General features: G+C 42.5%; 4 protein-coding genes across 7 annotated transcripts; 1 reads left to right on the plus strand and 3 right to left on the minus strand.

Annotated features, from left to right (window-relative positions):
• Positions 1-2,370: 2,370 nt before the first annotated feature.
• On the plus strand, positions 2,371-6,586 carry LOC118782786 (myosin regulatory light chain 2B, cardiac muscle isoform-like). Its single transcript, XM_036536341.1, has 7 exons — positions 2,371-2,404; positions 3,487-3,573; positions 3,706-3,781; positions 4,240-4,344; positions 4,672-4,750; positions 5,440-5,488; positions 6,379-6,586. Exons 1-7 carry the CDS (start codon positions 2,402-2,404, stop codon positions 6,481-6,483), a joined length of 504 nt encoding a protein of 167 aa, XP_036392234.1. The 5' UTR covers positions 2,371-2,401; the 3' UTR covers positions 6,484-6,586.
• A 2,678-nt stretch (positions 6,587-9,264) lies between these two features.
• Positions 9,265-43,108, minus strand: LOC118783257 (collagen alpha-1(XXVI) chain-like). 3 transcript variants are annotated; one of them, XM_036537024.1, is made up of 14 exons: positions 42,875-43,108; positions 40,572-40,694; positions 38,317-38,414; positions 18,047-18,108; positions 17,601-17,727; positions 17,352-17,468; positions 17,000-17,146; positions 12,859-12,963; positions 12,610-12,662; positions 12,419-12,481; positions 11,069-11,104; positions 10,849-10,893; positions 10,577-10,661; positions 9,265-10,276 (listed from the first exon to the last, which is right to left on the minus strand). In XM_036537024.1, the coding sequence occupies exons 1-14, from the start codon at positions 43,033-43,035 to the stop codon at positions 10,110-10,112; spliced, it is 1,389 nt and encodes a 462-aa protein (XP_036392917.1). In that variant the 5' UTR covers positions 43,036-43,108; the 3' UTR covers positions 9,265-10,109. The 3 variants fall into 3 exon arrangements, with proteins under 3 accessions (XP_036392917.1, XP_036392916.1, XP_036392915.1); XM_036537023.1 differs by having other exon boundaries at positions 9,265-10,273; positions 38,317-38,420; XM_036537022.1 differs by having other exon boundaries at positions 38,317-38,420.
• Positions 43,109-45,598: 2,490 nt separating this feature from the next.
• On the minus strand, positions 45,599-56,408 carry LOC118783690 (matrix metalloproteinase-28-like). The gene is made up of 8 exons (XM_036537642.1): positions 56,346-56,408; positions 55,730-55,806; positions 53,970-54,166; positions 50,916-51,137; positions 50,383-50,628; positions 47,652-47,798; positions 46,831-46,998; positions 45,599-46,320 (listed from the first exon to the last, which is right to left on the minus strand). The coding sequence occupies exons 1-8, from the start codon at positions 56,406-56,408 to the stop codon at positions 45,926-45,928; spliced, it is 1,515 nt and encodes a 504-aa protein (XP_036393535.1). The 3' UTR covers positions 45,599-45,925.
• Positions 56,409-60,682: 4,274 nt separating this feature from the next.
• taf15 (TAF15 RNA polymerase II, TATA box binding protein (TBP)-associated factor) lies at positions 60,683-68,324 on the minus strand. Of its 2 annotated transcripts, none has more exons than XM_036535916.1 (16): positions 68,243-68,324; positions 67,536-67,569; positions 67,031-67,082; positions 66,796-66,862; positions 66,569-66,710; positions 66,313-66,404; positions 65,906-66,038; positions 63,650-63,684; positions 63,080-63,112; positions 62,836-62,945; positions 62,619-62,748; positions 62,448-62,537; positions 62,249-62,330; positions 61,423-61,502; positions 61,185-61,323; positions 60,683-60,913 (listed from the first exon to the last, which is right to left on the minus strand). In XM_036535916.1, the coding sequence occupies exons 1-16, from the start codon at positions 68,250-68,252 to the stop codon at positions 60,874-60,876; spliced, it is 1,269 nt and encodes a 422-aa protein (XP_036391809.1). In that variant the 5' UTR covers positions 68,253-68,324; the 3' UTR covers positions 60,683-60,873. The 2 variants fall into 2 exon arrangements, with proteins under 2 accessions (XP_036391809.1, XP_036391807.1); XM_036535914.1 differs by having other exon boundaries at positions 60,684-60,913; positions 66,289-66,404.
• Between the last annotated feature and the right edge of the window lie 3,562 nt (positions 68,325-71,886).

A 71,886-nucleotide genomic window follows, 5' to 3' on the forward strand; every position in this document is an offset into this window, starting at 1 on the left:
TGGCAACAAGCACATACAAATTACCTTAAATTACCTGCTCTCTGTGCAGGCATCTCTGTTTTCTTGTTGTTGCCTAGGTGGTGTTCAGGACACCTCTCCAATTCATATAGTTCCAAGGACATGTATATACCTACCTGATGTTTGTGCAAACACAATCAAGTCAACCTTATTAGTTTTGTATGTGAATGATGCCTATATGGACCTTGACTATTTCCTGGTCTGTTCTTGAACATAACTTGTGCCCTCAGTGTGATTACTGATGGTGAACCTCTATCCAGAGCATAAGGTACAGGAAATGAAGTGGGAGTGTGAAAGAATGAATGACTAGCTGTATGTGTGAGTGAATTATTGAATGAGCAAATGAAAGAGAGAGTGAGTCAGTAAGTGTTATTTTAATTAAAAGCACCTCAGTTTAAAATATTTATACCTAATATAGCATTTCATCCACCTCAAAAGACTTTTTACCATTATTTCAAAAACTAATATTGTGATATTGCTGTAAACCATGTACATTCATTTCTTGTCTTGTTGTGCTAATCTTGACAATACTACATTTACTAAAATAGAAAATACCAAAATGCATACAACAGAGAGCGGTAGGATAGCTCCTATGCCTAATCCCACAGTTCTGTTAGGGAGTCTTATCTTGTATTACAGCTTTTTTTGGCTGTAAGTCATCACTTTATAGACTTCATCAGCAAGACACAGGCACAATAGAAGTTTTGCACCAGCAATTTCAAAACACTAGTGGTTGCCATAATCAGAGTACCATAGAAGAGCAGGATTCAGTCAAAGCGAAGAAAGAATGTCAGGTGCTTAACATTAGGGCCTCACACTCTTGGGACAAAAACACAGACACAAACAAAAGATTGATATACTGTATCTTAGGTAAGTATATTCATATTGTAAAATGCCATAGGAGTAGCAGCAGGAAGAGAGATAAATGTTCAGTTTTTTTGTCTTCCAGGGAACAGGGTAAATCTGTGCTGCATAGTGCACACCAGGCTGTGTGTGTGATGACTGTATTTGTGCCCACATGAAGGGTGGGCATAGTGTATGCAGGGACAGGGGGACTGACAGAGCAAATGATTTTTCAGAGATAATGTGTGCTCGGTGGAACTCCACCTGTTGGCATTATTAAAGACCTGCTTCCACATTGGCCCATCACAGAGACCTTGAGCCTCCATGGCTCTCGCCTGCCTGCTGTGCCTTGTGCGTGTCACCGCAGTGACAGCCCTCCATTCCACCTGTCCTTATTGCCTGATTTGTAATGGAAGTCTGCCATTGCAATTGCATAGAAACAAAATGGGACGTTCCAGCTTCCAACTGTCCTGTTTCCAGGAGGGTGATAATTTACTATCCAATATTTGTGCAGACATCAATCACACCTTCACTATAACACGTCTGACTCTCCCACCTCAGTCATGGTAGGGGGACTTACTGTTGCATACCATACTGTTGAACAACTGCTGCTTGACAAGTACGCTTCAGCCAGCTGCCTCAAGTGCACTCATAAATAATTTTGTAGACCGGCACCAGGCTATGTTTGTAGATGTGTCTTGTGTTCCTATTATTATTTTTGGTCAGAGGTGACACCATCTTTATAAAAAATTCCATTTAAAAGAGATTAAATCCTAAAGAGAATGGGCAAGTAGTGGACCCGTAGTGACTCTTTGCCATTCCTAGATCATTCCAATTTGGAGAACAGTCAATTACTGAAGAATTACTTCAGTTCATTGTCCATTAATTTCAAGTTCATTTTATTACACTAATGTATTGATGTTGTGTACATGATCTTAGATAGTCTATACAGATTTTAGACTCTATTTAGGCCTGATTCATGTTCCATAATTTATCAGTTAGACCCTGGCATTCATCTTAAACCTGAAATTTTCCTTCTGTGTTTACGGCAGTAAGTAACATCCCCCCAAACATCCCCTTGGATGACTGGCAAATCATGGGATTCATTAATTAAAGGTATAATCTCAAGGGTGCAGATAGGCCTCAGGAGGATTATTAGGGTGATGTAACAGTAAAGTGCAGAGCTGACTGAAATGAAGACACTTTACCCAATAAACAGCTCCATGTGTAGTACTGTGGATGGCACCTGGTACCCAGATTCCCCCAGGGGCTTGGTCCTAAGATAGCAGCTCCGTTTGTTCAGCCCAAGGTGACCAGCATCCCTTGCATGCCACCTTTTTACAAGGGGAGTGTTCTGCACATACCATGCATGCCAGGGACTGTGGTACGTTATTTCATTTTTCCAGACCAGCCTTCTTTGTCTAAATTTAGCACAGGTGTTACAGTAAGCCGGCGTTATTGATATATAAAACAGAGGGGTCACTCCATATTGTCCCTCCAGGTCTTCATTGACAAGAAGCAGGATAAGAAGCCCTTCAGAATGGTAGGGATCTCTCTCAATTGCTTTCTCATCCGGCTTACCTTAATCTGCAGTAGCAGTCTGATGATTTTTTATATATATATCTTTATAAATTGCTCTGATCTACCAATAGAAAAATAACTTGAAAGTCAGATATAATAAGTTCTTAGTGGTAATGGTTAAATGCTCTGGGAAAATTAAGCATTGGTAAGGCTTCTGTTCAGAGAAAAAAGTTGCCTGAAAAAAAGATTGAATTTGCTCAGTGAGTTACCATACATCATACTATGTTGCAGTCCTTGCTTTGACACAGTTACATCAGTATAAAATACATGTTGCAAATATTAGTGTTAAATTGGACATTCATTTGGAACCACATATGATATGTAGTTCCTATGCGTTCTCAACCTTTGTATGACAGTGTAAAATACTTTATGAAGACATTTGTACCTCTGCTGTAAGATACAGTGGTGAGATGCAACAATAAAAAGAATGTATGTTGAAAATTATACATTGCCTGACATTTTATATGCTCCTTTGAAAACTGTTTGCTACTCACCTGTTGATACTTTGTCACTTCTGAGGAGGAGAGGTCTTCATTATGATGATCTTAGAGCTTAGCAGTATAGTTTCATTCATATTTTAACCTTGTCTCTTATCAAATGAGTACCACTGACATAGTGTGTACTGATGGCATTATAATATTAAATTTACATCATTAGCAATTGATGAAATGTTATGCCCCTTTGAAATGAATGTTGTGCTTGCTGCTTTGCTTCTATTCTATAACTACAATCTCAGTAGCATTTTGCTTAAACAAAGCCCCATGCGGCACAAAAACAGCCCAGAGTGGGCAGACAGGGCTAGATAAAACATGGGCTGACAGGTACCAATTAAGGTCAGCATTTGCTGTAGCATGATAGTGAAGAGAGTGCTGGGTGGAGGAGAGTCAGGCATACACGCACATACACATGCGCACATATACACCCACACACTCATACACACCTGGAATTAATAACATTGATAATCTGTTTCACTTTAAGCTCCTGAACTATATATATACACGATGTGTTTAAAACCGATGTATCTTTTCTGTGTGACTTTTCCAGTCACCCAAGAAGGCCAAGAAGAAGGAGGCAGCGAGCTCCAATGTCTTCAATATGTTTGAGCAGTCCCAGATCCAGGAGTTCAAAGAGGTCAGTGGGGGGATGGGGTAGAATAAGAACATCACAGCCTCAGACTCCCTTTACTGTCCTTTATTAACATCAATAGACTACAGCAGAGAGTTCACTGTCCCTTCCTCACTGCCTTACTTACTTACCCACCAGGCCTTTACCATCATGGACCAGAACAGAGATGGCTTCATCGACAAGAACGACCTGAGGGACACCTTCGCTGCTCTGGGTAGACCTGCCTCTCTCCATCACTACAAATTCACATGGAAAAATAGTCACATGACTCTTTGACTGGGAAACCAATTTCCTTGCCATGTGTTACTGTCAGTCAGCTTTGGGAAACCAATTACCCAGTCTATATGCTGCCTTTCTGTGAGTTTTTCCTCATTGCTATTGCTGCCATTGAGCTGACAACCACAGCAACCACAGCAGAGTTAAACCAGCATCTGTGCCAAATGTCTACAGTGAACAGTCTATACTGACTGCAGCAGTCCTTAAACTGTGCCTGTCCAGCCTGTGTAATCTTACATCCATGCCAATGACTACAGCAGCTTGTAGTAAACTCTGGCTGTGCTGATGATGACAGCAGCCTGTGGTGAACTGCATCTATACTGATCAAAGCAGCTCATGGTAAACCGTCTATGCTGACCACAGCAGCCTGTGACACACTGTGCCTGTGCTCGGCAGGGCGTCTCAACGTGGGGAATGATGAGCTGGACGAGATGCTGAAGGAAGCGTCTGGCGCCATCAACTTCACTGTGTTCCTCACCATGTTCGGAGAGAAGCTGAAAGGTCAGGACCTCTCTGTCTCTGCAGCAGTGGGCAGCAGGCCACTGGAAAGCCACTTCACACAGCTCAGAGACCTCCTTAAATTCATCCAGCTCTACAGTCGGAGGAGAATAACTTTGTTTCACTTTGACCCTGTTACATCCTCTACGTTCTTTGCAATAATTATTAATATCTGCACACTTAATAATTCCACACACCCTCACCCACAATCTCCAGTAACCTAATGTGCGGGAAGATTTGCCTACACATGCACAAATTAATCTCTCACCTCATGTCAATGCGGTTTGCTGATAGTAACATGCTGATTCAGAGTCTTATTTCCAATCTTAGGTACAGACCCTGAGGAAACCATTCTTAATGCCTTCAAAATCTTTGATCCTGAAGGAAAAGGAGTAATCAGGGGAGAGGAGTAAGTACAGTACCATATCCATGTACATACATTATTCATTTAAACAGAGCTAAGTTCCGATTATTTTCTTCATGCTCTACATCTCAACATCACACATGATGTGAAGTCATGCGTGCTGAACACTAGAGACAGAGGAGGAAAGGCATATTACAGTCATTGCAGTCATAGTAGTCATTGTATATTATTCATTTCTCTCATTAAAGGCAGTTATAATGACAGCAGATTGGGTTTGGAAGGCATCTGGCACAGTTCTGTGAGAATAGAGAACCCAATGAAAGTGATTAGTTTGACAAATCAAACACAATTCTATTTTGTAGGGGATATTGAATTGGTGTGTGCCTAGAATGTCCAGTTAAACAGTTAAAAATTTATCTCAATATATCATGCTGCAATGCAATGTTGCACTACTTAATAAATGATAATTTGAGGGAAACTTCTATTTTCTATTTTCTCACAGAACAGCTGTCACCGCCCTTTAAATCTCTACATGCTTGGGGTATGTCCTAGACAAGACAGGCTAATTGGTAGTCTTAGTGTAGTTTCCAGTCAGTGAAATCTCCCAGCCACTGCCGAATGCAGATTGACAGAGGATAAGACATTTGGATAGTGTGCAGGAAACCCATGAAGTGTGAAGGAGATAAATTGTTCTTTCTTAACCTGTTCTTGGACTCTTTGTTATTGAATTCTAGTATCAAGTACCATCTTATGTCTCAAGCGGACAAGTTCACAGAGGATGAGGTAAGCCTCATGGGGTCTTCGAGACTTGATGACACAGAAATTCTTTGAAATATTAATATGGGTTTCATACAGTTTTGTCCTTGTACAGTTTTGCAGTACTGTACCATTTAACAATCAGGTTTTTTATAACACACATGAAAGAATAAGCCGTGTCATTGAGGTCCGGCCAAAGACACTGCACATCAGGGCATAGTAATCCCATAGTAGAGAGGTTTGTTTGCATGTGTGACAGGCATATTCCAACACAGAGCTGAAGTTAGATTGATCATAATCCCCTCCCAAATCACAGAATAATTTCTTCAAGTTTTCATGGACGCTATTTAAACTTACAGCAAGTTAATGCTATCATTTCTGAGTAAGAGATTAGTCACAGTGCCTCCTCTCTCTCTCTCTCACACACACACACACACACACACACACACACACATACATATACACACACAATTTCCTGTTCCCCAGAATTCCCTCAGCACTACTTCATAGCAGAAATCATCAGTCTGGAGATTGGTTTCCCAGCAACATGATCACTGCTGTAACGTTCTGCCCTTACTCGTAACAAACCTTACAGACAGCACAGAGCTGGGGACCTGATGGTATTTCACCACAAATTATTTAAATTATGACATCATCTATTTGTTTGACTCAGCCTATATGCTAATTTGAATGTGGAGATGTAGAAAGACAACTATAAACACTAGATGATAGCAGCCCTTAATAATATGTGACAATAGAGTCAGCATAGTTGAAGCTGGTACAAACCAGTATTGCTAGAATTGTGTTTGGGAGATGAATATGTCTGTTTTTTTATTGCTGTTGTTTTTGTGAGAGACGACATTGTTAGCAAGATAAGCACTGATAGATGATATGAACTTCCTGCTGGTCTTCCACAGGTGAACCAGATGTTCACCAACTTCCCCCTGGACGTCGCAGGTAACTTGGACTACAAGAACTTGTGCTACGTCATCACCCATGGGGAGGACAAGGAACAGGAGTAAGCCAAGGAAAGCTGGGTCCTGGAGCATCCGCTTGTAAATAGCATCAGACAGTGCATGATCATCTTCCCGTCCAAATCCCTCCCTCCATTTCACTGATTCAATAAACCCCCAGGCCAAACTTTGATGTCCTTCATGTTCTCTGCCTATTGTTTAGTCATTAGAACTGTCCCTGACACACTTATCACAAGTGAAATCTCTATCTGTTATGGGTGCACCTTTACCATGAACACTTATTGTGAAACACTATCAAGCACAGGATTTAGGTACACAAATATAGTACTGGCTTATCCTACCAGACAGACTTGTAAAATATTAAATGGCAGATAGACATCATTAGTATCAGAGGTAATGTTAACATAATGTGTTTGCTAGAATAAAGGGGTACAGAGCTTTCCAAACACAATTAAATCACAGTACTTTGTTCAGAGTACGTTTGGGTTCATTTCAGTTGGTGACATTGAAATATACCTCATGCATCATGCCTTATAAATTATAGTACAAGGCATGAGCGCACACAGAAACACATACACGCACACAGAGATTTCATAGATAGATAGACAGATAGTTAAAAAGTCAGATAGTTAGACATTAACACTCCACCACTATCCTGACTTATAGATACAACATTTGACATTTGAAGTACTTGATTCATGGCGCTCAAAGAACCCTAGACCTCCTGGTACACAACAGATGCAATGGACACGAACTTGTGGGTGTGTCTCAGAGAGATTTATTGGTGCAGAAGATCAGCAGTGCAGTGCACTGTCCCATATCCACTAAACATTTTAACTGAGGGAAAAACCTAAGAAACTCTGCTTACAGATCCATAAACAGAAGCAAACACCATGACCTCAGCACATAACAGACAGACAAATATATCATATGGCACATTACAATACTGGATTATAGTTTTCACCTACACAAAATGTATGTTTAAAAAATCAAGGGGAATTACAGCCATACACAGAGTCCATTTCTGTTTCCAAAAAGCATGTCAAATATATCCCGTATTTACACATATTACACTGTAAATAATACTTCAGATACACATTACATCAATGCACACAAGGAAGCACCATTTGAAAAAACCTTGGGGCATGAGTTTTATAACATCATATCTTGAATTGGACTTATTTGTTAATTTCCAGCCAGTGGACAACAAATACAGTACTGAAAAAAGAACAGCTTCTCAGATCTCACAGCTACAGACATGCACTTCTTTCAAAATCACATCTAGGGCAGTGTTTTCACAATTTGGCCAAATGAGATGGTTAACATGAAAAATAACAATCTTTTCCTGTTTCCTGTGTTCTTGTTTGCCTTGTTTGCAGTCTGTGGTCAAGCAGATCTAATGGCTGTGTTTCAGCAACATTTTACTGGTCATCCCGGTGTGACAAATATTAATGGTTAATAGTTGTGCAAATCTATGTGGGGATTGTGGTCACTGCCTGTGGAACAGCACTCACCATTGTCTTTAAGAGGTCAATCTGCAAAAACACAGCCCTGGTAAGCCAGTTTTCTTACAACCATAAAACGAATTAGTTATAAAACAGTTATAAAATCAACATTGAAATATCAGAAAAATTTTTAGAAAAAAAACCCCCTTCTTCAGTCCCACTGAAAACCCTGCCAAGGAGATTACTTAAGTGCCTTGGCTAGCACTATTCTCATTGCCACATACACCCCTCATACCAGTAAAATAAAAGTACACAAGCAAGAACAAAAATAAATCCCAGTGAGGCCACAGAAGTGCTATATTCTTTTTTATAGATAATTCGAGGGTGAAATGAGCTCTCATCCTTGTAAAAGGAACTATTGAGTAAGCCTGCTGCATTCTAAATGATAAATAATCCAATTGGGAGACTGTCAGACAGGGATGTGGTTATGGGAAGAAAAGAGAAGAAAAGCTGAAATAACAGCAAACAACAGTGTCTGCAAATTTGCTGGCACGTCTCCATTCCAAATACAGCCAAGGTTGCTTGATCACCGACCAGATTTCTGTTTCTAGTGCAGACATTTTATTCCATCTATTTATAGTTACACAGTGGACTACATATCCATAGTTGTTTTGTTTGCAATGTGATTAATACAATGTGGCTAATTTATAGTGTGGAGAACAAATTGGACAGTTAACATGAATTGAACTTTGGGGTTAACAAAAGCATGCTGCACTGAAGACAGCCTTCAAATTCAGTACAGAGGGACCTTCTGCCTTTGAAGAGGATGTGACTAACAGACAGGGAAGCTTACTTTCAATTGATGAAATTTAAGCAGGGATGGCAACTTGTGCTTGGCAAAGTCAGATCACAGAAGGAACAGAGAGCTCATGGTGGACAGTCAGTGCAGTAGAAGGCCATCCTGAGTGGCTGGCTCCAGGTTCAAGCATAAAAAGGCACAAACAAACTTGATCATTTGAATTCAAATATCATTTGGCGGTTCATAAGAACAGAATCCCTGACATTAGGACTGGAGCTTGAACAAGTACATGTGGTTAATATTTAAGTGTTTAAAACTATATAACTGTATACTAAGACCTCCTTATTCGAAAGTAAATTGTCATAAAATCTAGAATGTTAAGTTAAGCAAAAGTTAAGTTTTGCTTTATGTTAGAGATTTTTTTCTGAAATGTCACAGAAGACAAATATTATTTTACATGTGTTTTAAAAAATTCAAGATCAGCACCAATGTCACACAGAATTACCAGAAAATGTATGACAGTGTTCATAAACACTAAAGACACAATTTCATACACCAGACTTTTAATTTCATATTTATGTTGGTTTATACCTTTAAGGCTACATGCATAAAATTAATTGTAATTGATCAAATAAGATTATTATGTAATGAAAGATTTAAGAATACTTTCCAAAGTTTCATTTGGGCTATCGGTCAGATGGTTGATTCTCCTACTGATTCCATGACTGAAGTTGAGGAGATACGTCTATAGTTCATCTGAGCTGCTTGAAATCAGATGTCAAAAAATCAAACCAATGCTTCAGAATGGGATTTTAACTCAGAAAACAGAGATATCAAAACATGCATCAATGAATCATTGTCATGATTCATTAATCATGTCATTGTCAATCATTGTCATCTTCAATTATTACTGTTTTCAACACAGTAAATGTTCAGCCTTATGGGGACATGAGGCAAAGTACACATCGCTGGGCCCTGGCATAAACTGCATATGTAAAACATCCTGTAACTACAGCTCCTTCAGCAACAGCATATGCATGAACCAACATTTGGAGGAAAATGGAAGAAAACATATACATACTTACTAACTGCAGTTAATTAATGGCTGGATCTCACAACCCTAATGGTTTCTGAGCCAAGGCCTGCACAAAAACAAACACTCAGTACACCAGTTATAAAGAGAGGATTAAATACTGGAAAAATATTGAAATTTTCTGGAAGTAAGAGAATCTCGTCAGGTGATATTCATGTCTGAAGACATGAATATCACCTGACGAGCTCGGTGAAGAGATTCACAAACACTGAACATCAATAAGAGTCAGGATGCCCTGGATGCCTGTTCAAATCAACCCTAAAATCACCCTGAGCATCAGGGTCCATCCAATCACGGCTCAGGCTGAAGTGCATGCTGCATCCATTGGTGGTATGCATTAACTGTCACCCCGCCTCTCACGGCTCTTTCCAGTTGGACTGCTGTCTCCTTGGAGAACAGAAGGGCGGCTAATGGGATGTTGAGCCCTTTTAATCTTCACTCCAGGCAAAGGGACTGGATCTGTGAGGATATCCAGTCCGGAGCCAGGCTCCACTGGGCCTTCTGCTTATGAGACATGAGAAAGACAGTGGGAGACAGAGACAGAGACAGTGAGAGAGGGGAGGAGGGAGGCAGGAAGACAGCCAAACAGAGGCAAAAAAAAAGTTATATAAGTATGATTGAATTGATAGGAATCAAAGGAGGAGCAAGCGTAATAACCATCCAGGAAGGTCATTTGAAAATGGATCTATTTGTGACCGTGAAAATATTCACAAGCACATATCTCAGTGTTAACAGAGCACCAGTGGAACCCCTGACAGTGCAGCGTGAGCGAATAAGGCTGAGGTAGCGAGGTGCCGGGCTCACCATGAATGCCGATCATGTGCTCCAGAATGAGAACCCTCTCTGCCAGAATCTTCAGAGCCTCTCTCAGCTGCTGCACTCCCTCACCCTGCGGGACAGGAGAGCGCTCAGTCACCGAGTTCCTCCCCCTACAGCACGGCACTGACAGCATGTACTAGCACCTCAGTTAACATAAAAGCACATCTGCATGCCACAGAAATATAGCGCAATGGAGTCCATTCTCTCTTATATAGTGGCATTGTCATCTCGAAAGGAGTAAAATGTCCCTCCCGTACCTCTGGCAGGCCCTCTCCTGGCTCACCTTTAGGCCCTGGCAGACCCTGCAAAGACATACACACACTGTTACAGGCACAGTAAATTGTATCACACAACAAGTAGTGGAACTACCCATGCTGACATACCACTGACATAGCCTCTTTGTTACTTTTTCCATTCAAAAAAACTGATGGTAACCATATCCCTGAAGTCAGGTCACATCCCTGAGTGTATACTCACTGGCTGGCCTTGCTCTCCCGTGTATCCAGGTGGACCCTGTATGGAGAAAGAATCACCTGGCAGAATAAATTCACTGTACATGGCAATATATGTTTGAAGCTATGTACCTCTACTGTTCCCACACAAAAGGTTATTCAAAGGGTTACATACATGCTGAAACCTGATGAGAAAACATTACTGCATGCATAACAAAACTAGCATTACATTGCTAATACCTTCTCCACATCAGCACAATGATGCAATGATGGCTGAGGTTCTCCATTTTGATTTGTAATTATTTTGGTCTCAAATGGTGAGACCTCTTGTGAATCATGTTGGGCTCATGGGAGGGCTTCTGTGGGGGTAGGGGGTTGTGCTTTGAGAGGACTGAGAGTCCTTATCGTTAAAGTTCAAACGTGTCATGCTGGCCTCAGGTCAGTATTTTGGTAGTGGTGCCAATGAGGAGTGTGAGCAGTGCGCATTTGATTCCATTGCTCTTTGGAATGTCTTTTGATCCAACAGCCAACCGTCCAGTCTCTCTGTTAGGGTCTGCGCACCCAGATCTGCTTTCTGAATTATTGAGCCTCCCTGAATCTCAGGTCACTGCCTCCCCTGCTCGGCCGTTCTGGGGATCACAGTGTGTCGGCGACACATTCTCCACGGCTTCCCAGGGTCACGCCGGCCTATCTTTAAGTGGCCTTTTTTTTGGCATTCATCAGACATGCAAGGTTAGATTTACATTAGTGACTGGCGCCCCACATTGTGTTCAAATTCATCAACACAGGCGGGTTTTCTGACGGTGGTGATTCACTAAGGACTACTGAAATAACACACATTTGACCCTTCCATCTGTGGGGCTATTGTGACATGCAGGTCAGCTCCCTTGCACTTAATCATTTTGGGAGAGTGTATCATGTTAAATACAAGAATGAAGCTACAGGATCTTTTGTCATCACAATGGAACTGAGCATTAAACTGAAAATATTAGTCACAAAACCTCAGCCAAGGGCAGCCATCTTGCCTGTTGAAAACACTGGTCAACAATGTATACTTGGTTTCTTTTGCCATTAGGCATTGCACTATTGAAAAACAGCCCACTGATATTTGTTAAGACATTATGTCAGAGAATGTAGATTCATGTGTTTCCTTCATTTGATGTCATTTTATTTTGTTTTCATTTTGTTTCCTTTTTCACACACAGTTTTGGGATTAAAAAGCTTCACTGGCAGAAGACAATTCCTGGCTTAAGACATTCGATAATGAGTCAACATGATTCATACTTACACAGCATTTTTACATCCATTTTTGTCTTATGTAAACTGAATCATCTAGCAGTGAGAAAATTCAAGAAAATGCTAAGCCAAACCTCACCATTTCACCACGGTCTCCTTTAGGTCCTGGGTCCCCAGGCCTTCCTGCCAAGGCTCTCTCTACCTGCAACACAAACAGTTCAGGTCAAAGCATCCACCTCCATCTGTCAATGGGTGATTTGCACCCATCAACACACAGCTAACCCATTGCGGTTTCCCTCAGAAACGGGAAATGCAGAGATCCGTACTCACATCTCTTCCAGGGGTGCCCGGGCTCCCAGGGGGTCCTGCTGGTCCCGGAGGGCCTGTTATGAAAAGCAGTTAAACTTTGAGCAACTTTACAATTGTTCCAAACCGGGATTCAATCAATTATACATACAGAGAAATGAAATGCAAAGATTTGCACCCTTTGATATGTGTCGGTTGTCCTTAATAGTCAGTTCTCTGGGTGCAGCAATTAAAAAATGAGAGCGTCTCTCAACTTATCTGGTAACTTCTTACCTGGAGGTCCTGGGGGGCCTGGGGGGCCAGCAGGGCCCGGCGCACCAGCTGTGACCCTCTTGTTTAGATGTGTGGGTGAAGTAGAGTGGATGGGAGTGTCCTCATCTGTATGTAATGACAGCAAAAGACAATCCCACAGTGAAATGGCCTGTGCAGCTGGACACTGTAGCAATGGAAAGACCTGTGCATAGTAGCACAAGTTCCCTTCCACTTCCTTCCTCTCGAAGATCCTTAAGCATCAATGAAACAAGCCTGACTCCTAAACTCATTTTAACTATGACCTTGCACACAGGTTGAGACACTGCTGTAGGTTCTTCACTCCTTAAATTCAGCCCTAGCATGTGTAAAACATATCACAGTGCTGCAACTGCTTTGTGCAAGTCACACCCTGCCAGAGACTGCCACTTGTAATGCAACTCATTATGGAGATCTGCATTTAAACTTATGGATTCTCACCTACTTCTTAAGTACTGCTAATTCCTGGAAAAAAAAACAAATATATATATATATATATATATATATATATATATATATATATATATATATGTCAAATCTCACACAAGCAGTTATTTTGCACTGAAAATGACTCCCTTTTACATCTGATCCACAGCTCACGTGGGTCATTGGAAGTGTGGATTTAGAGGGATTGATATTTGCTGGCAGGATTTCCTCAAACTTTTTACAACACCCAGGGAACTCAATAAGAAAAGAATTCAAAAGCCTTCCAGTGTAGTACAGAGTGCCTGTCTCCCTACTCACAGTGTAATTTATGCAGGACTATAAAGCAATCAACGGTGCCCATGTTGGCACTTTTATGAATGAGCTACATTAAAATAAGACTGTTATTCATATCAGGAGGAAACAAAGGCCGGCAGTGCTGAATGGTCTTTGTCTCAATGTCCTGGATCAAAACCCAATGTGCTGTATGGCCCTGTGTGGTGCAGCCGCTGTCTGCGGTCACCGTCTGTGGCCAGTCCGCGCTGACATGATTGCTTGGTTCAGAGGGCCGGGCTTCAGGCAATCAACCTGCAGAGCAGTCCTCCAGCTGTGCAGACTTCAGCAGTGCTCCTGGGAGTGATCCCTCTGGAACTCATTGTGGTGCTCCTGCAGCCTGCCTGGAGCACCCCACAAGCACTGGGCTTTGATTTGAGAACCTCGCCTTCCCTTTTTACTGAGCAGGTTTTTGGCTCAAGGGGCAGCCTTCGGTTTCCAAAATGAGACGGCTGTGCTGACAGGTTACAAATTGGGTCTGATTTACGGCAAGATGACTGCAGCCAGAGCTGAGGCTTAAGCAAAGCCAGCCACCTAATTAAATGCAGCTTCCATCCGCCTCTGCTCGAGCGGGCGTTTGCTGCCCTCTACTGTCAGCTTTTGAGAAGTAAGAGCATAGCTGAACTTGCACTTGTCAGGTTGTATTTTAATACCAGCAAATGAATGATATTCATGGATTCTGGGAGTGGTAAATTTTATTTTAGTTTGAAATGTGCATACATTAATAACGGACATGATCTGGGTTTAGTACAAAGAAAAAGGCATTTAATATATGACCTTTAATATGTTTGGTGCTGCATATTTGGCTAAGGATTTGCAAGCGATTGTTTACTGGAAAATTACACAGGAGGAAACAATAGGATGAAAAAACATTCTACTTGAAGGAAAAAATACAAATTGTAATTACACTGTCAATGTTTGACCAAAGAAAACAAAGTAAGTCACCACTCTTCCACCATGGTTAAAAATAGGTCAGTTATTTTTGGCATGAGTCTACAATGCACAATTGTGAGAAAACAGACTTGAATCAATCTGAGGGGGAAAAAAACAATGAATTGTCTTTCAAGTTAGAGCTAATTTATATAGTTTCATAGTTTCATGCTGTGGGGTCAAAGGTGAAAGCTAGATGTGCTTCTCCAAAGCACATCTGCCATGATGACACTGTCCAAGTTACCATACATGGTCCTATGGCTATTGTTTTCTGAAACTGAAGCAGCATAACCGCCTTCCCCATTTCCTTCCTTATAGGAATTTCTAACTGTACTTAGCATGTGCCATCAAACAATTCACTGTAAATGATATAGCACCTGCAAACTGCAGTAGCTCCTGAAGGCTATAATTTATTACACTATGAAATGAAAAACACAATGTTCTGACCTAAGGGGTCTTCATCAGGTGAACAGAGACTAAGCTTTTGGAAGTTACTACAGTATGTGGGTACTTCATCATCTCCACTGACTTTTTTCATTCCATCAACTTTTTACTAAAAGATGTGCCTATTAATCCTGTTTATCTCAAAAAATTCATGAGTTAGCGAGACAGACAGTCCTGGAGGTAATAATAACATACGTTGGATTCCACTGCTGCAATTCACTGTGAATCATTTCTTAAAGGCTCTGGAAACTTACAATATGCACTTTCATGCTGTGAGATATTTTATTTATATTAATCCTTACATTTTGTTATGCTTAATGTGATGAACCTTATGACAGTTAATGCTAGTTTTATTAATAATTTTTGTGTGGTAAAGGGAATGTTTTAGAAGATAATGCTTAAACATGTGAGATGTGTATGCATTTATGCATTTGGCACTTTGACGGAGCAGGAACCTATTATAATTAAATGTACATGCATCTCAGTTCACTTATTGCATTTGGGAATTTCTTGTTAAAAGAATAAAGGAAAAAATAGCCCTGATCTAAAACAGGCATAAAAAGTGAAAACTGAAATCTCTATGCATGATGTCGGCTTGTATTATATGAAACATGACCAATTCTGCCCTTTAGGAGGATGTAAGGAAGTTTCTTGCAGTCAGCCATGGTCATGCTCAGGCTGAGACAGGCACATGCATATTTGCCCTTTTGTTCCGCCGCGTCCGGTTGTTAAAGTGTACCTCAGCAGGCAACAGGGGGCCTGTTCCAGTTAGCTTTGATTGTGTTCCCAGAAAGACAGCACTGCACCGACTGGCAGACTGAACATGACACCTGACATGAGTCTGTGTTAAATAATTGGTCCATGAAAAGTAGCCCCTGTGTCCAATTTGAAGGTGAGTGCCTTCGATGGGAGTAAAGTCACAATTCATATTTGTTCCATATGTAATTTTTTTTCAGTACTGGGCACTCTTTCCCTGCCCTGCTTAAATAACCTATATAGCTCACCCTCAAATGAATATGAGTAATTTCCCAAGGATAAGGTCTTATATGTGCACTGCAGTCCTATTTAAAGACTCTTTATGGATGTGTGTGAGTTATTCTCTGTCTCTGCCTCTCCCTACCCTTTCCTTCCTCCACCATCCCAGAAAAGTAACTGCAGTGATAACTGGCACTCACTGATATAGCACGTAGTTATCAAGGCTATTATATCATTACTTCAGTTACCACAGTGATCTCAAGGGGAACGGCATGATTGGCCTGTTAAAGTCCCATTTAAGATGACTGTAATGAAAAGGCTGCTGCCAATCTCAGTGATACGCCATAGACTTAGTGCACACTGGGATGTTTTGGTGGATAGGGGAGCATGTAAACCCATGCGCTGCCACCAGCCATGCCAACTTGCAATTTTTTGCTTTTTTTTGAAGCCACGCAGAGCTAAGCTTGGTTAGTACATGGAAGGAAGACATCCTGGGAAAACAAGATTGATACCAAAAGTGGTGTTAGAGGGCCTTCAGGGTACAGTCTTCCCCCTGGACCTAAAAGGAGACCAATGCCCCAGTGCAGTAACAGGGACACTGTATTGTAGGAGAGGCCATCTTTTCAGTGAGACTCCCTGTGGTCATTAAAGACCATATGCCACCCATTACAAAGAGTGTGGGTTTCCCATTGCTGTCATGTCTTAATTCATCTAATAGTTCCCCTGTTTGGCTGAAGAACTCTCTCCCTCTCCACCCCAGATAATGTGGGGTGAACATTCTCTCACAAAATGACTGCCATGCATCACACAGATGGTGCTACATACCGGTGGTGGTTGAGATGGTTCACCCCGCACTTCTGCCCCTTTCACTGTGAAGGGCTCGGAAAACCTTGAAATATACTATATCAATGCCATCCATCATTATTGTAATTACTATCATGCAGCACAAAGCCTTGTGGGAGAGCTCTTGGTGGACAGTGCCCCCGAGTCACTCAGATGGGGGTCAGATCAGTGTACTCACCCTGCTCCTGCTGCCTTGAGGTCAGTCCAAACACATCGCCCCGGAGAGGAAAGGCAGAGAGGGGCCCTGGAGGCCCCGGTGGCCCCGGTGGCCCTGGCGGCCCTGGTACACCAATCTCTCCTGGGAAGCCCATCTGCCCCTTTGGCCCTGTGAGCAGTGGGGAATGGAAAATACTTTAACAATGATCAGAATATTTTAAAATTGCATGGGAAAGATGACACATTAGCCAGTAAAGGGTTGCACACACATATGAACTCATGTTACACCTTGTTTGTGATGATAGAAGTCTGTGGACCTATATTTCTTACTGGCTTTCGCAGTAGAGAGGGGTTGGTAAAGGGGCGGGGGTCACCTGGAGGTCCCATGGGCCCTGGCCTCCCAGTGAGACCCGTCTCTCCTGCAGGTCCAGGGGGCCCCGTTGCCCCAGGAACGCCTGGTGGCCCTCTTGGTCCTGGGGGTCCTCTGACTCCTGAGGAACAGTGAACAGCGGACAAGGAAGAGCAAGAAGAGGTAACAGTGAAGGAGAGAAAATACAAAAAAACATTGCTTTCTTTGTGACTTCCAGAACAGTCAATGGTTGCGTTTTATGCCCCTCCCTCACCTGGTAGACCGATAGCTGGTGGTGCAAAGGGAGTTGGATTGGGTGTGTCCACCTCATTGTCTGTTGAGCCCTCTGGCAAGTTGTTGGCAGATCGAGATGGAGGCCCTGCCTCCTCCAGCAACAAAATCTGGAACGAAACAGAGCATATCTGAGAGACTGGACCGCAAGCCTTCCTAGTCCAGGAGGCTGTATTAATACGAAATTCATCAAAGGGCCCTTTTTAATATCATGATACATGACATGTTAAATCAGTTATGCACTGCCCTAGCAAGTTCAAGAGCAGGTAAGCAAAAGACAAAGGGCAGACTGGTAAATATGATGATGATGAGATGACAGGTGGCAACATGTATGTTTGAGTGAGAGGAACAGCTGTTTTAAAGGTTTTCTTATGGTGCACTACATGTATACATCCTGTTTTCGTATCTTAATATACGACCTGCACTCACCTTGGACTCGATGTTGTTCAGCCTGTTGTTTATGTTAGTATAGCTGGTGCAGTTCATACACTCTGGAGTGGGAAGGAAAGACAAAGAGAGAAAGAGAGAGTGCTAACACACAAGCATCATCTGTTGCTGGCAAACACTGGTTTACGTTTCTCAGTCCTGAAATCATTCTCATCATTTAAATTGATCATTTTCAATAAAGCAAACTGAGAGATTAAATGCCTCTTTATGTATTGGGTGGCTGACAGGACCAGGCCAGTCCTTAAAGCCTGACAGAGACAGCTTTGCACACATGGGGCTGAGTGATGAGTGATCCCACCCCTGGCAGCGCTAGGACACCTCGAGCCAGGTTTCGCAGCAGTGTGCCACGGTGACGGCGGACGGACAGACAGCAGCCCTCCCTGCACGTTAATGACTTATGGGCAGAAGAATGCAAGGAGGGCTTCACTGCAGTCAACACTGTCTCCCACTCCCTCTCCACTCTCCCCCTGCTTGTTTTCTGTCTGTCTGCCCACTGGCAGGCCCTGCTGTGTGCCCAGACACTCGCAACACTCTCTGCCAGCCCAGTGCCCACCGCAGACACCTCCAGCAAACATCCTCTCCCCCCCCTGCTATTCCCCCTGCCCTCGCCCTGTCTGCTACTCGCCCTCTCCTGTGCCAGGGTGCCACGACAGCACCGGGTTGTTCAGGGCAGAGGGCCCAAGCAGGATCGAAGGGGCTAAGAGAGGGAGGCCGTGCAGCTCCCAGCGCTTTACCATTCATTCCCATTTTCAATTTCATTAAGCACGACGCATTCGCTTTTTTGCTTAGGTTATTGCTTTTCCACGCTCAGATTAATGACCACAAAAGCACAGGCTGGCAGAAAGGCCAGCGGCAAAAATCTCACTAATCATAGGGCTTACAATTTTAGCAAGACTAGTAGAGATTTTTGAAATTTTGCTGTGAAGTTAGGGGTTTAGGCTTAATTGTAGGCCTGAGTGTCTGAGAGTGTGGATTTTGTGTACTGTGCTGTGTTCGTGTTTTTTCAGTCACTGTGCTTTCTTCAGCGCGTCCGACTACAAGCGCATGTAGGTCATGTGGAACAGCTCTTTGAATTCCAACATATGTGTATATGCAGTATAAGTGACCAACACCAACAATAATCTGATTTTGTTGGAAGGGATTACATGCGCAGTGTATTTCATAGTTAGGTGTGAGATACTGTAGTATCACGAGTGTGTCATTTGAGACAGGAGACTGAGTGGGGTGGGACTATGGGAGGCAGGTGTACTCTCTGCCTCTATGGGAAAATCCTGCAGGTTCATGCTTTTTCAGTGAGGAACAGACTGGAGCCAAAGCGACAGAGTGAAGAGTTTAACATGTGGGATAACAGGGGAGTGTGTTCGGGCCTAAGGAGGGCCCTGCAACCCCATTAATCACCACCAGTTGAAAGGTGAACTGAACTCCCAGTATTCTGAGTCTGTCCACTATCGTACTGTGAATTCGCTGACACACACTTTTAACAGTTCAGTGCAGCTAACCAGATTCCTGCAACAGCCTGTGCTATGAATCCAATCTTTAAACTAGTTTCTTTAGCAAGATGGATTCTGTTCTCTTATACAGAAGACCTGAGAGAGGTTTATGCTTGGTCTACCTGTTCACTGAAACTCCAGCGCCTTTCTGCATTAGGTTATGGAGGAAAAACAAGCCTCCCTCCACACAATTACAGCCTGATGTAAAACCTGCAGAATGATAAATACGAGCCTTTGTGTCAACCGCATACAGCAGGAATGTACTGTGATCCCTCCGCCACTCTCACACCAGTATAATTTCAGCTCCAGCCCATCAACACTTGGCAGGAAGAGCCCCTCAGCCCCTCTGTGGGCAGGTCCCTGTGGTGCGCACAATGATAGGTTTGTGCCACATCTAAATGTAACAAACAGAGCAAGAGGAAATCACCAGACATTGGTGGAGACAGGATTTCCGTCTTTGAAAGACTTTAATTAGGCGAATTCTAAAAAATATGCTTTGAATTCCCCGCAAAATGTCTATCCTGGTCCGGAACCTGCAGCAGACTTTATGGAAATATTGAGAATGTTCATCTCTCCGCTCTGAAATTAGGTTTCATGGAAAGCATGTTGCGAAAGAGATACATTATTACTTTAGCATGCTATGATAGGAGTGAAAGCAAACCTCGGGGAAAGACAACTGTATGTTTCCACAAGATCAGACCTGCTACATCATGATGTTGAAGGATTTAATTGAGAATTTTGATGACAGACCTGCAGAATCAGCAGCCACCCATCACGGAGTTATGTCCAATACTAATTAGTTTTAAATACGTCCAGGGACCCCTGGGAAACACCTGCCTGTAGGCCCAACCTTCTTCAGATCACTCCCACAAACTTGAATTGGGCTGTGATACTAGATCATCTTGTCCAAATATATATAATATAATCCAAACCCCAGCCATTATGGGATAAAGACTGAAATTGGGGTCAGGGTCAATGCTGGGATCAGCATAGTACAAACAGTCTGCTAGTCCTACACTAAGCTGGCCTTCACACTGATGGTACAAGACAATTCGAAAAAAGCATGCAAGACTCTGGAGGTCCATGACTTTAATTAATACCTCAGGCTGCTTGTGATTGAGGCTGGCTTTTTTCAGTGACAACTCATAATTACCTAATAATGTTGATTGAAACAAATTGGCCAAAGAATGCTTTGAATCCAGTGATCATGATTTCTTAGGTCTGTGGTAGGTTAATTAATCATTCATGTGTGCAGGTCAGGAATTTCAGATCCTTAATGTGAAAATTTGCTACTTCATCTGTTTCAGCAGAGAATGGTTTGAAGTGCTGTGGATCAGAATAGCAGAAGAAAAGACAGGAGGACCATGTGCAGAAAGTAAGACATTTTTGCAGTACACACTGAAAAGTGTCCACATCCTCCTAGCCTCCAGCCAGAGAGAACCTGCAGACAGCCACATATGAAAACCTGTCTGCAAGACTCTTGCCAAAGTAATGAAATGGCAGATGACCTGTTATGGCCAAAGCTATTATAGTATATATTTGGTCTGGCAGCAAGAGTGAATCAATAAACTGTAGACAACCCCAAATAATAATAATAAAAGGCATACAGTTAGTCTAACCTCATAAGGAAGTGTTTTCCCCATTCAGATCCTCAGCTTCGTTTATACAGGCTGGTAGAAGGGGCAGGGTCGGGTTGGGGGCAGTCACAAGCGTGAGGAAACTGTTACCATTATTTAAAAGCCAAGGTCCTCACATGAAACATACGCCCTCTGACTTCAGATACCTTGACAAAGTTGCACCTAATCTTTTACAATAATCTTCAATAACTTTATATTCTCAACAAATTGATTATAGTAAATCTCCTTGTGAATCACCTTTTATAACAAAATTCCTCATAACAATCTTTTTTGAAATCATTAAAAATGGGACCATTGTTGCTGTGTTTAATTACTTCATGAATTATTGTTTGTTTATAGACTTCAGTTTTGCTAGAACCTCTCAGCAAACACTTCAATAAAAGAACTCAGCAATGTGTTACACAATTCCAAAGAGCATCCAGAACAAGTCAAATCCAGCTGTGCAGTTCTCTGCAAAATTACAGGTCTATAAACTGGGAACTATTTGAGAAAAACATTGAACTGTAAATACATGTTTCTAACCAATACAGAGGGATATACATAATTGTTTTCCAAAACAGTTCTCCGTACGTCCTGTAGAATATCAGAGCAAATAAGTTCATAGTTGCCCTGGAAGACCCTTATTTCCATACACCCCTCCCAAATAAGAGAATATCACACGGTCTCTCATTACCAAGTCAAGGATTTATCATCTCTGATCTGTAAAGTTGACCACCTGATCAACAGTTACTGTGACAATATTTTAAACATGTTTTCAGACAGTGAAGAATAAAAAACAACAGCAGACTTAATATGAAACTCAATCAAACTTGTGCACCATTCACAAATGTATCATTTAAAGCTAGAAATTTCTATTCTGGGAGTCACGATTCACTGTATGCAGCATTTTAAATAATAAAAAATGTATGGGTTAAAGCTGCTACAGATACCAAAAAAACTGAAAAAAGGACTTGAATGACCATTCTATTAGATTTCTTTCCCATCCTTAATTATACTCAGTGTGTAAGACTTAGAATCTCCAAACACAACCACGCAGCGGAAATGAAGACTCCGGAGCAGTGAGTCACAATAATTCACGGCGAGCCGCAGTAAGTCCTTGAGTCAATGTTTACGTATATGGCATAACAGTCCTCCTTGAATGTTAATGACACCGGTTTGGATGATGTACCCTTACCTTACCCTGAACTTGAAATGTAATTTCATGACATGCCTTACCCAAATTGTAAGGCATAGCGTATGCTAATTGCACTGTATCTCAGGTAAGCAGAGTAATTACAGGTTTCCACAGCAACCATCTCAAAACTTGCTGCCACTCTATCAGAGGGTGTAAACTGATAAAATCTGATGAAAATAAAAAAATACAGAAAATAAGAATCATAATTTTAGACCCTCACAATTTTCCATGTCTTTAGAATTTGAGGAGTACAGCTCCCTAATACTTGTCAGAGCTTATATGTTGTTCAATAAAATGTTAAAATTATGAGGTTTAGAGACTTAAAAAATTGGCTGTTGATTTGGAGGGATTTGTGGGCCCTTAAATATTATTAAAATCAAAGCAAGTCCAACTCAGTGTCAGTTTTTAAATGATTTTTGTATAAAACAACAGAAACAATGACAGTCAGAATACAGGCACCTTTACCTATGTACCCATTAAACATTTGGGGGACACCTCTCTCATCAGCTTCCACCCTCTGATTAAGCGGCAGCAAGTTCTGAGACCAAGTTTTAACACACATATTTAACAAACATTCACTAAAATCACAAGAATCACCCTGTTATGTTAAACTTCCACTGGAAAGCTTTCTCTGCTTATAAATATAGGATCAACAACCTTCCCTTATTCAAAGAACATAGACAGGAGTTCCCCTACTGCAATCCTTGGAGGCAGACCCAGCTGTAGCTTTTCCTGCAACTAACACATGCAGTCTATATACTACATCTCTCTCTCTCTCTCTCTCTCTCTCTCTCTCTCTCTCTCACACACACACACACACACACACATACACACACACACACACACACACACACGCACACACTCAGACAAACACAGACAAAGAGGAGGTCAGGCCAGGTCCGTGCCCCATAGTGCCCTGTTGAACAGACTGCTCCGTTTCGTAGAAGATGAATGATGCAGTCTGTGGTGCTTTATGAGAAACACATGGCCCCATCTGGGACTGCACAACACCCCCAATGAAACACTTCAGCACTCCATCCCAGAGCCCCCACCATGTGAGCTCCACCCTGGATGGTGTCACATTTAGCACCACTGTTTTGGTTGCATTCACCCTGTCCCAGTTTGATCCAAGATCAACACCAAGAGGGTTTGAGTCCGATGAAAGATTGAGAACTGAGTCTGAGACCAGCATGATCAAAGACAAAACTGAGACTGGCAAAAAAGAACAATATGACAATTAAATAAAGCCAACAATAAAACAAGGGTAATTTTCACCAACAAAGGGCTATTTCATGTTTGATTTAATCCAGATAAATGGTGAAATGTATTTTTTAGTACTTCTCATGTAGAAACTGTTTCCAGTGTGAATCCTCAAGAGGCATTCCTTCATTTCATATTTCCACCACTTAAATGTAGGTGCATTACATATTTAAAACTGCCAGTGCTGAGTAACAGTTACAAATACAATTAGTTTGCTTAACTGGGGGACTATGGACTTTGGCGCAGCTGGCTAATCAATTTTTGTGCTGTATGGACAGCAACAGCTATGGTTAAATGCCAACAGCAGACCTACCCCTGTGACAAGAGATCAAATGTTCAACATTTTTTATGTGTAGAGTTCAGATTCAAGACTTAGCCAGTGACAAAAACGAAACACCAAAAAAATGGCACAGAGCACTACAGCACACAGATTTACTGTTGAGATTAGTTGTTCTCAACATCCTGTCTTGGAAGGATCCAGTGTCCTCTAGAGACTGGTTCCCCTAATTGGACACATATTTTTCTGATCGGGTAAACGTAATCCTTCCCCTTCATACATTTGCTGAGTCATCCCCTTTGCACAATTTTTCGGGCAAAAAAAGACTCCAAAATGTCTGAAGGATTGAACGATACCATGTCTCAGGTAACTCGCAAGTCATGCTGTCCTGAAAACGATAGGTGCCTGAAAGAGGACTAAGCCCCATTATCAGGGCCATGTGTTTAAAAGTTCCAGAATACATTTCCATATATCGTAAATGGTTATCGCTCTTGCACAAAAACCTATTAGTACTCTCATACTGGATGAATACAGAAAACTCCTTTTTTTCCTTTGCATTTGAGAACAATCTGAGGCTTGAAATACCCACATTGAGTAATGGCGCACAACAGCTGCCCATCTGTCTCTGGGTTCAGCATCATGTTCCAGACAGCTGCTCAGAGGAAAATGTGGTCAACGACAGCAATGGAAGTACAGTATTATTTAATGTTAACGCGGGCCGATTGGACAGTTGGCTTAAAGAAATGTTTATAATCAGCTGGCACTCAGAGGGGGTGTGTGCTTCATTTGGTGCTTACGACAGCAAAAAAATCCTTGCCTGTACCAGAGGCACAGTGAAGAGCTGGTGGCTGGCTGCAGGCACGATCTGTGCCAGGGGGAAGATTAACTGAAGGAGGCTCACTTCCTGTGGGATGCATAAGGGCTTAATTCTGTTCCTTACCAGACTACAGACAGGGAGGGAAGTGATAGACATGCCTTCCGCAAGTGGCCTCCCAATGCTGGCGGGGTACCAGCTGTCTGCCCTGCCTCCCCTGGGCCAAGCCCTTTCTGAAAAAAACGCCCAGCTAAAGAGAAGAGTCAGCATTAATCAAAGCCACACCTCTGGACACTTCAGGAGACAGGGTCTCCATGTCAGGGTTGTTGTACTTAGACAAGGGCACCGCTAACTAAAGGAAGACCTTCAAGATCCTTCGACACATTAGCAAAATGGATATTGCACATACAGCCCAGTAATATTGAGCATACTGTTTCTACTTTACTTGCTGACACAACAGTAAAAACTATAAAAAACTATTATATATGGACGTCCATTGCTGTTAGTAAATTCAAAGGCTAATGCCAGATACTTCACACTACTTTGCTGTGCTTGTGCAGAACAAAGTACACCAAAAACCAAAGGCATCTGCTGTTTTCAGCAATCTTTGCTGAAAATATATGTAGCTCCATAGTTATATTTAATGGGAGGGGTATCGTCATGAGCCAACAAGGACTGCTCCTGGTAAAAAAGGCAAGCCAAAGCCTGCCCAGGTCACCCCTCTACATTCAATTTGAGAAGGTTCAGACATGCTGTGCATTTGCCTTCTGTAACCTCTAAGCACAGCTGACTAGATTTGTCTGGCTATTACCAGTCTGGATCTACAGGAAACTGTATGATGAGGGCATGAATCCAACGGGCAGTCCTAGGACACCTATGTTTCTATAATAAAGACCTGTCATAATGGGAGGGCCAGTTTGATTGTGACATGATTGGGATGACTTCTCCTGAAACTAGAGTAGGGCTTTTCCAGACACTCATATAAAATAAGACTGTAAATCTTGACGTGTGGTTTTCAGTAAACTCATATGTTTAAAAAACATTTTCAAGCTGACTCAGACTACGTTCCAGGTACTTTCTGCCCTTTCCCACCATCAATCCAAACCTCAACTATTTATTGGGAATTTTTAAATTTATTTATTCTGATCAAGGACCAGTCTGCTGTAGCTGGAACTGCCATGACTGGTGCTCACGCCACTGTGGTCTTGCATAAGTTCATTACTGGCTCCTGTGGACCGCAGAGGTTCAATTTATCCAGCTGTCCTGATCAGCTGTCCCCTCTCCACGTCCTGCTCCACATTCCACATTCAAGACTTCAGTGTCTGTCTGGTGCCTGTGCTGCTCTCAAAAAAGCAGAACAGCTTTCATTCTGTCAATGTCAGGGCTTTCAAAATCAACATAAAAAGTTATTAATTATTAATTAATACTTAATTAATACTTAATACTTAAGCACGAACAGTGATACCTGATAGCAGTTTGACATGGTGGCATACACCAGATCCCAAATTAAACAGCTCTTACGAACATTAACCTTCTGAAGGTTAATTTACAATTGGGCTGTACTGAAAAGGCTACCACAGCTACCAGTCATTTCCTGTTTGATTTTTTGTGTTAGAACATTAAAAATTGTGATCTGTGACGCACATATTTATACAGACACTCACAGAATGACACACACAAACAAATCCTCCTAGAATTCTGTCTAAATGCAAAAATTCAAGCTTTATATGAAAAGAATCTTGCTGAAAGCAACAATCAAATGCAATCTTCTCACAGTTTCCTTTAAAATCATTCTGTTTTATTACCCTCCATCTGTCATGCCATTGGCATGCTGAAGTTCAGCATGAGCTCACGAGCCAATCCCTGCGTTGAATTAAGATGTATGTCTGATGAGATGGATCGTCTTACTGATGCGCACACGTAACGTCTGAGCGACTGGGGAGAGTCAGCATTTGGGGGGCACTTATTCACCCAAACACATGGCTCCTTGAGGCGGAGCGCGAGCGGAGCCAAGAGCAGCCACGCCGCAGACGAGAGGAACAGCCACACAGCAGACATCAGCGCTGCGCTCCGGGGGGAGCGCCATTAATCAGCGAACGCCTGTAATCCGGGACACCTGTCCTGCTGCCTAAACAGAGACGTCCTGAGCAAAGCCAGCGCAGCGCTCCCCGTAGGGCAGCCCCATCAATCTACATGAGCGAGCCTAAAACCTGGACCGCATAGCCGCGATTCAAAGGCTTCGAGGTCAAAAAGAGCCATCGGCACAGCTTCTGTCCAGATGAAGGCATTAGTCAGCCATTATGTATCAGCCTTTCATGAGCGGATTTCAACCGAGTGCAGCCGGGGTGACCCAAGCCCTTTGATCCGGCTGATCAGAAAGTGCTGCACTATTGCTAGCATTTGTCTGCTTTGGTCTGGTGAGTAATGGACTACCTGCTTCAGGGCTAGCCAGGTGACGTGGCTAATCAAAAAAGGTGCAGGGAGTGGGAGGCCTGTCTGTAGATGGATAAACCTCACCCACACCCCCACCACCCCCTGTGATTACCCCTCTGGAGATGGACTCCAGAGATTGCCTCTAGACCCCGGAATCCTGGGACTGAATGTATAATGAGTAGTGAACCAATACTCCTCCAGACATAACTAGCCACTAAGCTCACTCCACATGGGGTTCTGTTGAGAAGAGAAAAAAGATTCCACTGACTGAAGTCACAAAGAAAGTCTACAGCTTTGCAGAGGTTTAACCCCTTTCCACTGGAATGCAGTAATGAGCTGTACATGCCACAAGAAATGCCTTCCTCCCTACCAGTTATTTTATCACCATTTATTCAGAATATCCCTGTCTTGTGAGACATAGTCTAAGACAGAAAAAATAAATGTGTGCAGGTAAAGAATTTTAATGGTTGATGCAAATTCACATAAATGAAACCAATGCACTTCAATTATATATCACCTCTGTTTGCAATATTTTCCTCAGAAACCAAGTAAAGCTGAAGTCTTGAAAAACGAAATCAATGTATTTTGTTTTATGGTCATCACTTTCACAATTGCTTTGATTACAGCCAATTTCAAACCTTGGCCTTGAAACGTAAATGTGTATCTTATTTGTATCATTTACAATAGGAGGTGCTGTCAGATGTCAGGGTTATGACACGCTCAGATAAAAAGCACTCCAGAACAAAGCAAAAATGCAATGGAGAATCATGCTGCAGGGAGAGCATGGTGGTTCATGGTTAGTGGTCTGCTAAGTAGATGCCGTTATCCGTGGCTTCATATTACCCACTACACAGCACATTACAGTTTCCACAGTGTTGTAGGTTAAGAACCTTGCTCAAGGGTACCACAGCAGGGCCTTGAAGGGCTTGTAACATGCAACCATCCGGTCACATGCCCAGTTCCCTCACAGCAGCTCCACATTGCAGCCCACTTTGTGCAACCCTGCAACATTCACCACAGTGCAAGATAAAACAACAGAAAAAAGGTGATTCACAATGTCTGCTGAAAGAGTTTCAGTTCGGTGGCACCAGGCTGCATATGAAATAAGCGCGGATCGTGGATCAGCAGGTGTATGTTAATCAACATGTCACGCTGGGGAGGTCTCGTCAGAGTTCAGCTGTCACTCCTGCAACGTTATGGGGTACACAAATGCACCTACCCCCCCTAAGCAAATTCTCACAGATAGGCATCAGAATGCCAGTGCACAGGGAGGGGAGTGGTGGTGCAAAAATTAGAAACAGGCCTGAACCTCACATCAGCTTCCAGCTCTCTGCAATCAGAAGCAAGGGAAAAAACTAATCTATGTTTTACACAACAAACTGTTTTCCCCCCTGTCCCGTAAATGTATTCTATTGAATTTTACTGGCAACAATGGAAGCAATTTTCCGCCAAAAAACAAAATGCATTTTCAGCAGAGCTGTTGTTAATGATGTGTGTAAAACAAAACAAATCTGTTCATCAAAGTCCACTTTTAATGAGCCCCTTAAAATAGGGGAATTACTGTACTTCTCTAGCAGGTCTTGCTGTAATGTCTTCCATATACAAGCAAACTGAAGTTTTAGAATGGAGTTTGGGAGCAGAGTGGTTGGGTCATAGCACACACACACACACACACACACACACACACACACACACAAAACTCCCACAAATATCCAATACATTCATGACCATGTTTTGATAGGGAGGAATCTGCTGATGAGTATGGACTTCACAGCAGTCCTATATGGTGAGAGGTTTATAACAAAAGAGATGCTAAAACTTCCAGTTCAGAGAAAACAAGGCACATGAAAGGCAAACACAACAGGGTACACACATGAAAGTAAAAAAATTAACGAAATCACATCCACTTACTTTTGAACTTAATGCTGAACGTCACACTATTGAGACCTCCAGCAAGGCAAAGCTGAGGAGTCTCAGGCACAGGTCACGTGGGTCATATAAATACATAGCAGAGGCATGCCGTGATGCTTCTGATGCTCTCAGTCGATGTTCAGCTTGCCACAATTACATTCAATTGCTGGCTGGGCTCTGGTGTGATCGCTATATTTAGCAGGCCGTAAAACGTCACAATGTTGACTTTGTCCTTAACTGGTCAGTGAGAGTTCTAATGCGGTCAGATGTTTTCGGCGGCCTCCTGCGTAGCGCCTCTGGAGCGGGGCACAGTGAGACACGGGGGGCCTCGTCTGGGCAGAAGCGGCCCATCTCTCCACGGGACGTCCCGTCAGTCCGCTTCTCACCGAATGTTTTCTTAAATAAACAGAGCACCAAGGGCTTCTGGGATCTGAGAGGGGCGATGCCCAGATCGGCGCGGAGGTGAACGGGAGCGAGCGGGGGGGCGGGAGGCAGAGAGGTGAGGAGAGGAGAGGAGAGGACGAGGGTGACTGATTGATTTAGCATGCCTGCGGAGACCGTGGGGTCTCTGGACGTGGGCCAAACCAAATCTAACACATCTCGCTGGGGATGAAGAGCGAAGCCAGGATGTCCGAGACAGAGGGCTACAGTCAGGGCAGCCTGAAGGGCTGGCTCAGTCCCTGTGCTGCTAGATTACAGGGGACTTACAGAGGATTTCGTATGAGGAGAAGGCGGAGCACCAGCCCCATGAGTCAACGCTCCCTGAAGAACTCTGAAGGATTTTGTCTCTCTGAGATCGAGAACACTCTCCATTATGTCAAAAAGAGCATACCATGGAGAGCCTCTTCCAAACGCTGAGGCAGAGCCTTTTGTTTCCCTCAGCCCCTCGGCGGGCAATGAAAACCGAGATTTACACAATCCTGAGCAGTTACCAAATGGTTTCCATCATCCCATCTTTTCAGATAATGCTAAACGAGGACCGAGTGGAGGCCATGACTGTAAATACTCATAGACCTCTGTTGTTCTCGTATGAAATATTAATCTTCAGCATCCTGGACCACGGCCAAACGAAACCCTCAGACTCAGGGTCTGGTGTTACGGGGCTGATTTATGGCTTTATAATGGGAGTATCCTCTCCCTGCAGCCTCAAGCTGCTGCATCCCGTGACCCCTTCTTCATTAAATGCCTTCTCTATGATTAAAGAGTTTGCGCGAGCGCCAGCTGCGTCACACATCAACTTCAGTAACGCTCTGCTCTCGCGCATCTGGGGTCGCCTATTAACCGCTTTGCGGAAACACGCGAAAAACAGCGGCCTCGTCTGCCGCACCGGTGGCAGATGTAATTAAAGTCTCATCACGGCGAAGCAGAGAGAGGTCCTACAGGAGGGAGGCTGTCAGCCGCAATAAAAATGACTCACGCGGCCCCTGCGATGGAGCGCTCCCACAGTCCTCGCAGCCGTGCCAGCCTGGCCTAACTCTGATTAGAGGTGAATGCCGGTGGTTGTCTGACGGGAACACAGCGGAGCCCCGCCCGCAGGCTCACGAGGAGCTGTCTGCCCGTCTCCGAGCGCCCAACGGCCCTCACTATGCCAGACGGGTCATGTGCGCGGAGCTGACCCCCCGCCGACGAGCTCCCCGTGTCTGGCTGGGTAACGGGAGATGACCAGCTGGGAATGGGAAAAGCGGAGCCGTCTGCAGAAAGCTGTAAGAGGAGAAGACCTGACGATGAGGAGGAGAAGGAAAAGCAGAGCGGTGAGGAGAGCGGCCCGTCTCATCTGGAAGCCATTAGGCGTGTGAGTCCGGGAGGATGGGGGAGCCCTCCTGCTCTGCTCCCAGAGCCCACAGAGGTGTGCACCTCAGGGTGATGCCAGCTGACAGCTCCACAAGCAGCATTCTGTGCAGTGCACTCACTCACAAACACAAACACACACTCTACCAACACACTCCCACACAAACACACACTCTACCGACACACTCCCACACAAACACACACTCTACCGACACACTCCCACACAAACACACACTCTACCGACACACTCCCACACAAACACACACTCCACCAGCACACTCCCACACAAACACACACTCTACCAGCACAATCCCACACAAACACACACTCCACCAGCACACTCCCACACAAACACACACTCCACCAGCACACTCCCACACAAACACACACTCTACCAACACACTCCCACACAAACACACACTCCACCAGCACACTCCCACACAAACACACACTCCACCAGCACACTCCCACACAAACACACACTCTACCAACACACTCACTCTCACACACACACACACAGACTTCACCAGCGCATTCACTACACACTTTCACATATACCTGCAACAGCATATTGCATACTCACACACTCTTACACCACGCCAACAGTACATGCTTCCTCACGTTCACACACACTCACAGTCACACACGCTGAGTCAACAATACACACCAACACTACATTTTCACTCACACACACACTACACATACACACACTCATGTTGGTGCACACACTTAAACACACGCCCAACACACATGCATGCACCACACACAAATACTACATGTATATTCACATTCACACACATGCACTGCACAAACACTATATAGCACTCATATACTGCATCGGTGCATTCACACACACGCGTGCGCGCGCACACGCACACACACGCACACGCACACGCACACGCACACACACACGCACACACACACACACACACGCACACACACACACACACTGCACCAGCATTACACAGCCCTGCGTGCATGCGGTGTCTGGTATATCACCAGTGCAATGTGGTCACGTTCATTAGCAGGGCTCTCTTTCCCACAGCCCAGCAGAGTCTGGGGCAGACAGGGGAACAGCTGGGACCCGATGGGAATGGAAGCACTCTCATCATACACATCTGGACCCACTCCCTCTCTCTCTCACTCTGCACTGGGCTCAAAGGGTCACTCGGGGCACGTCTGAGCTCTCTCTTAGAGATTGCCCACCCATCCCCCAACTCTCCGCTTGGCAGGTCCAGTCCTTGGGGAGGAGGGCTAGGTCTGCCCTCACCATATGGATGTGATTTTCCAAACACTTTAACCATTTTGGAAATATCTGCATACACTCTTGCAAAGGTTAAGCAAACAAGAAAAATATGCCAATTTGTTTCCTTCATGCAAATACTCTGTATCGAGTCAGTTTCAGACCGAACTGAGAAAAAAAAGGAAAACAAAGGCATTAATTTCTCAAAGAAGTGGTATCAGTCATAGGAAAACTGGATTAGTTAAAGCCTGAAACATTTTTTCCCCCAATATAGCAGTGAAGGGTGAAAGAACTGATTAATGTGGAGTAAGATCAACACTGAAGCCCACTCTTCCATGAGCAAGAACAAGCTGCAGTGCAAAAGAGGTCAAATGCTGAGGTACAGATCTCCTCAACTGACAGACCTTTACCTCTCCACATCTCACAGGTCAATGTGTCTGGGAATGTTCTGTCATACATTCAGCCAAATAAAACAGACTCAGAACTGAATCAGTATCACTGATCAACCTGCTAAATAGGTTTTTACTGGACTTAAATACATTTTTCATCTCACAATTATGTGGAGACATTGATCAGACATGATGAATGCCACATGGTGTCTTGATTCATTCTAAAACGGGCAGACAAAACCTCAGGGGTCTGTTTTTTTTAGACAAATGTTTTTTGTCAAGATGTGCTCTTGTTGAAGGTCACTTTGCATGCGGTGGGGGGTTTTTGCTTATTAAAAATGACTCTCTGTGAACAGGTGTACCACCTGGTGACTTGCGATCAAACATGTCGGCGAGCACAGCATTTGGCGGAAACCCAGCTTATTTTTTCACTCCATTTAACACGTGACCTCACCTCCAAAAACAGAAGGGAAGAGGAGAAACAGCTGCTCACTGTTCCTGTTGCCTCTAATGAAGGTGTGCACATTATGACCTGTCCCCGATCTCATTAGAGGACAAATTTAAAACAGCATCTGAGAATACTAATACATTTCAATTGAAAAAAAAAGCACTAAAATGGATCCAGTGGATATCAGTCGCATCCCGCTCTCATAAATTCAGGCACTGCTTTTGGCAAAGGTATAACTGAACACGGAGAAGCTGACAGTGCATCAGCAGTGATCTCCCTGGGAAATGTCAACGCTCTGCACACAATCCCAAGGGAGGGAATTAAGATGATGTCCCCCCCCCCCCCGTTTCTTTGAGCCTGGCCCCAGATTTCTGCCAGCGCACCGGCCCTATCCATGAAACCCAAACCCCTGCCTGGGATAGGGGCTACCTCACAGAAAGGCAGACCACATCCCACGGGAGCTCTCACTGTCTAAATATTTGAAAAAACACAGAGATAAGTGTCTGTAGCCTGCAGACTATCAAAAATCACAGGCTGGTAACCCTTCCTCCCCTCTAAAACCATAACTTTTCCCTCCATTTGCTCCCATCATCCCTGTTTCTCACACACACAGACACGCACACACACACACACACACACACACGCACACACACACACACACACACACACACACACACATACACACACTTACATGCATTGCCTCACTGCATCAAAACCTTGTGCTGAAATGTGCAACAAGTGCACCAGGGAATGTGGTGAGATCTTGAGTACCACTGAAACAAAAGCTTATGAGGATCAGCCATGTTGAGAAATCCATGGCATTGTTTTGCTCTCTCTGGGAAGGGCCAACAGGGGACAGCACACACTTTGCATCAGAGAGAGAAGGGAAGACTGATCACACCACAAAGCCCGGACAGGAACACCCCTTCCACTAGGCACAGACATCCATACACTGTCACTATCTGTGGTCACACTGGGCAAAGGGAATGCAGCCTGACTCTAGCGCTGGATCAAGCAGCTGTGAAACGAAGGACAGGAAGCCCTCAGATGTTCTGAAATTGTAGGAAGAGGGAAAACTTCTTTCAGGGCCTTATCATGCAAATCCCTCCACGGCCAGAGAACAAAAGGGCGCAGAGGTTGTTAAGGTTGTTAACGCACACATTCCAGTTAAATCTGTGACAGACCTGATCTCGGCTGGCCTGGGACAACTCCCCATACCTCCACACACCTGCTGCCACTCAAAGAACAACAAACGTAGTGAGCTTCCCTCTCACAGGCATACAAACCTACAGAGCGTTAATTAAATAACTTCATTAACATCAAAAAAGTTAAGATGAAGCTGAAGTAGCTGAATTCTTTTCAGTGACACTGATCTGTCCTATCCTGGACTAGACTTTGAGAATCCTCCTTTTTTCAAAGCATGCATGGCCGTCCGTATGGCCTAATAATGGCCTTAGCTGAAACAATCAAAAACATTCCCAGCATTGTAATCGAAGTTGTTATGCTCCTGTGGCCACTAGGGATCTTTCAAGTGGAAAACATTTACTTTGAGTAAACTATGGCTAGAGAAGGACAAATAGATGAGTCAGCAAATCCCAGCTGCTCGAGCATAGTTAGTAATAGTTAAAGATCTTGTTTTGGTTGCTTGGGTACACCATGTGAAATTAGTATTGGAATTGTGGCGATTGTTAATGCTCTTTCAACCCAAACTACAGCACTCATAATTCAAGTGCCTCTAACGGCCAGTTTCACTTGCAGTCCACTTGAAATACTACTAAATTCCAGTTCCAGTCAACTCAATTTATTTCCACAAGGAATTTCAATTCATTCTCATTCCTCTGAGAACTGCAAACACAAAATCATAATCATGAATATGAGGGTAATGGCACAAACCGAGCTGCAAGCGATGAAGGCAGCGTCTCATCTGAAAGCCCTTTCAGGAAACTCACTGAGGCATGGCAAAACCTGTTAATAAAATGACCTATTACAGCCAGGCTGCTCATTCTTCTCGCAAATGTAACTTAACTTTGAGCAGAAAAACCTCTTCTGGGACTCAGAGCGTGACTGGGAGCTTACAGGACAGCGCCGGACATGAAAGGCACATTTCACATAAAGAGCGGCTCACACCTGATGGAAAACCACGCTGTTGTCACGTGTTAGCTGGACAATGTGGTCAGCTTGTGGAGCAGACTGCTACGTCAGCTCAGGTCTTTTATAGTTCCTCACTTGTATGTTAAAGCAGCAGGTCCACTGGAGGACTTCCAGAACAGCCCACACAGCACAGTACACTCCAGGGCACACCAGTGACTGCACTCAGTTACCCTGCTCCTTATAGTTACTTTATATTACATGTATTTAGCAGACACTCTTATCCAGAGCAACTTCCAGCACAATAGAACATAAGTGTATCCATTCAAGTTAGATGAGCAACAGTGTCAGACCAGGCTGCACACACTGCCATTCTCAGGGTCTAAATATGACACGAGCCTCACCAGCTGTCTCCATCAACCGCCGTGCACCACGAAAGCAGATGTTCACCAACTGCTGCAGACAGTTGGCCCGGCTTCAGCACTGACAGCCTGTCCTTTGTCGGCTCACCACGGTTATTGCGCGCAGCGACTGACTCGAAGCCTGGGGAATGGTGTGCTTATGGCCGGGGGTAACCGTGTGACGAACACCAAAGGAGGAGGCTCTGGACGGCACGGTGCCCAAAGCCTGAAATAACAATATTTCGCTGGTTCGGATTAAGACAACATCACCATTAATGAATGCAGCTTCAAAGAGCAAAGAGCAAGGGGAGCACCCCCTGTTCCTCAGTGATCTCATTCCTTTTTCTTAGAAACAAAGGGGGTCTGGCTGGGAACACTGTGGCACCATAACTCAGAGACGGCCTGAAGTCACAGAGTGGCCGGTCAGTGCCCTATCATGCTTGTTTGTACATAACAGACGCCAATGGCACTGTAAGATGGCACCTGCTGGGGGGATCTATGCGCTTAGAAAGACATGTTGAGGGGAATTACTGAGAAATACAGAAAATGTCCTCAGAGCAAAATTTTGCTTATCAGCTCAAGGACAGCATTTTAGGCAAATCAACAAAAGAATCAAGGAGTGCGGATGCACACAGTTACTGAGTAATTGAAAAACAGTTTGGATAAAAAATATTTTTAAACTCAAAAATGACCATGCCAAACACCTATGCAGCTCTGCTGCTTATATTATCTTAAGCAGTCAGTATATCATCTGCATATAGGGACAGCAGTGTGATGTAGTGGTAAGGAGCAGGGCTTGTAACCAAAACGTTGCTGGTTCGATTCCCCACTAGGGCACTACTGTTGTACCCTTGGGCAAGACACTTAACCCACAATCGCCTCAGTAAATATCCAGCTGTATAAATGGATAAAATTGTAACCTACCATATGTAAGCTACTCTGGACAAGAGCATCTGCTAAATGACTGCAATGTCATGTAACGTAATGTAATCAGCCTAGTACATAAGCCAGCCTCTGGACTCTTCCCAGCATATGACTCTGCACTATAGCAGAGTATGAAGGGTCTGAGACTGAGCTGAACGTGTCTCCCTGAGACACTCTGTGCTTATGAAAGAGGAGGAACGGAAAGGAGGAGGAGGGATGGAGGAATGAGCGTGCGTTGCTGGATGGGTTCAGAGGAAAGCTGTGGAGGGGGTGTACTTGCATTAAGAACAGATGGAGTGGATGACCTCTACTTTTCCTGAAATCTAAAGCAAGCACAGGCCCCCCAGTATTAGAAAGAGGGCAGAGGGTCAGCGTGCTGAGGGCTGACCCCAGTTTAGATTTGTTTACTCTCCAGCTGAGGGAAACACTGCCTGAGGTGTTCGGTTGCTGAGTCTGCATCATCGAGATACCCTCTGTGTGTGTGTTTGTGTGTGCGCGTGTGTGTGCGTGTGTGTCCAGAACAGGACATCCGTAAAAGTAACACGAATGAAATGATTATACCATTTGATAACATTGTAACATTACCTATTTATAAACTGAACTGTCTGCAGTTTTGTTAGTTTAGTGATGAGAGGGAAGGGAATGACCACCACCAGTCCTGCTTGGAAAAAAATCATCTGCAGTCACCTTGCCAACTCACCTGTGATCGGTCAGATGCTAGTGTAAAACAGGTAGTGCATCATGCCATGTTCCTGTGAGCAACAAGAATTCCATTGTGCCCACCTCATAAGATATCTTGGTGGCACACAACTTTTGTCCACTGTGAGTGAATGGCTGAAGAATGTGCGTAGGCTTCATCTGGATGCAAGGCAACATAAATTTGTTGGTCCTGAGATAAACCTCAGTTGTGCTCACACTACAGCCCACAATGGCAAAACATTTTCGTTTAAATAAACACAAGTCTGGGGAACCCAATATTCAATTTTCCTTCGTCCATGTCACTCTATCTTCATCCTTTAATAGAAAAATCTGGACTCTTGGTTTTGTGCTGTGTCTTGGTTTTGATATGAACATGCCTTCCAAATTCTGTGTTCTCGGCAGAACAACACTGTGGTTCCTCTGTTTCCATAGAGAGACTTGGATACCTGGACCGTCCACATGTAAGACAAGTGCTAAGAGTGAATAAATTACCATTATTTAAAACCCAGAATTGTCACAATGTTGCATTTGTAGAAATTGCAAAAAAATAATTTGGCAGTTGTTTTAATGCACTACTGCCAATGGCAAACTGTTATCATTTCCTGATTTTGGCAACTACTTATTATACAAAGCCAAACTGGTCATTGGTTGAACCTGAGACAGAACTGATAAATGTACCTTTACAAAATACTCCAAACACAAGTGGAAGCAAACTTTTACAATTTCAGAAGACGTTGACATGACAGGAGAGTTAAGTAAGTGCTATTGGATGTTCCTTTAAAATGTCTGTGAAAGATTTGTGAGTTACATGTTTTATTAGCTATGACAGTGCCAGTTAAGAAAAACAGCTTCCTCTTTGCCCATCGCCTTGTATGAATGTGGTGCGGAGGGAATTGATGTTATACTATCTAGGAATGTAGTTTATTTTAGAACAGGACAAGTAAATATGTAAATAAGTAAATATGTTTCTTCTAGGAATGGCTTCTGGGATTGCAACACAACATTCAATCCCTAGACCTTTTCCCTCAGTCAGCCCACATCCAGGATTTAGCAGATGACCCACACAAATAAGCCTCTGGCCAACAGAATAAGTTTGGAAAGGACCATTGCATGTACCTCTGGAATGTTTTCATGCAGTGGCTTGTGAGGACAAACCCAATATTATGGTGAAAAGCAGAGTTATTATCATTATTATAATTACTATTGTTTTTGGAATTGTGTGTGTGTGTGTGTGTGTGTGTGTATCTTAACTGATTCCTGTCAGTCCTGTGCTTACCCTCACTGCAGTTGTCACCAAGGAACCCGGGACAGCACCGCCACTCCAGCGCTGTCACCTGCCGGTAGGCCACCCTGAAGGTGGGCCTGACAATGGTCCTGTAACTGACACAGAGGGCAACATTACACATGGGGCCACATTACACATGAGCAGCATTACACACGGGCAGTGCTACATGGATGGTCCATGCAGTAGATTTTTGCAATGAAGGAACAGGAAGGGATATATTAGTGCAACCAGAGTGACGTATTAATTATACTAGCCCACTTAGCTGACTATATACAAAGGAACAAACTAGAAAACACAGAACTATAAATACATAAAAGACAACAAAAAACTGGTTCAGAAATCAATTAGCTCGGTCTACCTTGCTGTATTCACATCCACCTACTGCCAAAAACTGACAGACAATTGCCAACTGAAACACACTTGCAGAATCTCATTGGAAGGAACAATCCATTTTAAATGAAATAGCAATTATATACAAAAACAAAATAAATCACAGTATAGCCTCAAAACAAAGTCATGGTTTCCCAAATACATTCTATGATCAATTATGAATATACTGTAATACACACACAGCAAATACAGGCTAATATTTCCATCTGATACTTTCCCCTGCCTGTAATCCTACACTGTCCTGATCCACAGTTCAAGAAAGTTATGCAAAGTAACAATAGCTGGTTTGTCTCCTTTTGCTTAGAACTTGGTTGCGCTAGCTAAAAACAAAATATGTGCATTTTGACAACAATAAAATGCATTTTCTCTCCACAGCCCTCACATGCATAAAAATGTGGAAGATAGTGTGGACCACACTTGCAATCATGTGTAACTTCAACATTCTTTGTTGTTAGAAACGCTGCTTGAAGTTAAGATAAAACTAGGAAATTACCTAGTACTGCCTGCTAGTGGTCTAGACCATGGACCAGAAAATGATAAAACCAATTGGCCATCCCTAGATTGTTTCATATTAATAAAATCTGGACTATAATATAGCTGTTTTTGCTCTAGAGTCCTTTCTTACAGAGACATTAAAGATCTAACATATCAATGTTAAATGAGTATGCAAAGAAAAAAAATGTCGGGTCTTTTCAAATGTCGTTTTCCTCATCGATGTGTACCCAAAGGAGGCATACCTGAACCTGTTAAATGAAAATAAAACTGCAGGGCTTACATCTCCATACTTGACAAATGAGGACACGCTGCAAGAGTGGAAGATGCATATCTGTGTGAATGGAACAGAGGGTGTTGGATGTCTGCAGAAAATGAATCCATTTGGGTGGACCTAGAGGAAATCTGCACTCCAAACCCTTGAAATAAGGCTGCGGTCACTATAGCATATTTGGTCCCGTAATGTGTCTCATTGGGATTGTCATTAAACTGTGACTTGAAGGAGAAACAAGTGTTCGTTTAAACACTCAGCTTTCCCAGCTCTTACTCCCCCTGTGATTTTACTGGAAATGACCATAAATTCAGGGTGTAGGATGCAGGTCTTATCAGAGATGTGGCCTGAAGTTTGGCAGGAGACAGACATGCTTTGAAGTTTGCGCCATTCTACCCTCTGAAGTCATTTTCCAACTAGCTACTTCCTCACTCCCATGAACTCAAGTAGTCATTCTTGCTATGAAACACTCTAATGTCTCCAGGTGTCTCCAATATGTTCTTTGTGAATCTGGACTGAAACTTTAAGATTATTCCAGAAATTTGGGCTGCAGTGTGATGTAGTGGTAAGGAGTAGGGCTCATAACCAGCTGAGCTGGGCCACTGCTGTTGTACCCTTGATCAAGGTACTTAACCCACAATTACCTCTGTAAATATCCAGCTATTGAAATGGATAGCATGTAAAATTGTAACTGACACTATTTGTCTGGAGGAGAGTGTCTGCTAAATCACAATAATTTCAAGTCATGTAAATTTTCCACATAACCTTTGAACATATTCATTCATATTACAAGTCAAAGGCAAATTTTCCAGAAATCAAACAACAATATGCCCAACAGCAACAGGTATGCATCATGCAATCTGCAACCAGTATGGTGACAATGAATTCAAAAAACAGCACCAGAAAAACTGAGCTTTAAGCGTTACACCTATTGGGAAAGTCCCGAGAACCCCAAATGCCCCCTTCTCATTTTAATGGAAATGCAAAGGTGACTTCTTTTTTCACATCATGTTTGGGCGGTGACAGAGTGTCTCAGTGATGGGGGTAGAGGTGTGGAGAAGGGGAAGTGATGGGGGTCAGTGCCTCTGTGTACCTGATGAGGTTGGAGCATGGCCCGGGCCAGCGGCAGCTCTGAAACATCCTCTGCACCAACGTCTCTGTTCCATTGTGCACCTGGCAGGAGACGATCTTCGACACCGTGTACTGACACCAGTTCCTGCCAGAAATGACCACAAGGAGGCACATTATATCAACAGTCATCCTTCACTTCCTCATGATGCATTGGGGACACATGGTGTTTGTGTCTCACCTTACCCTCAACTTTAATGGGATCATATGTGTGAGGACCCTTCAAATTATTGTGCCACTTCTTTTGGGCTCTCTAACTTTTTTTTTTCTCCATCCAGCAGTTGTCATATTGCTTCATAATATCGGTGTTTGATTTAGTTGATAGGTCATCATTCAATGGTATATTTCTCAATGAACCTTTCATCGATAAGTTAACGTGGCTGTCTACACCAACATGAAGTTTCCAGGGACTCGGTCAAACCATAGCACTTATGATCATCATGACACATTTATTAGACCTTTCCCTTGCAATGGAAAAAGTATGGTTTTATGGCAACCCAGTAACCCATGCTCCACAGCCTAGTTTAGGGTGCTGATGCTGAATTTTACAGACCTTGTCTGCTTGACTGCTGCATGCATAGTTGTTCAGTAAAGATTTGGTAAACAGGGAGCCATCCAAAGGACTTGTTTCATGAGATCTTCAAAAGACCTAAAGCTAAGCTTTTTTTCCTGGTGCCAAATTCCACACATTCCGGTGTGATCTGCATGTGAAGTGGGATTCAGCGTGTGGCTGAGACCCCTACGAAGGACCTTGAAACTCAGCAGATAAGAGAAGTGTTGTGGGAGGTTGAGCATCTCATGGGGCTGTGGGGTGTCACAGACGGGCTGATTTTGATTGATAACACATGATTTGTTTGGTTTCTTCAGTGTGGGATGTAATATTTAATAGCACTGCGCTGCAATATTTAATAGTGCTGCACTTCCAGCTTCGTATCACTGAAAAGGTTTTAGTGGAATTTCATAGACCCAGATTCCAATGTAAATGACTCATATGTGCATATGTGCTGGACAACATATTGTTATTTTATGGTGAGACACTCTACAATCAGCATAAACCCTGGAAACTATCTTGGTTTGACTGACTGCAATTACTGGTCATGTGAAACTCCATTACAAGCTAGAAAAGAAAAGTCCAAGCCATTTATCCAGTCTATTACTTCACTATTGATATTCACAAGCTGACCACTTCCATTGCAGTACCGGCAGTCTCATAAAGGAGAGAATGTGGTATCAATTAATCTCCTGGAGGTTTACAGTTCAATGTGCATTTTGTGTGATACTAAGGTACAGCAGCTACTGGGTTAATGAGGCTTGTGAGGACTGGACAAGCAAACTTTAACTGGGGTGGAGATGCACACAAGTAGTTCTAACTTGAGTATATGAATAATCATTTTTAAAAATTAGATGTGACAGAAGAAAATAAATAAAAATTGCATTTAAAGGTTACTCTAGGCCCAGATAAACAACAACATTCTGAGCATTCTGAAATTCTTAAATGTCCCTGACTTTACAGCTACATCTGTCGGTGGCATCTTCTGAAGTGGTCTTTCTGATTGTTATGTTAGGTCTGAGTTAAGAGGGCAGGAGCTGGAGCAGAACAGAAGCTTATTTCACACAGATGAAACAAATGATATGACACAAATCCCAGAATGCAAGGGCGATTTCAGTTGGTAATTTTGGGTTTACTCAGGAAGGACAAATCCCTGCAGTGCAATATGGTAAATTATAGATTTATCCTTGCCCTTGACGAGCTCACCTGAATTAACAGAATAAAAACTCTGAATAAACCTGAATAAATGTAGTACATGGTTCTGGGATCCATTAAACCATCTGTACGAACAGTCACTGAATCAGTCTGTGTCAACCACACGAACGTCACCCTACAAGACCTTATCCTCAGATCTCACCCCCTCACAGATGCCTGCGCATGGGGTTCTTAAATGTTGGCAACGTTCTCTTTCGAATGGCATCCTAACAAATTCATCTACAGCTTCAGTCTCTAATATATGTTGACTGCACATAGCTTTGTAAATGTATGCGAAGCGTGGAAGAAACAGCTACAAACGTGCGTTCAAGGAAACTTTCGTCCCAGTTATTTCCGAACTAAATGAGTTACAGCCACAATTGCCCTCCACACACGCCTTTTAAACCTCCTTTTCATTTCCGACTATATTAGAGAATAATACATCTTGAATAAAATTAAGTGGAGACAAGCGAGGCACCGTTTGTGGCACCGCTTCAGGTGCATCTTCCGGAGCCTATACGTACCTGCGATACGTGTTGGCGCTGACCGGGGGTCCCGTGCTTTGTTCAGAGTTGATATGCTGCACTGTCACCCCCGGAAACTGGTAAAGAAACCCTGTTCTGCTCGACAGACAGGGCGAAAACATCCAGATGCACAGAAGGTAGAAGAATCTTGTCATTCTCATTGGTGGTCCGACAGTTGCCTCCTCCAGTGTTGGTAGTTGAGCGATGACAACACGCTGTAAATTATCTTTAAAAATCGATAGCGTCCCTCAACAGTGCGCTAAGGAATATATGTACTGTCGGCAATTAAAGCTCTCGTTGCAAAACTGGTGTTAATGAGTTCCACATACTGTCAACTAGTAGATATAGCTAATCTCACGCACAAGATTCCTTTCACACGCTCTCCTTTGACTATTCTGCGTGACAACAGAGCGCTTGACTCTCACCTCGGCAGGAGGGATTTAAATGTCTCGAATGTCTTGAAGCGCGCGTTAAAACGCACTGAAGTTTGGAGAGGGAACAGGGATGGATTTTCAGTTGCGAGAGGGCGCACGTTTCTCACTGGCAGCGGTCTCTCGAGGGAGGTGAAACCGGCTGTACATAATCCTATGGAAAAAAAGGTATTTCGAGGTTTTCGAGATTTTCAAACTGACCTTTGAACCTGTGTGAAAATACATCTTCATTCCGGAAAAGCCCAATCATAAAACAAGAGAGAGATTAGATCTTTAAATAAATCGGTTTCAATAACAGGTTTGCTGGTTGTCAGAATTTTAACGGGAAACTCCCTATGATGAGTTATACTGGTTAGCTTTGACGCATTTCACAGAGAAATATGGTGGGAAAATTACTTGATTTACCTTCCACACGGGAGGAGAAAGGGTCAAGAGGAGGTGCAGAGGTGTCACATTTATTTAGGAATATGCCACACCCTCGGTCAACGTGTGTCAACCACGACTTGGAAAAAATAAAAAGACTTCTCTGAAAATGTACGAAGATTCGAGTTGTCATATTATAGATTTTTAATTCGCCCGGCCAGGTGAAAGTAATAAGAAATCAATCTATGGGTTACATGGAGATAGCGTGTATTATTTTAAACACTAGGGGGCATCGTTGTACTGATGAAAAGAAATCGCGTAATAGCGCAGCATATGATAATCTTTGTTTTATAAGGGTGTGGAATAGAAAATTGATCAGGATTATCTGAGTTGAAGTTATAAATATATTTGTAATACTAAGAATTACAATTCATATCGGTGTTGGATGAAATGTTTCCTGATGCAACCCTCCTTGTCAAATTAAAGTGAAACTCTTTCAAAAAAGGATTCTGATGAGAACTATACAGATGGGATGTCAGAATCTTGCAAAACGGATCATTACTAAACATTACGACATGTGTAGAAAATGTATTTGATGGCAGTGTGACAGTGCTGTCACTACAGTTGAGTATGCACTCTGACTGCCATACCAACAAGCCTGGCTCTTTGGCATCCCGGTCAAAGTTGCATATTTGGTACCCTGTAGACCCGGGTTCAAGGCCAGGTGGGGTGACTGCTCTCGCCCTTTGCTACAAGTGGTGTCAGCAGTGGGATGGCTTGCCGTGAGGCCATCGGAGGCGTGCCCAGTGTGTGAGGGACCCCCAGGTTAGGTTGACCCCGGTGTGAGGGACCCTAGAGATGGGTGAAGCACTGGTGAGTGGGGCACCCTGGGATGGGAGAAGTACAGTGGGGGATGAATGAGGGATGCCTTGGTGCATGAAGTGCATGGGTGCGCTTCCCAAAAAGGAGGGCAATGTGACAGAGTGCTGTCACTACGGTTGAGTATGCACTCTGACTGCCATACCAATGAGCCTGGCTCTTTGGTGTCGCGGTCAAAGTTACATGTTTGGTACCCTGTAAACCCGGGTTCAAGGCCGGGTGGGGTGACTCTCGCCCTTTGCTACAGGCAGTAATAGTCTTGGTTCATAGTTCCTGAAAAATATTTCACAACATATGTAGATCCAATGAGCAGAAAAATGGTTCTACATTACACAAGAATTTTGTTGCACAAAAATCATGTCTTGTGGCTGTTTGGGATGTAGCTGGGTGTGGCCAGGCATCAAGAGCCATTAGAGGCAGTTGTTTTACATGCACAGTCTAAGCCCAACAAATTTACCAAATGTGAGATGACAGAATATATCCTTTGAGAAACCAATGATGTGTACTTGGATGGTCATGTCAGGTCTGGCCTGGGACCTAACGCAGAGGTATTTAACACATCTGTGACAAGTAAGTGTACAGCATTTTAGTATAATTACACAATGTTGTCAAGAGTAATCCAAAAATAACAGGAAGAAAACAGGGTCCACAAAATAGATGGAAACCAACAAGCTTTATGTCATCCAGCTTGCAGTCAGGAACACTAATCTCTTTTCACCTACTGGTTCAAGGGTTGATGTCTGATGTTGATGCTGTTCTTTGCCATCTTCAGAGGCTCCACTAGCAACACCGCTAGCCCCTTTATCTTAACTATTTCCACCAGATTAACTAATGTTTCAGTCTTATTTCCTATTGCCAATTTCATTGCATGTAGCATGGTTTTGGTGTGTTTTTGCATTTTAAAATGCATTTGACACATCTTTTACAAAGTTAGAACACACACACTTAAGTTACTCATGAGAAATGTTACTCAAGTCCATATTTTAAACACATTTCTTTTATAGGAGTAACATCACTTGCTTTTTAAGGTCACCGTTGCCAGTGCAGGAGATACAGAACTTAATTCAGTGTAAAACCAAGGATCATATGAAATGTTTTCTTAAACATGGGCAATATTCTTGAGTAAAACTACTGTATGTGGCAATGTTTTGGTGCAGCTCCCATTAATAATAAAAATATGTGGAAAAACACAGAATAGCAGTCACATTTGTATGATTGTTGAGGAATCTGAACACTTGTTGTGAGGTACTGAGTCTTAAGAAATTACAACACACACCCTGGATTTGGTGAGGACAGTCTGAGCACTGAGGCCCAGCCTGTCAGATTGCACATACTGTCTCCTCTCCCCTCTGTTCAAAGTCGAAGCTCCCCCTGGGGGTCAGAGGATGTCATTGCTCCCGTGGGTTCTCCGGCAACCGGTCCACTCTAGCTCTTGGGCCCACTTTCCACCCCTGGTCACCCGCACCTTCCTGGGGTCAAACCTCCAGAAGTGCTGCTGTCTGAAGAAGTAGAAGCGACCGTCAGACCAGCGCAGAGCACCGTTGGTCCCGCGGGGTACCCCCTTCCAGTCGGCCAGCCCGCGTGGATAGTAGGGCTCCAGCTGCAGGGCTCCCAAGTTCAGCACAAAGTAGCGTGAGCCCTTCAGCAGGACCATATGTCCGAGGGGGGCATAGAAGAAGGCGCAGTCTGGGTGTCGGGGAAGGCCCATTTCGCTGCTCTTCTTCGGGAAGCTGGGATCCAGGCTGCTGCCCGAGTATCGCCACACCTGTCTGCCTGTGAGGAGAGATGCAGGGCATTGTGGGATGGTGCCATAGGAAACCTCAATGGCCCTTCACAGGATTTTCCACAGAAACACACCACAGTACAGCAATGGCCTGCAATCCTCCCGCAGCTGTATTCTCAGATTCAGATTCATTCTTTATTGTCCCGTGGGGAAATTTGTTTTCACAGTCTGTACCACAACAAGAAACATTCAACATGAGAAACATTCAACATAACAGACCAAAAAATTCAGCATAACAACCCTAACAGTTAGCACAGAGACAGTACAGCAACTATAGCAACACTGCTATCTTCTGCACAGGTTATTCTGGTCATGGAACACCTTACTCCACTGTTTAGATACCAACAAAGACTAAAATGTTAATATAAAAGCTTTATCTTTGATGCTAAAAGACTAAGCACAATATTTTTGATAAAACTTTCATATACAGTGGTAACACATTATGTAGGTGGGGTACGTGCACCCATAAAATGGAGACTTTTGATTATTGTGCACAGTACCTTTGAAAAAGTAAAACTTGCTGTCCACTGGGGAGAAAGCAGCCGCATCAACAGCCAGTGGGAGGTGTGGCCAGCGGTACTGGAGAGGACGAGGTGCACTCACATTACCCCCCTTAGACACTGTCCAGAACAGACCCCCCCGGATTACCAGGACTGTGTTGTTCTGGTCTGAAAAACAAACACATGTACTGATGGCATTGTTCTTCACCTTGTCATCCTCCCCCTAAGGTGACTGGATTCCTTTTTTCGCATGCACTGTAGTAAGCTACACTCCCCTCAAAGGTAGACCTGCAAATATGCAACAGCTGGAATGCCCTTTTGTCATGCCAAAGCAACGTATACTGTATTTAATGCAATCACAATTCCTGATGCAAATGTGTTTTCACTTTTATCTTTCTATGCAAAATATTTAACAGGCCAGATTAATGCTAAGAATATCCCGCTACACAGAAACAATTTACTGTTTTGATTCAATCCAACATCAATTACATGTGCAAGAAACTGCAAAGGAGACACATTGAGAACCGCAATTTAGAAAAAAGGAATGTATTGGGAAACACCGGGGGGCGCTAGCCACTTTACATTATATTCTGAAACCCTGAAACTTGAAAATACATGTATTCTATGTAAACATATGTAAATGGTAATATGTATATGGTACGTGGCCCACAAAATAAATACATTAAAATAGGAATGAGTAAAATATTTAAAAATGTATTCATTCACAATAGTGACACAGGTCAAGGCCTAACAATGTTTGCCTCTTCAGTGATGACACAGCTTGGTGTTAGGGAATGTCTGAAGAAGGCTGCCAGTCCTACCCATTGTGATGGCATCAAAGAAGCCCTGGCAGTACTGAGGCTGGCCAGTAGGATTCTGCTTTACCCCCTCGGTCATCTCCCAATCCCGCAGGGCAGAGCTGAATACCTGGCCAGGTAACTGAACCAACTGACCACTAGCAGGCTTTCCTGTGGACACAAGAAATCACATAAAAGGAAAGGGTAGTAGCAATGATAAGTAACACTTGGGTTTGGAGGAGTTTGTAGAAGTATGCTATACATTTTAACATATCGCCAGCTTTCTTGTACGGTAGCCTTCTGTGGGGTTGAACTTGGTAACAATACTTGGATAGGAGACCTGCTGGGAAAACCAGATTGTGGCTGGAAGAAGTGATGGTGGGCCAGTACAGGCACTCTTACCCCAAATGAACCCAATGTGCTTGTGCGGGAGTAAGGGTAATATGCTATAGTGTTCTTGGATAAGATGATAAACTACAGTATTGACTTGGTGTGGACATTAACGATCTCATGAGTTTCTATATTTGACCACCTGGATCATACCATGGCATGAGAACCGAATGGTGATGGTCTTTACCAGTTGGTTCACTGATTCACTGTTACTTCTCAGAGGTAAAGAGGGAGATCAGTAAGAAATCACTGTGGATTTAGAAGTCAACACTGCTGATAACAACCTTATACACAACCATTGAACAAAAATATTTCTCCTAAAATGGACATTAAGTGGCTAGTATCATTGTTGCATTTGCAACAGTCAGTGGCACAAACATAAACAGAGCTTATCCTTAAATGGACATGGAGTGGTTAGTACTGATATAGCAATTGAATTCTCAGTGGACCATTACTCTAAACAAGCAAAGGTAAGACAGTGCAGGAAGTCTGAAACGAGAAAAAATTCAAATTCATTTCACCTCCACTTCACACCTAGGTATTTGGCTTTATAAAAAGACTTTGCCATTCCCTCACAAGAATCCACTAAACTAAATATAGCTATCAATAGATAGCTTGGAAATAAATCTGTGAGGAAAAAAAATGATTCACTGAACTACGTCAGACAGGACAATGCTTCCTCTGATAAGGCTTAAATGTTGCACACCCACTTTGTTTGTCTAAGGCTGAGCAAACATTTGTCTTAGCAGCAGATACAATCGGGATCCCCAGGGAGAGGAGCAGGAATCGGGCTGTGGGATTCTCATATTGCTGGTAACTGCGTGCGGGTGTTTGTGTTTGACACCGTAGGGGGCTACACAGTGTGAGCGCACAGAAACAGGGGAGTCCATGACGAAAACGAAAGCGTTGGCTCTGGCTGTGAGAGCTTCTCTTCGGGCTCTAGTGTTCTTTGGCTTGAGGGCTGCAGTCTTACAGGCAAAGCTGAATGATTCACATCTGAGCTGTGGGGGTTTGACAAGGTAGCGAGCTGGAGAGGAGGCACTCAGGTCAGGCAGGCATCTGGTACTCATTGCTCAAGATTGCTGACGCTTACGTTTTGGCTGTCTCGGACACTCGGCACAATGCTTTCCCACTGTGATACTGTATGTGGCAAGTCATCTCAGCATTGGTGCAATGTGTGAGGTTTTCCGTACAGTCTCTCATCACCAAAATGCTGGGACAGAGATCCCGTGGTTCCACAGACACAAAGTCACTGCAGAGATGGCAATGACATGTTTGTGTGTGTGTAAGTCAGGAACTCTCACGTCAGTGTACCAGAAGTCTACACCAAGATCAACATGTCGCTCCTATCTTAATGTCTCTTCACAGCCAAGAGTCTCTGCATCCCAACAGTGGTTTGGCACTTGAGCCAGCACTTTCATTCTGGCTGTTGTGAGAAAGGCTCTTACTGATTTTTTTTCATGTACATTTCTTCAAGCTTATTAATAAAGTTTATAAAGTTGCACATTGCACATTCAGACTGGAAGCAACTAACTGCCATTTCAAACATACACCCTGTCTTAAGGTCTATGTCATGATTTTAAAGACCATGCCATAGATAACCTACTAAAACTCTTCTCCTGCCACTGTTTGAGTACCTTTTTCCAAAATTTACTGTTAATTTCTGCACTGTGCTGGATCATTTGTTTCCCAGTTCTTAAGGGCTGTACTGCACTGAGATGTAATACTATATATTATATGTCGAACAACAAGTAATGTGGTGTAAAACTACTCCACTGCAAACACAATAATACACAAAAATTTTATGGTAAATTTTAAGGTAAACAGTATGTGGCTTTTGGCTTTTGACTGTGTTACCTACTGTCTGGAATGTGTGAACAAACTGCTACCCATTTGTTCTACTGGGGACAAAAAAATTTTTCAAGGCGCTGCTGTCAGAGTTGTCACTGGCAGTTACATTCCTTGATTTGACACATCACAGACTTCTTCTTGTTCTTTTTTTCCCCCCGGTGATGTTTTGACTCTGTGGGCCTCAAGACATGACTTGCAAACATTTCACCGTGTGTTTCTCTGCACAGTTATAATCTAATACATCTAATACGAAGAAGTTTCATCATACTCCAAGTTTAACTCATAATTATGTGATTCCATTACTTCATTTGTACCTTTAGTTTCACCATTTTGTGTTCCTTGTTAAATATATACTCACTTACCTGTATGCCATGTATAATATTTGTGGCTTAGTGCAACATTATCCACTTTGTGCAGTAGTGTCCTTACACTGATTTACTACAGTGTCTAGCATCTGCAGGAGCGTGAATTGCAGGATATTTCCCAGAATCCTCAGACGTGGTGAGGTCATTACCATAAAGCATCTGCACAGCGGTGATGTCGTCCCAGCTCAGCACCAGCGCCTTGCCCAGCTTCTTGTAGTAGGGCGACATGAGGGCATGGCGAACGGGCGAGTGCTCCAGCCCCAGCGTGTGGCCGATCTCATGCGCCGTCACCATAAACAGGTTGTGCCCCTTGTGGCCGTTCAGCGTCCATCGCTCTGCAATGTCAAAGTGGGCCTCGCCTCGACGTGGGAAAAATGCATGCGCCAGGGCTCCCCCTGCAGGTAGAGACATGGTACACAAGATATCAGCCAATCATTCGCAACCATTGACAGCCAAGGGTCATCCAATTGCTCTGTACTCCATTGAGGCAGTACATGCTGAGATGTATATTGATAGCAGGAATAATTGTCCTCCAACACAACAACCTATAGGACATATTAAAGACAAAATTAAAAGTCCACAACATACTGTTCTGTTAGTGCTACATGTATAAAAAACATGGTCTAATAAAGGAAGAGGTTAATGAGCAGGGAGTCATGCAGGCCTTTGCATTAGTCTCTACCTGGGCCATCAAAAGCGTTCCCTGTGCCATCATTGTGCTCCCCGTCAAAGAAGGCCAGCCGGATATCAGTGGGTCCTTGGGTTACCTCCTGGAAGACCAGAGCAGAAACGTTGCTCCACAGCTGGAAGGCAGCACGCACTGCCAGCTTCACTGACCCCTGGGAGAGGTGACGTGGCCAGTTCATGATTCTGTACGTCAGGTGACGCTTGGACCACTTCTCACCTACAGAAATACACAGGCGAAAGAGAGAGAGGGAGAGAGAAAACAAAAAATTACTTCCCCATGTGGCATAAACTTTAATGCAATACCTGTAATAAAGAATATGCAGAATTATTTGTATGCCACCAAGGAGAGGATAACATGTCTCAGAGTTCTTGAGGGAGTTTCTTAACACCACACATATCTCATATCAGAGGAGGCTACAGCAGTTTACGGTTATTTTATACAAGAAACCAGCCTCAATTTATTATGGATGCACACCACAGGTGCTCCCTTGATGGGGCTGGCAAAATAATAGGCTACAGCGTCTAAGAAGACTCCAGTAAACACAGCTGTGCTGGTAAACAATTTGTTTTAACATGTACCTGTGGTTGCCTGACATAATTATATGCCTCTCAAACATCAAAATCGCACGTCTGTCAAAAGCAACTTGCATGCAGAGCCTATTTAAAGACTATAATCCCTAGAGTTCCATAGAGAGTATTACATGGTGTAACAACCCACACATCCCTATAACAAATTCAGCCGCACGACACTAAACAAAGAACTGCAGCGGGAAGCAGATGCGTTATGCAGGGTGTGCTGGAGCCGAGTCTGAGACACAGCAGCTGTCAAAGGCAGAGGAGATCAGATGTCCATTAAGTCATGTCTGAAGTGGGCAGACGCTGGGTAGTGATCAGAGACAATTTGAATCCAAACACTAACAGCCAGAGCCATGAGCAGGAGCAAGGACTAAGAGGTAGGGGGGAGTGTCTCAGGGGTATTGACAGGGATGTTTAGCGCCTCCCTTTAGCCTGTAGATGGGTTTGCAGCAGCTCTGAGCCACAGTGGCAGCATGGTGGGAACTGTAACTGAGGTGGATGGGGCTCTAGGGCTTCACTTGACACAACGCTATCTGAGTGCCCTATGATAAAAGTCACAATACAGAGGATGCCTTGTTTGCCCAACTCCTCGAAGCAGGAGGGATTCCCATGATCTAGTGTTAAACATTGTGCAAGACTAAAGGGGCTTCCACAGGGAAGACCCAAAAGTAGCATTATGCTGAGTGATGAAGGCATTCCACAACTTCCCTTATGGAAATAATTAGAAGTTCAGCTAGGAATGTGGGGAAAATCTCTATCTAAAACTCCAGGAAGTCCCCTAGACCCAACACAGATATTGTTACTGATCCAGAAAAAGCACAATGTTGGGTTTGGGTTTTCCCCTTAAAAAAGAACACTTCAGAATTTCAAGTCAAGCAGGATTTTACCATACATTTCAGGCTGAGACAAAGGCTAAAGGTTGAGTGAATGTAGTGTGTTGCAACTAAAGACTCAGTCCATTCTGCTGGCCAGATTTGCTCAGTTCATTTGTCACTGAGGTAAACCTGTCTCCATTCCTGCAACCCACAGAAAGACACCATTCAGGGGCAAGTTCACACACACATCACTCCTGGCCATATGGACCACACAGCTCTCACTGCTTATCTATGACAAGGGTGATGGAATGTAGCTGTTGTAAAAAAAGCGTGGACCATGGCCGAATTTATAAGTTCCTAAACTGCAAGGGAAATTCTTCAGCGATAAGAGCAAGTATTGTTGTGTGTTGATTATGGTAAGGTTCATGTTTGTTGCATCAGAGCTGCACGGGAATTCATAAGAAAACATTAAACTACTCAAATGCAAAATCAGCGCATACATACTTACATCATACATCTACATACAGTCACCCCTAGATAGGAATGGTGCCACTCACTGCTGTTCCAGCCGGACAGAGGAAACTGGAGAATGTTAAATGATTCTGACATTACAGACAAAAGCTCCCCTCATATCTACTAGCCACCAGATATGTTTTACACACAGACAACAGAAGGCAAATGTCAGGTGGTGACTTGAAGCTGGGAAACAGTATTATGGCTGCATTCCAGGAGTGTTAGCAAATCCTTCCTTCGGCCTAGTGGCGTGTACAGCCTTCACTATACAACTCACTACAAGGCTAATAATTAAACATGCAGTACATGGATTACCACTCACAATTATTTGCATTATGGCAAGTATATCAGGCAAATAGTAATTGTTTTAAAAGGGTTGTAACAGGTACATTTAGCCATTTACCATCACTGCGGACAGTCCTGTTTAGCAAAATGGCCCGGAGTGGTAACTGGCTCTGAGAGATGTACCTCTGAATCATCCAAGACAGCAATAAACATTACTTGGCAAAGACCCTACAGGAGGAGACCTCGGGGTGCAGTATTGAATGTCCTCAGACAGTCTGTGTTCAGTAATTACACCTCTTACGCTATTAGTCATTGTTTTTTACAAGTTGAAACACCCTCTTCAGGGTCACTCGGCACGATGCCCGGTACTGATTTGCACAGAAAAAAAATGTTGCTGTCATTGGACACTTATTTATTGGCCTTTTTATTTTGCCTCCAGATTACACGGCTGAGTGGTTAAGTCCTTGTCCTCCCATCACTGTACCTATTCAATCTTTACATGTCTTCACTGCTGTTTTCCATCTGTTCCATTCCCAGAGAGCACTGAACTCTGAGATTGATTGCTTAGGGCTCCCATCACTGTACCTATTCAATCTCTACATATGTTCACTGCTGTTTTCCAGCTGTTCCATTCCTACATAGTATTGAACTCTGGGATTGATTGCTTTGGGCTTAGGGCCTGAATAGTGTTATGTTCGTACTCACTGGTCTGGGAGTGTTTTTAGCCTGGTCTGACACTGTTGCTCATTCAAAATGAATGGATATACTTATGCTCTATCGTGCTGGAGGTCACTCTGGGTAAGAGCATTTTGCTAAATGAATGTAATGTAATGTATGTAATGCTACGCCTCTGTCCTGACCTGGCTGGCTGTAGCGCTTGCTGCGTCGGTGGTGGCTGCCAGCTGCCAGGTCACCGGTGACGATGGCTCGGACCCTCTGGGCCCAGGTGTTGTGGCTCCGTCCGTCCTTCACCCCACACCTGGGAGCGGCCATCTGCTGCAGTGTGGAGCTGTCCAGCCGTCCCGTGATGGGCAGGTGCGACAGCCACTGGAACTTCCTGAGAAATGACAGTCACATCTGCCTGACACACCAGTCACATCTGCCTGACACACCAGTCACATCTGCCTGACACACAGCTTTAGGGAGAGTTATACAGTACCAGTCAAAAGTTTGGACACACCTGATTAAAATAATGAGAAACAAGCATTCAAAGACATTTTGATTTAGAAAATGTATGCTTAAATGCTTGAAATTTGTTTCTTAGACAAATATAAATACTTATGTTGACACCAATATATGACTTTTTTTTTTAAAAAAAGCATTAATTAAAAAAAAATATTTGGAGCTACTTTGAAGGATCTAGAGTATAAGACAGTGTTAAACAAATCAAAACTTTTTAGTCACTGTGCAATTCCATTTGTGTTATTTCATAGTTTTTATGTCTATACTGTCATTTTAAAACGTGTAAAATAGTAAAAATAAAGGAAAACCCCTCTATCAGTAGGTGTATCCAAACTTTTGACTGGTACTGTATATATTCAGTACACCCAAATCATTTTGTCTTATGCAACTATCATTCATACCGTGCTACAGCAAATCCATTCAGAGATTGATATGGTCCCACTGTATGGGTGGAGCTGGAAAGAGGATTTTCACAGGAGGGAAGCAGAAGGTTCTTGGTGGTGCTTGACAGAGGGGAGAGTTCCCATGGTATCATGCCATAGTCTGCCCATATCCAACCCAAACCCCTGGGGGCTAAGATCTCTGTAACTCCCTAAAAACCACAGCAATGGAGCTGACCCAGCCAAACTGCATCACTTCCATCGGTCAGCATTTTGGCAAGTGTAAACATCACCATAAATCATAGTCTTGAGATTACTGTTCTGGCCAAGAAAAATATTCTGATTCATTCTTTTATTGCTTTTGCCTATTATAGAAATGTTCAGTACACCTTCTGCAAGTGGAGGGGGGTGGCTATGATTGTAGTTTTGCTGCGTTTTCTTACAATTTCAGCATTAAAACTAAGAAATATTTATAAAAATTTCCCCGGTTGCATTGACAAAATACAAGGAAAAGCAAAGACCTTTATTAAAGCAGTGTTTGTTCATGGAAAACCTGTGCAAACAAAAATTGATAACCAATCCAAAACATCACAATCAACACGTCTCTTTCTATGCATCCTCCCTCTAGCCATGTGGAGTATCGCAGTGGGAGAGACTGGTGGTTCCACAAAAACCTTGGCTAAAGTGAGGAAAGCTGAACCTGGACTACTGCAAACCTCCCTTAGGAAATGGGATAAACCCTATAGTACTGCATTAGATAGTTTAAAATAATGGATAAAAGAATTTAAATTCTTGTAACAGTTAACATTTTTCTGCTTAATTGTTAAGAGGATTGAGTAGATCTTGTGAAGAACAAGCCTCACTCCATTTCACCATTCAGGGACCTGCATTTGAGTTACAGAATGTGGTTGAGTCTACTGGCATACAGCATGTGATAATGGCCCAAAAAAACCAAGCCCAAAAACCCAAGCCAAGAATCCCCCTGCTGTGTTCCTATTAGAGTTCAGAGATCACAGATCTCACATTTTACTGAGGAGATTTACTACAGCTGACTGTACCTGACTGCTGAGGTGACTTCAGCTGAATTGTGTCTGTGGTCCTCCTGGTGCAGATACCCATACTTCTCTAGAAAACCCTAAAATGGACAGAACAGCTGTTAATCCTACACCCCAGCATCACCAAGCATCATTGAACAAGACCACACACATAGTCAGGCCTGAGCATTATCCTCTTTTTCCACTAGAAATGCTGTAAGTCGCTATACACCTTTAGAGAATATTAACTTTGCAATAAGTAGACTCCACTCTGCAGGCTGCTTACATAATCATGATATAAGGCAGTGCAGCTTGCCATTCTGCTCACAGCTATAGAATGTGAAAGGAATGAAAGTGCTTGGCACAGCACAAGGGGCCCTCAGGTGGCTGACATGCAGTATCCCTGGTAAGGGCAGCACATGCAAAGAGATCAAAGTTGTGAGTCAGAGGTGTGAGTGACCTAATTAGAACAGCGCATGGGGCAAGGTACAGCTAACGTGGTTGTAGAGCACTTTATAACAGCTAAAGACTTATGACACTCAGCTTCACTGAGGAGACACTGAGCTCTCTGCATAAAACAACCCTCTTAGGCAAGGCGCTTGGGGTCAGGCTTGTACTGAGCACTCTGCGGCTCACTTACTCCATCTGAAACAGGCTCATGTCCACAAACAGATCCGTGACACAAATGCATCAGAATCTCCATTTAGGACTGAGGTCTTCCAGGCAGCAGACAACACGTCAAGCTGATTATCGTGGTTCGGGAGATGCCCCGCTCCTCTTGCTGTCTCGACCGTACCATGGGAAGCTTCTGCAAGGTTCCTGTGTGCTGTGCAGTACAGCTGGAATGTGCTGGGGTATCAGCAGGGGGAACAATGACACTCTGAACCTTCTACAGTAACTGAGACGACCCAGCTGCTGCTGTAGCTAGAGGGGCACCCTCCACAGACCTGTACCAAGACACTGGCAATTCCACACAGAAACAAGGAAGTCTGTGTAACTGTATCCTTTCTTTAGAGATCTCCACCTGCTGGTGGGTGATGTATGGATTTTCATGGAAGATTTCATCAATGCTGGAGATATGGCAAATAATTACTGCCATTACATTCTGAGCATGTGTCAAAACAGTGATGGACACGGGGAAATGTGTTTAACAGTAAACATTAAATTCTTATCAGTTATCTGCAAAATGGTCATGACAAAGACAAAGTCAGACATGCACACTTTAATAAGCAGTTAACTTGACAGATTTGTTCCATGTATTGGTATTGAGATCTAATCCATGTGTGTTCCATTGGATTATACATACCAAAGTGAATTTCAACCAATGAAACCTTTTAATCAGATTACTTACAAAAACTGAAGAAATAGATAGCGTAGTTAAAAGTGGGAGCTTTATTACTTGACAAAATAAAATGCTGAATTATTAAGTTTTGTTGCACAAGCTGAACACAGCAAAGATTTTTTTGATCAGGGCACTTGTCAAGCTTCATCAGTGCAAAAGATCATTTTGAACCAAGGTCCAAGGTCACAAAGAAATATTTCTAAAAACTGCATGTGCACTGTATTTGGTTTCCTGTATATGTCTAAGGTTCTGCCACTTGCACTCTTAATTGTATAAATGGCATTTCAAGCTTAGAATGAATCTGCAACATATATTGTCCCTTAAATATATATGTCTGTAAACCAAATTTTAATGGTATTACTACTGTCATACTAAAACAAGAAGCTATACGTGAGTACACATATGAATTCATTATTACTGTATTTTTGGGATTGTGCCAATATATTTTATAAACACAATAAATTACATGCAAAAATATGCTCATATAAAAAATTGTTTTTAAATATACATTAAAACATTTATTTATCAACGGAGACAAAATGAAGAGAGAACTCAAGCTTGCATAAAAATGTAGAAAACAAAATCTACCCTATTGCTAACTTATATTTGTGGAACTACTGCAATTATAGTTCTTGTCTGACTAAGAGAAAACTCATTTAAATCTCAAGTAGGGAAGTCTTGCTTGAAGGCCAAACAGGACAATACTTGTTGGTAAAAATGTGCAGCATGCAGGAACTATTGGGAGCCTGTCTATTCAAGCGTTCCAACCAGTGAAACGTATGTAGAGAAAGTAACTCAGGAACAAGCCTTAAAGCTTAACATTCTCTCTACTTTTTCCTCAGGACAGATGAGAAATGAGATCCTGAACTGATTACTTGGCCATTAAACACATTTTGGCTTGCATACAGAGCAAGTGCAATTCAGGAACCCCCCTACAAGCACAAAATACAAGTCAGTGAACAGCATTTAAAAAGAAAGGTTCTCTGCAGAAATGTTAGTAATGAAATTTGCAATCATTTTAGCTCAAACCTTTCAACCAGCTGCTCATCATAAAGCTAGCCACCCACAGAACAGTTCAGATCACTCCACTGTACAGGGGATGCTAAATGAAAAGTCTACACAGTGATCAAATGCAGGAATGCATTAGAATGCTGTAGTGAGAAAAAAGATGCCATGGCTTATAAGGCAGTGCAGACTTGTCTGCCAGGCCTTTTTTTAAACTGAAAATGCATACAGAATAAATGCTTGAATCCATTTATGGAAGTCTGTTGAACATGCATTAGAATTAAGATCAACAATTGTTAACTACTAACCTTAAATGACCAAAATGAGTATTTTTACTAAATATTTTCTAAAGATTAAATATAAAGGACCACTTTGCTTTGTCATGCTAAAAAAAGACACGTTCTATTTAAGAAGCTACATTTAAAAAGTCACAAACCCCAGGGGTTGTACTTTTGAAGCACAACATTGAACAGAACAAAACCACATCTTAACATCCGCTGTGTTGTGCCAGGCCAGCTCCACTAACAATTCTGGTGACGACCAAACACACGGAAGCCCTGAAAATTGGGGCACAGATCTATGATTGCTTTCTGACATCACACAAATGAAGCAGCCCTGGCACATGCCAATGTCCTGCAGGTATAACACTGAGTTTGAGGGCCAGAAGATGAATCTATAGGGAAATTTTTGCCTAAGGGATGAGTTCATTAGAATCAAATCTATGTAGAGCTGTGTGAGTATTCTATGCTAGTTTATACCATTACATTGTGCAGCGCAACTACGAGTCTCTACCAGACAAAAATCAGCTTCCCTTCAGAGCTGGGCAATTATTTATTTACATGCAACACACCACCGGCTTTATTTCCTATCCTGTCATGGACATGGCAATAGCGTTATAGACACATCATCTTCCAATTCCCAGTCCGTCAGTTTCATTTTGATGTAAATCGTTTTATCGTTTTCTCATCCCCCTTAACTGACATGTGTACGACGTGCGCTAAATTCAGGTGTCCAAATACTGTGCTTTGGGACCCTTAGAATACCTCGAGGCGCAATTCTGTGCGCAAAGGTAAAACATTAACATGTTCCACGTAGAAAGCCATGCGCAATACTAAGCACGACCAAAACGTCTATCGTAAATAAATTTCAAATGTATGTCAGGCCATTACTAGCCCTATAACTTTTAGTATTTAAAGTTTAGAACTGGTCTGCACAGTCGCCGAACCTTTGGCGAAATACTGATTCAAACCAACGCAAATGAAAGGACTGGACCATCTCTCTAAAGGAGTACAGCAACGATTCAAAACACATTAATACGGTCAGATAAAGTAGTTTAGAAATCCAACGTCATCTGCCAAACGCATACAAACTGTTGAAAAAGTATTACACCAAGCACGGCCAGGATGTAAATTGAAATCACTTTCGTTACGCTGACGTTACCCACATTAAATGTCAAGAAACAGTAGAACCAAAGCGTGAAAAAATTACCTCAGCGGCAGCGGTCTCCTTGTCCAAGATCCTTGACACCGGTGAACCAAAAGTCACCGTAATTATACGCAGCAGACACAGCAACACCAAAACACGTTCCCTGAACGTACTTTGACTCACAGCTGTGACACGACCAGGCATGATAGGGGTCCAAAGGCACAATATGATCAAGTTGTTTCAGTAAATAAACACCATCTTAAAGAACTTCATTTTCGTTTGTGTTTTCCAAAAGCCATGGAATATGCTACTTTCTTAAACGGCGTTTTCTTCTGCGTTACCTTACTTTCTTACGTTACCCGGTCTAGGATATGGGAATATAACTCTTCAAAGCCTCTGGCAAAGTGCCACAGACTCGCGCTTAGAAACGCCCACATCAGCCAAGGGCGTAACAAGGCCTCCAGCGAAAATCTATGGAATGACTAATTTATGGAAACCTTAATGCATTTAAAACCATAGTGCACACCCCATCGTCAAACCATCTCCACAGCACATTCATTCCAAAACGAATACATCAGCTATTCAATAATTAAAACCCTTCAAACAGCAACATGCTGCAACTGATATTTGAATTTTAACTGCTGCAAAAATATTGGCAGTATCAGACTACATCACAAATCCATATACTTTGATTGCCCTTTAGCCCCAGTAACCTTTGTAGTGCTTTATGCACACTTTCACATGGCTCATGGGAACCCTACAAAATGGTGCCAGCGATACAGTATCAGACAATGGATATGCCATAAAAATAAAATATGACTGGCAAACTGCTTTTCTTAAACTTCACTTCAAATCTCAGCCTTTGGGTTATGAGAGCAGTAAATACTGCACTGGGTCAGTGCTCATTAGACTTCTAGCATTTCAGATCTGCACACCACAAAACATAAAATGAAATGCACAGCATGTCTCACTTTCTCAGCATCAGCAGTATCTTGCAGTAATCTAATAAAATTTTTAAATGCCATAGGATTATTTCAAAAAGCCATGAGATTAGAACAGTTCTCAGTTCAAAACCATTTGAGAAACAAACTGAAGTAAAACATTTTATTTTTCATTTTACAAAAGATAAGCATTTTGTCGATGCAAAATTTACAAGTCTAACTCACTTTCTGCTAGCAGAGAAATAAAAAAGAAAAAAAAAAAAAAGAAAGAAAAATTCACAAGCTCTTGCTCCGCCACCCCAAAAGTTCTTTCATTCACAGTAGGTGCAGACCAACAGACAGTTCGGGAGCAGTACAAGGGAAGTTCTGATAATGAAAGGTTCGCAGTACAGAAACATGGATCAAACCCCAACCCCCCTTTCACCCCAAGGCGGAAATGGGATTGACAGACATTCTCAGTATGGCCGGTCTCGTCTTTCGTCTCTGTGATCACCTCTGTAAAGACAAAAAACCCAAACATAAGCACTCAAAATGTATCCATCAGCCTGTCTCAAGTCTCATTAAGTAGCAAATGGTTCATCTTAACTCCGGGGAAAAAAAAAAATCAAAAATGAAAAGGCTTTTCCATTAAGAGGTGACATTAACTTCATAGTCAGTACGTTTATAAATAAACCAAAATTACCATTACCCAACTCTCCATATGACAAAGAGACAATTCCTTGCTGTCAAATGACCTATTCTAGCAATGACACAACCCATGGCTTACCTTCCTCCCATCTTGTAACCACTGTAGCCACCACGGTCACCACGATCTCCACCGTAACCACCACGATCTCCACCACGGTAGCCACCACGTCCGCGGAACCCACCTCTGTCACCTCCATACCCTCCTCTGCCACCACGATCTACGAAGAACAGGTTTCAAATCACACAAACTCATTTTTTGCTACAGGATATGAATGACTATGAGGTATATTTTCAGCAAAATACAAAATATGTCGCACCTCCGGAACCGTCCGATGGTTTAGGTGTGCCACATCTGTTGCACTCATACCTTCGTGCAAAATTCATATTGCCACAGGAACTGAAAAGATAGATATTGAATGGAAAGATTAATATACAGTCAAAAGTGAAAAAATGCAGTAGGAAACAAAGCAGAATTCCTGAAGTAAAAGCAGAAGTCTTCATTATTAGATATTGTGATACCAGCAACATGGAATGTGTATTCCCAGACTTAAGAAAATGTTTCTACAAAACAAATGCTGCTAGTACGGTCTACATGAAATGCATAAACATAGGCTAAACATAAATGAATGTTAATGCACCTTCATTAAACTTGGAGCTAGTGTGGAAATCAAGACTGTATGAGCCACGACTGTTAATGCTACACTGAAATCTTCCGTGTCTTCCAGACTTGGTTTTCAAATGTTGGATGTGCCAACCCAAGCAACTTTGCCTCTCCAGCTTCTGCCATCCCTGAGATATACTTTTTGGTATCAAGACTGATCTACATCATCTTTATAAAGATCACTTATAGTTGCTGTTAAGTATTTTTTCTCCTCCAGATACAGAAATTGTTAACATCACAACAGAGTAACTTCATATTCAGATGCATTGTTAACACACTTAACATACCACAAGGTATACATATACCTGTCTAGAGACTTGCAATGACTACATATGAAAGTTACATATTAACTAGCTGTCACAATGATGGACATTCACCAGATATAGACTTTTTAGAAATAGTATACCCATTATGATGTGACACCATTATGATGAGACACCCTCTTAAATCAAAAACTTACAGGATTGTAAACAGTAATTTACCTATTGGGACATGGCCAGTCTCCTCCCTTCACATCAAATGTGGGACCTCCACCACCATAGCCTCCACGACCACCTCTGTAACCTGAGAACACAGAAGCTGCAATCAGAGCCAAGCCAACTGAGGCAGCAGTTAGAGACAGTATCTGAGAAGATGAACAGGAACTTGTGCATCAGTGCAGCAGAGATGCCCACTGCGTACCTCCACGTCCTCTGCCACCACCTCTCTGTGTGAACTCTGCCCTCCGGGTTGCAAATGACACCTTGATGGGTCTGCCGTTGAAGTCTTTTCCTTTAAAGAGACACTCATGAGTAATCTGACTAAACATGGACATTCACAGGAGAGAGCATTAAATACAAGAATGACCCCTACCATCAAACCAGTCAATCGCAGCTTTAGCGGAGGGAGGGTCATCAAATGAAACAGTGGCCTCTCCTTTCGGCCTTCCAGTTGCTTTGTCAGTGTATAAATTAATCATGGGCATGCCTGTTTTCTTATTCACCTGTTGAAGACAGAAAAATGAGGAATGTTCATATTCCGAAGCCAAACGGCTAAACAGTCCAAATCTAACAAGTGCTCAGTCCCTTGCCTTAATGACGCCGATCTGTTTGAAGAAGTCCCCGACTTCCTGAACAGAAACATCCTCCCCAAGTCCTTGGACAAAGATGGTGTTGTTGTCAGAGTTGTCTTGATCCCCACCTGCAGACAACAGCAGCAAAGAGTATTGCACTTGAAAAAAATACAAGCAAACTGGCTGTGCACACTTGCTAAAAAATTCAGAGTGAAAATGCCTATATTAAGTCCAGCAAATTGTTTTCAGGAACACATCTTACCGGAATCATTTCTTTGCCCATAATCTCTGGGGCCTGAAAGACAACAAACAGGAAAGGGAAAACAATGATAAATTAAGGTTCTACTAAAATCAGACAAGATATCTTGCAATAAATCCAATAAATATTTACAGTTTACTTTTGACAAACTAGAACTTTCAGGCATTTTTGCACCAGTTTTTTTTCCATTGTTGCATTGTTTTTTTGCGAAACCTTGCAACACCAGCACAATTTGGGGACGTTTAGCAAAAATCACCAAGTATTCTTCTGCTAGACCAAGTTTTCTTGATGAAGGCTTAGTTTTCATCCACTTTTGAGAGTACAAATTCATCGTTGTCCTCATCATGCAATAATTCCAATACCATAATGAAAAATACTCAGACATTTATGGCTGCTTAGAAGGAAACCACCAACAACACACACTCAAGGGCATTAGGCGAGGAGGAAGAAGACCCTGATACTACAGGTGGAGTGTCTTGGGTTGGGACACAGGGGAATGGTGGCTTTTAAGGTAGATGTTTTTTTTCGAATACAGATTCTTCCACTGAAACAGTTCTGATGCTCATCACTTACCACCGTTATTTTTGAAGCCACCATGGTCACCACCTCTGCAGAGGAAAAATTGAAGAAATGATGGCCTTCCTTTGTCACACACTGCGAGCCAAAAGCTCCATTTCTGCCCTGACCAATATGCAGCTCTTTCCACTTATTGAGGAAAAACACCCCCCTTTATACAGGTAAGATGGCCAATCCTCTGGCAATATGTTTCATCTGATGGGATTATGCAGGTGATTCTCTTCCATCACGGTCTCAATGAATCTTGGTGAATTCACTGAATGAGCTTTCAGTAAATTTAAGCACTATATGTTAGTAAAACTTCTGATGGTTATTAACCAGACTAAAGTGGAGGATACACACTTTAGCCCAAACTAATGATGCTGCATTAAGAGACACTCTAAACAGATGCTGTTAGCACAGCATGGTAGAGGATTACTACATGTTAATTTCTTCCATTCTAAGTGCTTATATGAGCTCCAATAGCAGATGTCCCAGTATAATTTCATTCACTCTGAAACCTGTAGTATAAAATGTAGACCAAGTTAAGGCAGAAAAACATTGAAATCCATGTAAGACAACTGTCATGAAACTGTAAACCCACTTAAGTGAAAGGCAATTAACGAAAAGTTCATAGGACACTTTCAGCCAAGGGGAGATTCCTCCTGTGCACCATTTCAATGCCTGTTCGCAAGGCGTCATGGAAACGAGCGCAGGGGTTTGAGTGGTTTGAAAAACCTTTAACACAGCCATTTTAAAGCAAATGTACTCTGATTCAGTACTGTGCACAAAATAAGAGGGGTTACTACATGCAGCCTGACTTGCAAATATGGTCTCTGAGCAAAGGACCTAATGGAATAAACCCAGAGGAATCAGTTTGCGCTCAAATTTGTTCTGAGAAATTAACAGTAGGCCAGTTCATCAATGCCACTGTAGTTTCAACCCCTGAACAGCAACACAGGCTTCACTTCCCTTATTCTTTGTGCACAGCGTACACAACGACACTAATTATGTGGCAATTGCTAGCTCATGCAGACTGGGATCTTGAAGAGAGGCTGAAAACTAAGGTGAGATGCCTAATGGTCTGTGCAACTAGGCGAATCTCTCAGCCACCTCTGCTCCCCCCGCTTTCTGTATGTGCAGAAATGTACCATGTTTGTGTACTAGTTTGGGGAATGTTAACATAATTAACTGTTCAGGCACGTCACAAAAAGTGTTACCCTCCAGGCATTAAAACATGCCACTCAATGTCTCACTTGCAAGGGTTCTGTACAGTATTGGGTCACACCATTTTACATATTTGGTCATTATGACCAACAGATGTGCATTCTGTCAAACTGGTATTTAGACAGCAGTGCAAAGCAAGCAGATCTAAAACCTCCTAGCTATGGGAAATCAGAAAGCATCTCCAACAGCTGCAGTTCCAAGGAGTTCAAAATAGGCTTTGACATATATGAAAGTTATACAATTTATACATGACATTATTATATCATGACATTATTGTATCATCAGTATTATTCCAGCAGCCTTATGGTGATCAATCACATTAACCTCTTGTACACCGAAAAATGCTGTTGAACACTACAAGTTAAGCAGAAAATCCTACTTCATTTAAACAGACCTAGCATCACAAATACGCTAAATATTATGGGTATCAAAAATAACGGGAAGGTGCAGAGAAAAAATAGCATGTCATGAACTTCTACTGATGTTCAAGTTCATGTTCAGGTCCCCATCAGCTCAGAATTATAATAATCAATAAGTAAGTAAGTATAAAATAATAAGTCTGCTGGCTGTACCTCTTAATATACCCTACCTTTATATAACCTGTAACCCTTTTACAGCTGTCAGGGGAGAAAATATTAGGTGAGAACTACAGTTCATTCTTTGTGTCCCTGCTGAGTCATTCCTATGTTTCAACTGGCTACCTACTGACTGGCTACCGTGGCCCCACTAGGACCCCAAAGTGCCACCTCTCTTCAATATGGTTCCTGTATATTGAAAGAAACCCACCACTGGGTTAAGAATGAAAATGTGCACAGAAACAAAACCTTAAGTGTTAGCTACTACTGCAATGAGGTAGAATTTCTTCTTTAACACCATACAATGGTGTCAGGACAAAGATCATGCGTGTAGGGGACCTGATTGAGGTGGGAACCTGTCTGTCTGACTGACTTCAGCAAGAGGAGAACAGCTGATGGATTACTATGATCCTCTAATGCATGGATTTTATATGAAGCAGAATACCTGGCAGGCTGGAACACTGCGACTTACCCCATACCAGGTCCGCCTCTTCCGTCCCGATCGTATCCTCCACGCCCCCTGCCTCTGTATCCGTAGCCATATCCGTCAGACCTGTCCCTGCCCTCGTCTCCTCCATATCGCCTCGAGTCCTGACCATAATCACCTGGGAAAACAGGGCAGAGGGACAGCCGATACTCAGACAGAGCTGTGAATAAAAACTGCCCATCCTACCAATTCCATTCATAAGACTAGAAAATGTAAGAAAATGAGTTGCTGGTAGCGCTGTATAGCTGGATCCATTCACTGAAAGCATTTCAGTTTTAAGAGTGCATGCAAATACAGTCAGGTATTAAGCATCATTTTCCACAAGACAGAAAACAGACCAATTTCTGGCACTGTGGTGAATTACTTGCCTTCATTTTGCCTTCCATAAGCACCTTGAGATTGTCCATAGGATCCCTGTTGTCCATAAGATCCTTGTTGTCCATAAGCTGACTGCTGGCCAAAGGATGATGACTTGTCTCCATACCTTTAATTTAAAGCAACAGAAAATAACTCTTGCTTTAAATTTTTATCCATCTGCAAATGAACTTCAGAAGTCCAGTTTCATGAGAAGGGTTAGAGTTGGTTGAAAAGTTTGAGACACAGGCATTCACCAAAGCATTTCCCCTCTAAAAGGCAGTCTTATCTCACCCGCTAGAGGGTTCTGTGCTCTGCTGTCCATAGCTGCCATAGCCCTGTTGCTGCTGCTGCTGCTGCTGCTGTTGCGGCGGTGGCTGTTGCTGCTGCTGTCCATAACCACCAGAGAAGCCCTGTGCCGTCTGTCCATAACTTTCTGTTAAGAGAGAGCAATATGAGCCTTTTAACATCAAAGCAAAAGCCTGCCATTGCAACCAGATGAGTATTTAAGTTACACAAACCTGACTGTCCATAGCTTCCATAGCTTTGACCTCCATAGGATGACCCATCATTCCCCTGGCCATAGCCCTGAAAACCAGAAACAAACATTTTAGTACTGAAGCTTTCGCCCGCCCCAGTAGTCCCCCCCCCCCCCCAAAATTAAGTCACATCATTGACAAAAGAACAATTTCTCTAGCTCTGGAAATTCCAGCACGAAATCCCTTGGTGAATCAGTATCCATACATTTGCACTTACCTGTGCACTCTGCTGGTAGCCCTGTGGTGGAGGTGCTCCATATGACCCATAGCTGGGTGGGGGAAAAAAACACGTAAATTTTATCGAGGTCCTAATAACCATGAGGACATTTACACACCATAAATACATGAAAGCAATTCGTTCCAATGTATAATGATGTTAATCGTTTTCAAAACTTAAGTGCAGAGTATTTTCTATTGTTGCATAAAAGTACGCGTTCACTGAATTCACTGAAATACACATACTATATGTACATACTGAATCGGGGACATGGCAATCTTCATTATTGCTTGTTTGTAAATGAACTTTTCTGCACATAAGTAGCTAGGCACTTGCTATGCAGCACCGAACAGTCTTGCCTCGTTATCTCTATGATAGTTAGCAGTGGAAAAGGGCCTTTCCCATTTCGACTGCTAGCTATCATGCTAGATTAAGGCCATATGTTTACCAGAGACCAAATCCGGAAGTTCCCAAACCGATAACAATAGGAAGTAGCCAATGTTACCTTTGCGTGGCGCCAGGCTGACCGTAACCAGAATCTAAAGAAAAGTGTAAAATGACAAGATATTACAACTAGCTAGCCAACTACACTGATATATTCAAAATCATTTAAAGAACACAAAGGCATAAAATACACAGTGGACTAACTAGCATAGCAAGCTCACTCGTGTAGCCTACTTGTTAGTATATCATTGAGAAAGACTATACAATTCTTTAGCCATCAACCAATGTCTTCAGAGTACTATTTACATATCTAGTTGAGTCGCTAGTTTAATGATCAAAAGAGCTGCAAAATCGATAACTTAGTTTGGCTAATTCAATTACTACCGTTAGCCAACTTAGCGAAGTAGTGAATGCGGGCCTAGCTCGTACCACCACGCTGTTCCAAGAAAAATGGCGGACAAGCTTCAACCACTGACATAAATATGCGTTAAATTAAATTTTCTAGCTGGTTACTCCAAACCAGTTAAACCAATACACGCAGCTCTAACTGAATTACACTGAATTTGCCGTTTATTTTATGTAGAAGAAATAGCCATATTTCGCATTAAGTCTTACTTCAGTCAACGTAGCCAGCAAGCTAGCTATTTGGCAAACAAGCCAAGTGATCATTTACGTTTATAAACTGGCTACGTATGCATAATTTAAATGACCTCATTGTAAAATATAATCGAGTTAAACAAATAAATTGACAGTTATGCGCAATCTTACCTGAAGACATTTTTCAGCGCTTTAAAAAACGGATAATACACCCTTCCCACAATTAAAAACCCGGCAACATTAAGGCGCACACTCCGAATTTATGAACTCCGACCTCTGCTCGGAAACTACCAACTTTAAGTGAAACTTTATTTTGACACCTACATAAAAATACCACATATTTTAAATTATAATATGGTACATTTTCAAAATTTACTTCATTTACATTAAATGCTTCATATTTCAGTGGGAAAAGTCGATACAATTGTGATTTATTGCCAACAAATACCCCTGCCCTTTTTACAGTGGCACATTCCAAGGACTATTTTTAAAGACGCCGGGTAGCCACAAAAGCTGAACCAAGATCAGCTTTCTATCGCTAATCCTTCTCTTACAGTTAGTGCCTTGACTATTTTATGACGGTAAAAAAAAAAATCAAATCTGGGCATATATTTTGAGCTATATCGAAACCCCAGTGTAGAGACTTTAGATTAAAAAACACCGATTGGTGCTTACGACATATATAAAAACATCATTGTGGTATATCTACCAATGTGTTAAAATTGTTTTATGGCGTAAAATCCAGATGTAAGAGCAGAGAGAGAAGCCATGAGGTGAGAATGAGAGTAAGAAAAACAGCATCAATCAAAAATTAAGGTCTGAAAAGACGACAGCAGTTTTATTTATTTATTTTCATATGGAGTTGTCAGTAGAGTTTGTTGAATTTAGTGAACTTGTGAGCGGTTCGGTAGAATTTAGTGAATTTAAACTAAGGGATTGAGCATGTGGTTGACAGGATACCACTGAAATCTGACTGCTATCTTTCATCTATATCTAGTTTCATCTATTATTTTCTCTACAGTATTTAAGTTTGTTGTTTTGTGTAGAATAACTGAAAAAAAAAAATCACCAGAAATTGTATTTGTTATGTGTTTTATATTTCGGAAGAGTCCTTGACTTAAATAAACACCAATTACTTTTCTGGTTTGCAATTATGTAACTCTCAAGCAAGCAAATTTGTGACATGATGATTTTTGATGATGTGACATGATGATGTTTAATAATTATCTAATGGTAGTGTACTAGTGGGTATGCACAGTGACTGTGCTCAAATAAAAACTACAAATAAATAGCCTACATAAGCTGTGCTGAATAACTGAACCAATGTGCTGAAAGAAATCAGATGAAAACTGCTGATAAAGAAGCAGACACTACATTTCCGCATTTGCATAGAACTGAAATAAGGGAAGTTGGCCTACCTGAAGGGATGGTATTTTCTCATGTTTAGAAAAACATCAAAGCACACCATTGTGATGGCGGTTTCAGATGCTCTCAGAAATGAGAAACATTCACCCGTACAGCTATGCCCTCAGAGTTTGATGCTGTTTTTGAACATTTTTCCAAAATAAGGAAATATTAACCCTGCAATGTATTCACTATAATATAGCCAAAGCTATCCAAACTGTAGCAGATCAAAACGTTTGTCTTCACAGGATTTTGACATATACTTGTTTCTCATTATCTTTTTATTTCATAGGGTTCTGTTGTATATTATTGACCAGCACCCATATCTGCCTGTATCTTTATTCTCATCCTGCCTGCTGACACTACATAGGGCAGGGCCTGGTTGGTGCTTGGATGGGAGACCTCCCAGGAAAAGTAGGCTGAGGTTTGACATTCTGGATTTCTTTAGGCTAAACAACCAAGGACATCTCCTAGATCATTTAAGGCATCAGTGTGGGACTTTAACCAATTTTTGTTTTGGACTCCTCTCCTCTTTGAGATTTTGTCTACATTTGCCAAAATGATCACTTATGCGTAATACACAACCGCTGTGCTAACAGCACAAAGAATAGTACACACCTAGTGAACTGCATATGGAAATGTCTCAGAATTTAGTGATGTATTGAAAAACTTTCCCACAAGTAGCCATTTAATTTTTCCCATTTTATCATTCATTATCAATGTTACACTTAGCACTTAAATGTCATCTTCTCTTAGACCACTTGAAGGATTGACATGCGGCTTTCATTAATTTATTCCTTGGAGGCTCCTCTTCAAAAGTGATTCAAACATTGTTCCGACATCGAACATAATAGTCAGCATTAGTCATTCAAACCTTAGCCATTTGAAATAACTTTAAAATCTACACGTTGATCTATGAAATGAAATATAGTTGTATTCCACAGAAAAAATGCAGCTGTGTGCGATCACATGTTGTCACTGTAGGTTACACGTTATTGAAGCCATGTCCTCATGATGCTTAGCCCCTGACAAAGTTACTTGAAAACTCCAGTTGTTGTTGTTATTAATAGTACAGTGGTGTAGTGGATGTGGTAAATTAGCATAAAACCATTCACTGTTACTCAAATGGCTTATCATTTTACATTTATTAGATATGTACACTGTTATTATGCTGCCTTACACAGTTGTAAACAAGGTACATCTACAATGCAATTCATGTTGTTGTTAAACGCACAGTATCCTAACCACTTGGGCCCAGAATATGATTATACAATAACATAGTTTAATGACTAAATGTATTTCCTGAATTAAATTGCATATGGTGTTGATTTTCTCATTGTAAGCCTGTTCTGCAAGGTATTAATCACTGTACCTCAGTCATTGGCACCTGGCCACCCAGTCAGAATGAAGTTGTGTTGAACTTAATGACATTACCCACCACCTTTAGTATTGATTAATACTGGTTGATACCCAAGAGCTGTACTATATATTATGGACAAATTTATCAGTTTTTTCATTCTGATCCAAAACATAATAAAATGGTAGAATAGCAAGGGGCCTTTAAGCTATAGCAGTGGATCGCTTTTTCAACTTATTTCTGTTTCTCCATTAGCAGTAATTCCGGCAGGCAATGTTTTCGGGCCTGACAGGTGATTTATTATGGGAGGCAGAGAAATATAGGCTGTAGACTGATTCTGTTAAAACTTATGCTGTGGAAAATTTTGAAAATCAGTTTCCAGTTCCCTTTTGGGGCCTCATCTGTCTTTGCTTGATGAAATTTCCCAAGAGACAGGACATGACTGGCAACAGCGCAACCTGTATCGACTGTGTGCCTTCGTCTTTTTTTGCTGTGAATGTCATATATTAAAATAAACTAATAATTCAGTGTCATTGCCTGTTGGAGGAGCCAGAGTTTGTGACTTTTTTTGCTGCATTCTTTGGGATGGCAAAGAACGGGGAGTTTTGCACCAAGGTCCTCCTGCTCTTTTCCCATAACCATTGCGAGTATGATTTTCATTAGTTATAAGCAACAGCAAAGGAGGCAAAATGTAGAGCTGTTTTCAGACAATGGCAGAGTATAATTAAAATTTTAACCTCACCTGCAATGTGTATACAGCTAATGCACATCTAAATTAGACACACACACACACACACAGAGCATAATTAGTTATTTGCCACTCTCTGTTCTGTAATAGAAAGTGAATGTAGACTTGTGAATCTGAGATGGTGCTGGAGCCAAGAGACGTTAAGCATGAATCCTCAAGGAGGGGTGGGGTGGGGGGAAGTGGAGACACTGATGAAAATTCGGTATCCCTATTGCTCCACTTGGAACATGCTTTGTGCCAAGCAGTACCACTAGATGGAAGCCTTGCTCAGTCAATGGTTTCTTCTTTGTAAGAAACTGCCAAACA

The sequence above is a fragment of the Megalops cyprinoides genome, chromosome 9 (assembly GCF_013368585.1).
Source record: "Megalops cyprinoides isolate fMegCyp1 chromosome 9, fMegCyp1.pri, whole genome shotgun sequence".
In the NCBI taxonomy this organism is placed as follows: domain Eukaryota; kingdom Metazoa; phylum Chordata; class Actinopteri; order Elopiformes; family Megalopidae; genus Megalops; species Megalops cyprinoides.

Excerpts from the sequence above, each read along its gene's own strand:
- LOC118782786 (XM_036536341.1), top strand. Across the intron at positions 3,782-4,239 it reads GGACACCTTCGCTGCTCTGG|GGCGTCTCAACGTGGGGAAT; the intron begins GTAGACCTGCCT and ends TGTGCTCGGCAG. Across the intron at positions 4,751-5,439 it reads GGAGTAATCAGGGGAGAGGA|TATCAAGTACCATCTTATGT; the intron begins GTAAGTACAGTA and ends ATTGAATTCTAG.
- LOC118783257 (XM_036537022.1), bottom strand. The coding sequence starts at position 43,035 with ATGAGAATGACAAGATTCTTCTACCTTCTGTGCATCTGGATGTTTTCG. Across the intron at positions 18,109-38,316 it reads TGGTGACAACTGCAGTGAGG|AGTGTATGAACTGCACCAGC; the intron begins GTAAGCACAGGA and ends TTCCCACTCCAG. Across the intron at positions 10,662-10,848 it reads CAGGAGAGGGCCTGCCAGAG|GGTGAGGGAGTGCAGCAGCT; the intron begins GTACGGGAGGGA and ends CCTGTCCCGCAG.
- LOC118783690 (XM_036537642.1), bottom strand. The coding sequence starts at position 56,408 with ATGGAGATTCTGATGCATTTGTGTCACGGATCTGTTTGTGGACATGAG. Across the intron at positions 54,167-55,729 it reads GAAGTCACCTCAGCAGTCAG|GAAGTTCCAGTGGCTGTCGC; the intron begins GTACAGTCAGCT and ends GTCATTTCTCAG. Across the intron at positions 50,629-50,915 it reads GAACGCTTTTGATGGCCCAG|GGGGAGCCCTGGCGCATGCA; the intron begins GTAGAGACTAAT and ends CTCTACCTGCAG.
- taf15 (XM_036535914.1), bottom strand. Across the intron at positions 66,039-66,288 it reads TTATGGAAGGCAAAATGAAG|GTGATTATGGTCAGGACTCG; the intron begins GCAAGTAATTCA and ends CTGTTTTCCCAG. Across the intron at positions 60,914-61,184 it reads GGTTACAAGATGGGAGGAAG|AGGTGATCACAGAGACGAAA; the intron begins GTAAGCCATGGG and ends TTGTCTTTACAG.